At 38.0% G+C, this 72,089-nt stretch overlaps 2 protein-coding genes across 4 annotated transcripts in view; both read left to right on the top strand.

The window, feature by feature from the left end:
• tbc1d2b.S (TBC1 domain family member 2B S homeolog) overlaps positions 1-25,012 on the top strand; it is a 27,432-nt gene extending 2,420 nt beyond the window's left edge. The window contains exons 3-13 of the mRNA XM_018255621.2: positions 3,417-3,582; positions 6,669-6,838; positions 9,256-9,464; positions 11,459-11,845; positions 14,381-14,491; positions 15,740-15,933; positions 16,866-17,363; positions 18,122-18,239; positions 20,283-20,468; positions 22,050-22,171; positions 24,459-25,012. Coding sequence (XP_018111110.1) covers positions 3,417-3,582; positions 6,669-6,838; positions 9,256-9,464; positions 11,459-11,845; positions 14,381-14,491; positions 15,740-15,933; positions 16,866-17,363; positions 18,122-18,239; positions 20,283-20,468; positions 22,050-22,171; positions 24,459-24,654 — 2,357 coding nt within the window. The 3' untranslated portion in view covers positions 24,655-25,012. The remainder of the gene's footprint in view (positions 1-3,416; positions 3,583-6,668; positions 6,839-9,255; positions 9,465-11,458; positions 11,846-14,380; positions 14,492-15,739; positions 15,934-16,865; positions 17,364-18,121; positions 18,240-20,282; positions 20,469-22,049; positions 22,172-24,458) is intronic.
• A 10,033-nt stretch (positions 25,013-35,045) lies between these two features.
• On the top strand, positions 35,046-71,012 carry LOC108712999 (death-associated protein kinase 2). Of its 3 annotated transcripts, XM_041588386.1 has the most exons (12): positions 35,058-35,228; positions 47,906-48,012; positions 50,146-50,367; positions 52,604-52,742; positions 53,666-53,795; positions 56,097-56,145; positions 56,292-56,318; positions 56,805-56,957; positions 60,940-60,985; positions 64,357-64,446; positions 66,638-66,718; positions 70,372-71,012. In XM_041588386.1, exons 2-12 carry the CDS (start codon positions 47,951-47,953, stop codon positions 70,450-70,452), a joined length of 1,080 nt encoding a protein of 359 aa, XP_041444320.1. In that variant the 5' UTR covers positions 35,058-35,228; positions 47,906-47,950; the 3' UTR covers positions 70,453-71,012. The 3 variants fall into 3 exon arrangements, with proteins under 3 accessions (XP_041444319.1, XP_041444318.1, XP_041444320.1); XM_041588385.1 differs by lacking the exons at positions 64,357-64,446; positions 66,638-66,718; positions 70,372-71,012 and adding an exon at positions 62,288-63,626 and having other exon boundaries at positions 35,046-35,163; XM_041588384.1 differs by lacking the exons at positions 64,357-64,446; positions 66,638-66,718; positions 70,372-71,012 and adding an exon at positions 62,288-63,626 and having other exon boundaries at positions 35,052-35,228.
• The last annotated feature ends 1,077 nt before the right edge of the window (positions 71,013-72,089 follow it).

The raw sequence follows: 72,089 nt of genomic DNA, 5'->3' as shown, positions 1-72,089 counted from the left end.
TTCCCTTTCTACTGGAAATTGAACCTTACAGTGGACTGTAGTCTTTTCATTTATCTTCACGATTTATTGGAACAGCACAAGCTAGTTATTTGCTGTACTCCTTTTTACGATAAGGTTGGGCAGTTTAGTTAAAGGAACAGTAACACCAAAAAAGGAAAGTGTATTAAAGTAATGAAAATATTATCTCTGTTACTCTGTTTTGTACTGTGCATCTTGTGATTGAATGGCTGCCTCCATGCCTACACAGCAGTTTGTTTACATAAACTTTAGTAGTGTTTCTATTGAAAACGCACAAGTTTTGCTAGTGCATGGCAATACTACATTATATTGCCACTTTTATTTTTTGGTGTTACTGTTCCTTTAAAGACACCAGAAATGAAATTAAACCTTTTTTACATCCATTATAACATTGTGTTTGAATGCTATCTCTAATTTTGACATAAAGATATTTGCAGATGATTTTACATTATCCAGCTGAACCCCCATGTTCCTCTATGAGGGTGCTGCCATATTTGAGCTTCAGTAGTCTGTTAGCATTAGAAATTCTAGCTGACATGTTGAGAAGGGACAGCCAGGTTGGTAAAGCAGTCAGGTTTAGGAACTTCAAGTAACAATTAATTACAAAAACAGACCTATCAATGAAAAATGATCAACATGAGTTATAGGTAGCTTTTAATGTACATTAATATTTAAAGGATGATTATAGGAAAAGCGACCCCTCCCCCCTCAATTCTTGTATGTCATTATGAATAATATATGGTGCTAGTTTTACTTTGAGCTAAAAACTGTCCCTTTATTGGAGCTCCCTATAGATCTGCTACAGTCAATTTTCAAGTGAGGGGTGGGTGTGTCATGATGGTCCCTGCCAGAAGTACAGTAGAAGGGGAAAGCCAATCACAGCTCTGCAGTTGCACAAGCAAATACAGGCTTCAGTTCCCTATCAGGTCAGCCTAACTACTGATTGGTTTCTATCCAAGTGCTGCTGGCTCCCCTGCACAGCCTGGGAAAGGAGGTAGCGGGAAGTGGAACATATGGTTGGAATTAGTAGGTTGTTTCCAGAAATTTTCAATAAATCAACTTGAAACACAACTTTCCTTATATATGTTAAAGCATATAATGCACTGGCACATTCTTGTTTTTCACACAATATGTCTCCTTTAAAGAAAATGTAATTTCAAGCAGCACAATGGGGCAATGGTTAGCCTTGCTCCTTGGAGTGGTGAGTTCCAGTGTTTGATTTCAGCCAGGGCACTATCTGCAAGGATTTTCTATGTTCTCCCTGTGTCTGCATAGGTTTCACCTGGATTTTCTGATTTTCTTCCACACTCGAAAAATATACAAGCAGGTTAATTAGAACTTGGTAAAACAGACCATAGTGTGCATGAATGTAATAGGATTAGAGTAAGGAATGATATGAATGGTGTTTGTGTTATATAAAAAAAAAGCATGATAATGTACATCAATTAAGAATGGTTTTAACATTATTTGTAATGTAATTGCTAAAGCAGTATCTACCTTTCTGCTAATATCGTCTTGGCTTTTACTCTTAAAACAGTCTTACTAAGTAAGTAACAGGCACAGTAATTGCAACTGCAGTTAAATTACATTACGTAATAGTAGAAATAATTTTAGGGGAGATATTAAGTAGGCAGTAACACTTGATACCCACCACCTCCCCCCCCCCCTCAAGATCCAGTTCATCTGTGGACTTCCAGCTGACTGGGTTTTGAAAACAAAAACATAACTTTTATTTACAAATATAAAATGTTTGACTGATCATTAAAGCCTTTGACTGTCCTTAAATGGTAATATTCACCAATCCATTAAAGTGTGCTGCAAGTAAATGAGTGACCGGGGGGGGGGCATGAGGGCTAAGGCTGCATAAAATCAGTGCTGGATCAGGGGCAGAGTTGAGTTGTGGTTCAGGGTGGGTCACCGACGGGCCAAAAGTAAAAGTTAATCCACCCCTGAGGCAAACTCCTCAAACCTGTCTAGTGACACACCAACCTTCTCAAATACTTGCACATTTACTTAAGTACTCACTAGCTGTATTTCATCACCTCGGCTGTGATGATAGCTGCCATCTCAAATAAACAAGTAATAAAAAGATTCCTCCCTGTATACTGTCAGATGCACAGCAAGCAGTCAATAACCACCCTATATAAATGGCCATGCCTTCCACTTTCCTTGTTTCCAAGCTAAGTCTAAAGCTCCCCATAGACGCGACAATTCTTCTTGCCGAATGACCGATTTTAGGGAAGCCCGACCAATCCTTCGAAATTATCGCGCGGTTAGTGGGATTCGAACGATCGTACATCTTACGATTTTTCGTCCGACATCTGTCAGGAAATTGATCGGCCAGGTTAAAAAATCTTTGTCGGTCCGTATCTATGTTTGCAGGGCCAAGCAAGAAATTTTCGTACAGCACCAATCAATTTAAAATGCCTTTATTGGTACATTTTATGGCAAACAGCCTGGTCTGCAACGTTTCAGGCCTTCAGGCCTTTTATCAAGCTTGATAAAAGGCCTGAAGGCCTGAAACGTCGCAGACCAGGCTGTTTCCCTTAAAATGTACCAATAAAGGCATTTTAAATTGATTGGTGCTGTACGAAAATTTCTTGCTTGGCCCTGCAAACATAGATACGGACCGACAAAGATTTTTTAACCTGGCCGATCAATTTCCTGACAGATGTCGGACGAAAAATCGTAAGATGTACGATCTTAAGGAATCCAGCTGACTCAAGCATACAAGTTTTGCAGGGCCAAGCAGACAGCTCGCCTTTGTTTTCCTGGCAAATTGGTCTTTTTAGTTGATGGTAAATTCGTACGATCGTTCTGAGAAGATCGTGGTCTCACGATCAGGATCTGATCTTTTAAAAATCTCAACATCTATGGCCAGCTTAAGTAAACATATTGCAAGTTTTTTAATCTATTTTGCATTCTACAGCACTCCGATATCTGTTGTCCGAGTACCATGCTATGATTTTTTTTGTATTCAGTTATGTATACAGTTATTGTAAAATATGTTTATTTTCCACAGCTGAGCAAACACATATTCTACATATTATATTATACTTATCTCCTGCAGTATTAGGGACAGGGTTGGTTATAGTTTTTCTTCCTGTTGGATGTGGCAAAGGCAATGTAGCCGTGTTGGTGCACAGGTGGAATAACAGAGACCACAAACCCAGGGGCTGCTGGGATCCCAGGAATATTGAAGACTCATTTGTTTTTTGCCTGTCATGCATTCAGTGTATAAGTGAATAGAACCGTTTCATTTTGCTTTATCACATTTTGAATTTTGTTGCATAGTGCAATAGACCTATTCTTGGATATTTATGTAATGTTTTTACCAATAGATAAAATATTATGTACATATAGCTAGATTTCATTCCATGTATTTTCTTCTGTTTCAGATTATATGGGTATCCCTAACATTAATGATGCAGCAGAACGGGCACGCAACCAGTTTGTAGTTGAGACATGCCCATCCGTTTTGGGTGACCAAACCTCTGCCGAGCAAGTTTCCAATAACCCAGCAGCAGTGCAGGTTTTGTTAAGGCAATGGACTAATGACATAAGGTGTGTACTGAAACAAAATAATGAACAAGTACAGTGCCAGATACCAAGTGCAAACATGTTTATAAAGCAACACAGCAGGGAGAGAGGAAGTGCAACTATGTTATTGCAAGGCTACTCTATTCTGCAATCTCATCAGAAGTTTGTCAAGCAGAAGCTGAATGTGCCACATTAGGTGGCACAGGCTGCAACTGTATTAACATATCTTGAATCTCAAGACTTCTGTTTATAAAGCAATGAGGTCCAGCTTTATGATAATGAATGGCCTTTTATTTATCTCACAGCACTTATATACTCATCATTAAGTTCCCAGATGCATTTTACCACACTCTTGCATTGGCACTTGAGGTGTTTTGTTGCCCAAGTGCTTCTCTGTGATCAAATTACAGAGTCAATAAAATGCCCTCTATACTATTGTCCTTATAGTCTGCCAGTAGTTTGTGTGTGGTTCCTAATATTATTATTGTTTCCTGTCTTTGTAGTTGCCCTTTTATCTTTATATAGGCATATATATTTGTATGAATTTTAGGCTTCTGGAATAAACTGTTTTCCTCTGATATCTCAAATGAAACTACTGAAGAAAGAGGCCTCCCTTAGAGAACATTAATTTCATGTCCATGTGATGTAAGTCTTATAACATTTTGACTGATTCACAGAAGCATAGTTGTCTTAGAAAATCTTGGTATGCCTTGGCAAAAGTTATTTCATTTCCTATTGCCAATGCACCTACTATTTGGCTATTTGCTGGATTTAGTCTCCTTATACACTTATAGAGCACTTCCAATTTTATACAGTCCTGTATATCTATTGGTGCCTGTAATTTTATCTAGCATGTAATTATAGCAAAGTGCCTAAAGGAAAAAACTTTCATTACAACATTAAACAACAAGACATAGTATGGGTCATTACCAAGCGGAAGGCTGGGTGCAAAAAAATCTTGCACACTGTCTTCCATTTGAATTAGTTGTCACAGGCTTGTGAGCTCCGTTTTGCACTTTTATGGTGCCCCATGAATACAGGGGCATGATGGGGAAGCAGGTAGGCGTTCTCCTCCTGCCCTTTTGGAAGTTGAGGATACTTTACTCATATTGGCTCTCTGCAAAATCACGAATTGGTGCATTCTTATACTTCCTGCCCAGGGTTATGATAAATGAACATTGGTGAGTTTTTCCATGTGCCCTTTTCAAATAATTTGTCAAGAAGTCAACAAAGTGGCAGAATTTCCATAGTGTGTTTGGAAAAAAAGATTTTGTTTGGTTAACAGTTGTGAATATTGAAAGGTTTCATATTTCAGATGCTTTCCATGTTCCTCTACATTTCTGTATTTACACATGGGCAGATGTAGTTTTGTATGTTTGTGAAAGTTACAGTGTCATATTAATGGCATTAATTTCTTTTTAGTTTCTGTCTCTTATTAAATAAGTTTAAAAATGTTTTTTTTGGATTTTTTTTGTACCTTTTGCTATGTGGGTGATAAGATACTAGAAACTGGAAGCTTTGAGGCAATTTTCAGGTACCTTATCAAAACTTTCCAAAGATATATGGTTTTTGGGGGGGTCAACATATGTTTTTGTGTTTTTACCCCCCCCCCCAAATGCAGTAAATGTGTTGATTTCTCAGTAGCTGAAGTGACCTCTGTGACAATTTGTATGCAGTAACTTCATTTTGGGGTCTCTAAGCGCCAGATGCTTTGGTAATTCCATGTACAATGGGCATCAAACTGTTCAGTGGACCTATGGCATTCAGATTTAGGGTGATTTTTTTTTGGTACCTTATGCTTTGCTAGAGATATGAACTTGCAAAATTAACCTTTTGAGGTGATTTTTCAGATTTTTTATATTTTTTTTAAAAAAACGCCTACGTTCAGAATAGCTTTGATGTTTGGTAATTAGAAGTAGAAAGACATGATTACACATCTTGGAATCGGCAGAATCTGTACTGTTTAAAAAATATACAGGTTTTCCCCTCCCAGTAGCGTGGCCTCCCACCACTCCCCCCCTCCAGTAGCAGGGCCCCCTGCCACTGTGGGGGGGGGGGGAGCAGCGGGAGGCCACGCTACTGGGAGGGGGAAATCTGTATATTTTTTAAAAACTGCCCCAATTGCCAGGCTCCCTCTGTCCCTCTCTCCCTCCCCCCAGTCGCTGGCACGTACCTGCTTTGCGTATCGCCTTCCTTATGCGATCGGGCAGGGGAGGTCAGGAGTGCTTGGAAAATTCAGTAATTTATTGCTGGGAATTTTAGATCTTCCCCACCACAATATTTCTGTGCTCTGACTTCATGTTTCCCTAACCTGATATGCATACTCTACTATCTTTTCACTGTTTCCAGACTGGTGGTGAAAGGGGCAGAAGGGAATTAAAACAAAGCCCACGAGTAAAGAAAAAAGGTACATGGGTGCTGCCCTGACACATAATCCAGGAACAGTTAATTATGGCAGCAGACAAGGACTAAACTTAAATTTTTTTCCCTCAACTGCAAGTACTGCTCCTGCCACTAGGGGATTGGCTATGCTTCGGGAAGCTTCAAATTTCTTACCCTTGAACAATCTTTCCTGCGTAACTGCAGAAGTAGCGTTGGCACATTTAATTGTATCATCTATGGCCACCTAAAGGAATCTTGCTCTGCAGGAAGGGGAGGCTTTATAGAATTGGTTAATTTGTAATATTTTTCTGTCCTGCCAGGTATTGGGAGTACATAATCTCATTGGTGCTGTCTAAGGACAAAAAGAAAAGTGGGTTTATTGACCCTTTACCAGCTGCCCCCCCCCCCTCCCCTGGAAATTCGCTCTTAAAGTACCAGGAGCAGCATTTTTGCCGCCCCCCTGGTACCTAGTGGGACGCTGCCGCCTGAGGCGACAGCCTCAACTCGCCTCATTGGCGAAGCACCCTTGCCCTTTACTGATAGGTGGTGCTGCTTCTAAACCATTACTAATACCTGTTTTTTTTCCACAAGTCTGTTACACAATATTCCACTGCATAAGTAGAGTTGAAGCATTTGAAGTATTTAAAATACTTACATTTGTTATACTTATTTCCCATTTAGGTTTTGCATAATCTTTGTTTTTGAAATTCTTGTGCTTTTTATATTAGAAACTCTATGCAACACCTTCGCCCAGGCAAAAGCAGTGAATGCAGGAAGAGTACATTCTACACAAATGAGGAGTGGGAACTGCTGAACCCAACTCCCAAAGAGCTAGAAGAATCCCTTCTACATGTGGAAAAAAGGAAACCTTACGCAGAAGGCATCAAAGGAAGCACAGGTAAGAACTAGCAATATTCTTAAATCTTTTTGATTCCATCAAGAAATGCAACTAGATCTTGGCCCTAATTTTTTTTTTTTTTTTCAGGAGAAAAGTCACTCTCTAGTTGCATGAAGATATTGTAGGGTAGATACTTTAAGATACTTAAAGGGCACCCCATTTACCCCAACAAGATGTGCAGGACATGTTTAGTGGCATGCATGCACATAATCAGCTCATTATGCATATTTTCAGTGCCACAACAAAGCTGCTCCACACCAGGGGCTCCCTCCCAGTGCTGGTGGCCTAGTGCTGGAGGGAGGCATTTAGAAAAAAGAAACATTTGTTTTCCCACTGTTAGTCCCCACATCTGTTGGAGCAAAAAATTTGGGGTGCCCTTTAAAAGCCCTAATTAGTATCAAAAAAGGTTGGTGGTTCTGATTTTAATGAATTGTATTTTATGTATTATTGTGTAATATTTGGCACTTGCACCTTTTATGCAAATGATTGTATGTCAAGGACTTCAAAGGGAAGTTCAGGTTTAAATACAACTTTAGTAAGTTATAGATCGACCTATTCTAAGCAACTTTTTCATTTGTTTTTATGGTTTTCAGCCTGTAACTGAATATGCTTTCTGGTTGTCAGAGTCACTGACCAAAACAACCGGAGATGGACTTACTATGAGGCTTACATTTTATTGTTTTTTCTTTTTATTGTTTATCTTCTATCCATGTTCTCCGCTACGTTGTATATCTCCATTCTGAACTCTTGCCTGTTGTAAAATTCGAAAAAAATATAAATATTTATTCAATAGTTTGAATAAAGCATTTTGTGGTTTTTATCTATGAACATTTAAAAGAAAAAAATATATATTTGCATAATGAAAGAAAAATTATATTCCAAAATATACATATTGGTTTTAAAGTTATTTCTTACTTAATTCTTAATCTGTAATTCCCTTCTCTGCTTTCTCTGATTATTTTACTACAGTATTTAAACGTATTGGTGCACTGCTCTCCTCCAGCCAAGACACCAGTTCCCACAATGAATGACCTGTGGGATTTTTAAAAGAGTATTTATCAATGGGTGAAAGGGAAAGTTTATCCTTTGTGATACGCCTTTGAAATTCCCATAGAAATGAATGGAGAGTGGCGGAATTTCACTCTAGAGGACATCTCTAACGTCACTTTTTTTCTGTAGTTGCAGTTTGACAGTTGCAGCAGAACCCTGATTTTACATTCGCAAAGGGAATGTGTAAAATCGAGGTAGAATAAAACTGATACTGACACAAAAAAATCTACATTTCAAAATATTAATACTCCGTATATAAAAACTTCCCTATAGGTCAAGTTGATCATTTCTCACTGATAATTCTGCTAATTCTAAGTTGAAGTTCCTAAACCTGACTCTTTTGCCAACCTGAGTGTCCCATTTCAACCTGTCAGTTAGAATTTTTAATTTCAGGTATCAGTATCATATGTGAGACTACAAAAAATCAGCGCCAAATCCAGGAAACCATAAAATCTGGGAACATAAGATCAGGGCTGTAATATAATAGCCATCAGGTATGGCAGACAGGCATATTTGTCGCCTGCAGTAAATCTGTGCCACCGTAAGCAACAGATCTCCCTAAAATGCTTTCCCGACTTGCAATAACATATATTGCCCATGGGAAAACCTAATGCTCCATCTCCTTACCTGAAGTTACTTTACGAGTCGCAAGATCTGTGTGTTTGTGTCTAGTTTGTTTCACTTTGGTAGCTTAACTTTTGACTAAGTTACAATGTCCAACGCTTGACAAATATTCCCAGCATATTATAAACCCTCCCCCATTCCCTCACTCCACTTTATTTATACATAGTAGTTTCAGTAGCATATTTCTATAACCATTGCTGTTACATTGTACAATTTCTTTATTGTGACAGTGTGTAAATGATTAAAGGGGGTTGTTCACCTTAACTTTTAGTGATATTCTGAGACCATTTACAATTTTTAATTTTTATTATTTGTGATTTTTTTAGCTTTTTATCCAGCTGTTTTCCAGTGTGCAATTTCAGCTATCTGGTTGCTAAGGTCCAAATTACCCTAGCAACCATGCATTGCTTTGAATAAGAGATTGGAATATGAATAGGAGAGGGCCTGAATAGAAAGATGAGTAATAAAAAGTAGCAATAACAATACATTTGTAGCCTTACAGAGCATTTGTTTTTTAGAAGGGAGTCAGCGACGCCTATTTGAAAGCTGCAATGAGTCAGGAGAAAATGGCAAATCACTATAAAAGAATAAATAATGAAAACCAATTGAAAAGTTGCTTAGAATTGACAGTTCTGTAACATAATAAAAGCTACCTTAAAGGTGAACCCACCCCTTTAAGAAATGTTTGCAGTATGGAGTACAACTTCCTTATTTTTTCCTCTTATTGCTTGTGTGCTGAACAGGAATGAGTTTCCCATTTGATTTTGGTCGCATTCCCCAGAGGGCAAGGAGGCCATTGCGGGAGATGATGGGTGTGAACAAAAACAGAACAGAGTGCTTACTGGATTCCCTGCCTGTGTCTGACTCCAGGATGGAAAGTGATGTTCTCCTGAAGCTTCAGAACCAAGAGGAAGAGTTGGAGAGATTGAAGAAGGATTTATTAAGTCAGAAGGTCAGCATTATTACCCTGGTGTGGGCAAAAAAACTACAGCTCCATCTTGGAGGAACAGAAACGTGCATCAGCAGTAATACTTGTATACAGTGCCAGTCTGGTGCCCAGTTCTTTCTTTTTTATATTGCAGGTGCTATGTCTAAAGGGGGATGTAAAGCACTTTCTGAATATTTACATTGTATACATTTGTACAAACTGGAAGATGCAGCAGCCCTATGACATGTCAGAATATTTCAGATTTTTTAAATAAAAAAGTCAGACCAAACTAGAATATGCCCATATCTATCAATAAAAAAACTCAATAAATTGGATTGGGAAAAACGTTGATTTTTTTTGGATCGTTGTGCGCAAAACTCATGTTTTTTTGCGTTTGATGCACGAAAACCACAAACAAAACGAGTTTTGTGAAAAAACCAGCATCAAACCCTAAAAACTCCGAACTTTGTGTGAGGTTAAAACATCTTGAAATGGTTAAAGGGACACCTGCCATTGACTTTTACATGAATTCGGCAGGTTTTAGATGGAGTATTTTCGGATTCGTACTTGGAACAGCTTCGGGGCATAATAAATCACAGAAAAAAATAGCGTCCGTTTTTTAACGCAACTTTTTTTTTCCGTGTTTTTGCCGTCAAAACAGAAGCCGCGAAAAAAATGGCACTTTTGTTCTGCTCTGTACGCAGTTCTGATAGTAGGTCAGCTGTTTGTTCATTAAAAATATCATCTGAATATCATTCTGTAGTCCTAAATGAATTTCTGCTGTTGTATGCAATATCCAGAGGTCACAAGGGGTAGAAATTTTACAGTCCAGCTCTGCAGCCCATCTATGTAACATCAGCAGAGAAATCTTGGCAGGACAGATGTGCTTGCTTTTGTAATTTAGGGAATTTGAGCTGGAAGTCTTGTGATCTCTCAGATACAGTGGAAATATCTGATGGTTAATCACATAGCTTTTTGGGATTCGCCAGATATGTATCTCAGCTGGATTTAACAGCTTCCTTCTGGATTCTATAAATAGTTAGGACATCATGTGAGCATTGTCTTCTGTTTTTAGGAGCAAAGAACAAAGTTTAGAATGCTCTACAGTTCCTGGTATTGTCAAGCAGTCAAGGGTGTTTCTCACAGTAGCTAAAAAGCCAGCATTTTGATTTAACATGAATATTTTAAAGGGAAAATGTACCCTTTTTAGTAAGTTATGACATCTTCAGCCTGATTTCAGCAATGAATTGATCAATTTCATACATAGTATGTAGCACCGATTATAGAATGAAACTGTAATTTTCAATACTATAGAAAAGATTTGCCTCTAAACAAACAAGAGGTAATGCAAGAATGTATCCATACTAGTCTTGCAAACAACATAAACAAAGTATAAATTATCTATTGCATGTCAATATGGAATATGAGACAAAAATATTTGACAGATGCCACAATGTGTAGCTTTGCTGTCTTATAATACTAGAGGCTTTGGTTCAATTCTAGGTGAAATTTGTATGCTCTTTCCTTTGTGTAGGTTTACTATCATAAAGCAAAAACATACTAAAAAGTTAAATGGTTGCTGATGAAGTCGGTCCTTGTTTGTATGCCAGTGGTTGGGAATTTAGCTGGGGCAAAGATAAATTTGACCAAGTAAGCAGCACCATATAAAAATATTCTGTCAAACCCCTCTTTCAAGTCCAATGCTTGGCTGGGCCCATTAGCTGACAATAAGGGATACAGACAACATGCCGATATCAGTTATTCAGCCATAGTGATCTAGGGCAGCAAGGGTTTTTACTCCTACATTAGATCATGTACCATCATGCTTGGCCTCCAGGTTTATTTAGGAGAATAAAATGGTGTTCTCCACAAATGTCAACATAAGTAGCCTTCAGGCTGAGCAATTATTCCTGTCTCTAATAGGATGGCTGTCTTGCAGTTTAGTAACTATAAACCAACCAATACATTTGTACTTTCATAAATTGTTATTACAAAGTAATTTCTTTTATTTTCTCCAGGAGCTTGTCAGGCTGTTACAGCAATCTTTAAGGTCATCCCAATATGATAAATATTTTGCCAGCCCATTCTGCGATGGACTGTCTAAAGAACACTTGCATTTACTACAGCAGAAAGATGCTCAGATCCAGGAGTTGAATCATTTGCTGGAGAGGCAGACCTTGGAGAAAGACCATCTGCACCAGGTGGTGGAAGAACTCAAGTGCAGTATTAAAGAGTTAAAGGCGCAGCTCACTATGACGATGGAGACAATTCAGGCCAAAGATGAGGTTATTATGAGATTATCAAGGCAACTAAGTGAATTTGAGCAACACATTCCTTCTTCCACTGCTGCCACTGAGATTCCTGTAGCACCGCAGAAAGACCAGGATGAGCTAAATCGCCTCCATGTGAGTTCTCATCAATGTACATGTCTCATTTCATGTTTTTCCACTTGTGTTTCATGTGACTGGGGGAAAGATCCAAAAATTGGGGAGTTTTTAATAACTTTTTTGCCTTTAATCAACTGCTATATCAAATGGAAAGTTTTAATTTCTGCCACACAATAGATTCCAAGACAGATTCACACATTGTAAGCTGTGTTGCAATACATGATTTTTTTACAAGAACTGATAATTTTATTGAAGGGAATATTTACAGTAACTCAATATTGACATTAAATTGTTACATTTATCAGCCAGTGGGTCATTAAGGATAAAAAAAATAACATGACACTACACGGCTGTCCTGCCTCCCTTTTTCAGGCATCCCTCTTAAGATTTAGACTTGTGAATGCACAGTAACTAAAATGTTTAACACGTCAGCGATACACATTCTAATACACACACACATACACACACACACACACACACACACACAAATAAATATACATAAAATGTAATGTTTTCCTTCTAAATCGGAGGTCCCCAATCCTAAAAAAGTTCCTGGGGTGCCACATAATGTAAGTGATTGGCTATTTGGTAGCGCTATGTGGATTGGCAATTTGCAGCAGACTCTGTTTGGCAGTGGTTTTAATGCAACCAAAACTTGCCTCCAAGCCAAGAATTAAAATATAAGCTCCTGGTTTATGGCTACCGAGAGCAACATCCAAGGAGTTGGTAAGCAAAATGTTGCTCATGAGCCACTGGTTGGGGATCACTGTTCTAAATAGTGCTTTTGAATAGCTATGCTGGTGGATGTTTCTGTTTTCGTGAAGCTGGGGAGTTTCTCTTATAGCTATGCCTCAATAATTAATTTACTGCCCATGTCCTCATACCATGTTACATCATACAATACCTTATGTTCCTTAAACCAGTGCTGTCTAGTTATTTCCATATTGTATGACCGTTATTCACTAAACACCATATTTGGATGGCATCATTATTTTATTTTAATATATTTTTTAGTGGGGCTCTTGAGCAGTCTGGAGGCCAAAGAAATATCTCCCCACCCATGGCTATATTCCCTGCTTATTTCTAGTTGGTGTACTTGTTTTTGCTTTACAATTTACCGAACGTGTTTAAAGATGAAGTTAAACAAGCTTTAAGCATGTCAGGCCCTATTCTAATAAACATTACAATAGGTCTAATTTTGCCTAACTTTTTATGGGTTTGGAATTTCTGTACAATGCTGTTTACATAAGAAGCATTATATAAATAAAAATATGCATACAAATAGATTATATATATATATATATGTGCCCTTGGTTCGTGTGCAATCACAGTAAATTGTACAAGCCATGGTGAAGAAGCCCTTACTACTACAAATTTTCTTTTTTGGATTATTATCCAGTGGCACCTACTACCATAAAAATATATATATATTTTTTAGATGAAACATTATTTTACACATTTTATGAGATATATTTTTATACAGACCGGCAATGTTCATGGGGTGTAGGTTCCCTTTAATTTCAATTGCAGTATTAAAAAATTACATTTGTTGTTTTTTTCTTTAGGCCTTGTAATTTATAATACCTTAATAGGGGTCATGGATAAGTAAGACAGAGGTGAGTTCTGAGAGATAAAAAGCTGGTTAATTTTGATCTACTTTCACCAGTTTAATAAAGCATGTGGTGTAGTGGTTTTGTGTGAGTGGCCACTAATTATCTGTGGATTTTAGGGATACACCGAATGCAGAATTTTGTATACCAAATTGCAGCACATACTGCGCTTAGCGATCAGCCAAATGGAATCTGATCCCTTAAAGAAAAACTAACCCCCCCTTAATAACATCCAATGCCTTAACTCTGCTGACTAAAAAGGAGTGCTAACTCCCCCACCAATAAGAAAAGTCCCATGTACTACTCTAGATAGTCCCCTCCTCCCTGCTTCCTCCCCGCATAGTACATTATTCCAAAAAGTGTCCCTGAATATCATGCTCGCTTATTTATGCAGAATAATGCAGAAGAGCTCATGGGCAGTCATAGCGGACTGCTCAAACTAAGCATGCGCCGAAAAGTTTCTTAAATTGCTGAAGTAGAATCTGAAGAAGACCGAAGATCTGGAAGATGACATCTATGAGCTCTGCTGGGCTACTCTGCATAAATGCGTGAGCAAGATATTCAGGCCACTTTTTGGAATAGAACTATGCGGGGAGAAAGCAGGGTGGGGGGACTATCTAGCGTAGTGGATAGGGATTTTCTTATTGGGGGTTAGCTCTACTTTAAAGTCGCTGGAGTTTTAAGGCACTGGACAACTGAAGACAACGTGTTTTAGAATGTTTTTACATTTTGCACAGATTTCATTACACAAATGAGAGCCAGGATTCAGGCATTCGGCCTAATATAAAAATGATGGATTCAGTGCATCCCTAGCGGTGGTAATATATTGAGGCATGCAGTAAACAAGAGATTCCTAGAGAAGATTTTCTCATGAATTAATTGTAACACAAATTACAGGCTGAATTAATGGCAGGATATGAATCTCCTTTTCACTTCACTACAGGACAATCTGCAAGGTTACAAAGCACAAAATAAATTTCTCAACAAGGAAATACTGGAACTTTCAGCTTTGCGAAGAAACTCTGAAAGACGTGAGAGGGAAATGGAAACAAGGGTGAGCTCTGCATACAGTTTTCTCACACATTGGGGGAAATTCACAAAAGGGGTGATATTGAGACAAGTGAAGATAAATTTGTCAGATTTCTTGCCATATTTAAAAACCTCTATCACCACATTGAATTTGTCTTTTAAACAGAGAGTTTCTAGAGTGTATTTTTTGCAGAATATCATTTTTTCTGATTTTGTCTTTAGCTCTTCCTAAGTCTTTCAGTTTGTCATCAGGTGATTCTCAACTATCCAAATCATTGTGCCTTTCAGAGAAGAGATTCCCAGCCACTTTGTCCAATATGGCAGAACACACACTTTATCACAAACTTTGAGTTCATTTCTAATCTCTTAATTGATGAATACATTACCACATATTTTATATCCATTAGGCATTGTGTCCTGTTAAAGGGGAAGTAAAATCTCCTGGCAAATTTTTAATTTAGTGCTAGTGCACAGATGCTGGAAACAGAAGTGACCCAGCTAAAAGTGGCAACAACAGCTCAGCTCTGTAGTTCTGGGTACGTTGGGGGAGTGGACTGTGTACTGGTACTAAAACTAAATATAACATTAGATCTATTCACTCAAAATGCTGACATTGCCTCATTCATTAAGCCAAAAATAGCAAATTAATGCAAATGTAATTTAAAAACAAGTTCTGTCCACTGAACCCCCTCCTTCAAACCCACCCCTCCCTGTTTTCTTTCTTCGCCCCATGTATAATCATTAGTTTCTGATAACAGAAAACTTACACAAAACAAAAAACAAAAACTAATAATGTATAACAAAACTGTTCTTTATTTAATGTTATGATGAGAAAAGTAAAATACATATTGTCATGCATGTGTAAAATTTCAATAAACACAAAGTTAAAAAAAAAAAAGTTTTGTCACCTTTTGTACCCTGACAATAGGCTGCTAATCCCTACGGTAGTCTAATTGCTGGGCAGGTACCTTTGAAACAGTCATCTGCCTACCCCAGTTCAGGCTCTCTTGCTCCTGCTGCTGCTCCCCTGATCGTGTCCCCAGCCTGCTCACTTGCGCCCCCCCGTGCACATGCAACTACATAGCTCAGACACGTGTGCACGCTCACGCCGGCCATGTTGCCTAAGGCAGCCTGTCGGTTTGGCCCTCCTCTGGTATTTACACCATTTTACTCCAAAAAATGCTATCATAAAGAGAAAACACTGTATTCTTGTTAACCAGTGTTATTCACCAATAGCCAGGTTTAATGTAATATCAATGCCTTTTCTCCTCAGTATACCAATCTAGAGGCCAAAATGTGCCAGATTGAGAGCAAGTATCTTGTCCTCCTTCATGAAATGAAGACCCCAGTGTGTTCAGATAGCCAAGGAAAAGCTCGAGAATTTGTGAATCAATTACTAGAGGATGCATTGAAGGTGGAGAATGCTGAACAGCATGAGCATACATTTGTGAAACCTCACACAGTTAGGTATGAAATCTTACCTGTAAATAAGCACACAAACTCTGGTTTACAACTATCATAGTACCTGAAAACTTTGAATGAGTGTATAACAAAAAGAGGACCAGTATATAGATTGCACCACCAGCCTCGGACTGGGGAGGGGTGGTCTGGGCCCACTGGGGCTGCCACATGCATGCATGCACCCCTTCTGGACCCCAACATTATCTCATTCCTGAAAGGAAGGAGGTTTAACAAACACATACAAAAATAAATGTTTAAAGCTGAATGAGAAAGCAAATAGATCTGTCATTGTACTATATACCAGTGGTTCTTAGTTGTTTGTCACAAAGTTCTTTCTTAATTCTCATACTGGTACTTGGGCTTCATATCACTTCAATTATACAGGTGCCAGGAAAAACTACTGCTTATACTGATAAAAAACATTTTATTTTACATTTGCTGCCAATTTCATAACCTCAGGTTGGAAAGGTCTTAATCAACTAGTAACTTTGCTTGCGGTCCTGCACTACTAGTTAAATGTAACCCCTAATTTTGTTTGTTTGCATGCTTTTCAAAAAAACATAGTAAAGCTGTGTAGTTCTATTTTTACATTTTATACAGAAAAATTACTAATAAGAGTAAGTAAGATGCTGTGTTTTGGCAATGCGTTATTTACTTATTTCTTAGCATAGTCTGCTTACTGTTTATCTCAGTCTTTACATGAGACCCAACAATTCTTTATTTTAAGAAAATGATTGGTGCCTTATTGACTATACAATCCATACACAGCTCTGAGTTTTAATCTTTGCCTTCAGCCAATTAGGGCATAGACACATAAAAATATCTGTTAAACGTAGGATAAATACTTTCAGTTCATGTGCACATTGCCAAGATTTGTACATTTGGGATACATAGTTACAAACTGCCAAGTGAAATGCCTTATTATTCAATTTACACAGCAAATATGACATCCATGGGTTCCTGATTGTGCCAGAGGATGATGAAGAGGAGGAGAAACTGGTAGCCAAAGTAAGAGCCTTGGACTTGAAGACGTTGTCACTCACTGAAAATCAAGAGATTTCTAATGTGGTCAAGTGGGACAATTATTTTGCTAGCACAGTGAACCGTGAGATGGCACGCTCGCCAGAATTGAAAGCCCTTGTCCGTAATGGAATTCCTCATGAACATCGCTCTAGAATGTGGAAGTGGTTTACAAACCTGCACATAAAGAAACTGAAGGATGAGGCAGCTCCTGGATATTTTCAGAATCTGCTCCAGAATGCACTAGAGAAGCAGAACCCTGCATCCAAACAAATTGAACTTGACCTCATGAGGACGCTACCCAACAACAAGCACTACACATCACTAACTTCAGAGGGCATCCAGAAGCTCCGTAATGTTCTGCTGGCCTATTCCTGGAGAAACCCAGATATTGGCTATTGCCAGGGAATCAACCGGTAAGTTTTTGTGTCCATATACTGCAGAATAAGATGTCAGCCCTGGTATGGCCAGTCCTACCCTCAACATTTATCTAATTCATAAAGAATTAGACTGCTTCATTATACATTTTACACAGGTACTAACTTTTACCTGCTTTCAATGTTAAAACTCCCAACCATGGTTGTCCTTTTATTGGCCACCACTGGGGTCACCTGACTGTAGCTGTGAAGGGTGGGAGCTACAACATGGAGCTGGCCACTGCTCCTGTATGAACTATAATAAACAACGGAATATTGTGCTCACCAATAATTTTTTCAAAAATAAGGAGGGTGTGCAATAAGGCTGTCTTCTGCACTCAGCCACCATCAATACATGTAAGACACTGAGTCGTTCTGTGCCTTATTCTGTAATATGAGTGAGTCACTAAAACATATTGGCATTGGTTATTCTACTAAAGGAACCTCATTTGTCTGTACATCTGTGTTTTTTCATATACCGTAAGTGGAAACTTTACTGGTTTCATTGAAAACTGTATCGAGAGACCCTCTGCTAGCAAATCACCATGAAAAAAAGTGTAGAATGCCAGCTTGGCTTTACTAAGCAATATGTTTTACACTAAGCATATCTCTCCTTATATGTATAAATACTTTACACTGACAGAAATATAGTCCTCCTATTTCTGATTTTCTGTTCTCTTAACAGTACTGTACCTGTGCTTCATCTCACCTTGAAAATGTGTGCATTCTTTGTAACCTGAACATCTCTGTACATTTAGGCTAGCAGCCATCGTTCTTCTGTACCTTGACCAGGAGGATGCCTTTTGGTGTCTGGTTACCATTGTAGAGGTGTTCATGCCACGTGATTATTACACCAAAACCCTTCTAGGCTCACAGGTAACTGTCATCTCTCTTTCAGTCTCTTGGAATAAACAAATGTATTTTTCTCTACAGTTGTTCATATTTAATGCTCTATAAATAATAAAATATGTGTATCTCTCTAACATTTTATCTAATAATAATACATATTACATAATAATAATAATAACAATACATATACATAATCATTGTTTTATTAATTAAATGTCTATGTTGGGAAAACAAAATGGAAAATTGCAATTCATATACTTTGCAATCAGTATAATTACTTTTGCACCAATCAAATCTAGTATGTTTATCATAGCCTGTGAACTCACCTTGTCAATGTTTAGAGTAGACACTGGCTTAGGTAGCTTAAAGGCATATATTCTTTAACAAACCGTTTTGTTAATTAGTGCAAAATTATATTATCTGCCTATTTGCTGCCATATACCAAGAGGGTCAGTGGGCACTAGACAAGGGTTAATTGTCAAATGGTAGGAAGTATAGGAGAAGTTATCATATATTAAAAACACCTCTAGCACCACTTAAGTTACAGACTTTTACACTGGTTAAATATTAACTCCTGATGGTGGTGCATGATTTTTAAGTATAAATTATTCACATGCGGGTATATTTGAACATAGGAAGTTCACTAAAAATATCATAATTTATTTTGAAATACTGCACTATATATATTTTATCTGTTTTATTCCCCCGCAAAACCTTGTGGTTTTTGAGGAATATAACAATCTCTTGTGGAAATTGTCTTTTTTGAGGGTGGAGGAGGGCCCTGCTGATTGCCTGATTGGGGAAACACGTTTCGTAAAATATTCCTGGTGTAAAGCATTCCTGGTGCAAACAAATCATACATGGTGGTCAAAGACTGATTACAGGAGCAGTTGGTTATAACAGGTGAAATTGTGAGGGAAGGAGCATTACATCGAACTCCGTGAAAAGTACCCTGGGCTGACCAGGGTCGGATTTACATAACAGGCACCTCCGCTGCCGTTTGTCTCCCCAGCCCTGTCCCTTTTATTCATGCAGATTTTCATTGGGACCAAAGCAATGGTGATTGGCACACAGGAAATTTATAAAACTATTTCCTGAACCAACGTGAGTTTGGTTGGGCAGCATGCTGTCATATGCGGACATATGCCGTCCCCTTAAAACCTGCTGACATATGCCGTCCCCTTAAATCCTGCCAACCTTGGCCGGGGCCTTGGTGGCTTTTCCACAAATCCAGGCCTGGGGCTAACACTCCTTTACTTCAAAAAGTGAACCAGCCCAGTTTACTGTACACTGAGCCCAGGGTAATACGCAAGCAACTTGAATCACTGTGTGCCGCCTAATGAATTGGCACACTCCAGGCAGAGAGGGCCAGAACTAGTGGTTAGCAGAAAAGGCACCTACCTAGGATGCAACAATAAGGGGTACTGGAAGTTAAAGGATCCTCTGCATACCCCTGGTCCAGGTTTGTGTCCTCCGTCTGCCAGTCTCTCCTCTTGTCAGAGCCATGGCAGACAAGGATATTTGTCGCCAACTGTAAATCTGCAATATAAAAAACGTCATCTCCTGAAAATTCCATCCCCATTTGAATCCCTGCAAGTAAATCACATTAATGCATTCATTCCATTTCCCCATGCTGAAGAAGTATCCTCGAGTAATGTGATTTACTTGTAGTAATTCATATGTTACAGAAGGGTATGGTATTCTAGAGATATGTCAACCTGGGTTGCACTGATTTATTGCAGGTGACAAATCTCCTTCACCATCATCCTTAGGGTAGGACTACACGGACTTGCTTCGACAAAACGCATACGACAAATCGCATGCTGCGGAAATAGGGTAAGACAGAAATGTCTGATGAAATCACATTGTTGATCCGACGTGACACAACTGTCGGATGCAGATGCAGGGCAACTTCATCAAACATTTCTATCTCTAACCTTATTTCAGTTGCATGCGATTTGTCGGATCGCGACGAAAACGTCTGTCTAGTCCTACCCTTACATGTGAGTTTCTGGCTGTGCATTACTGTGGTTAAAATAAAGTACTGATGGTTTTTAATTTTGCCTACAGGTAGATCAGCGTGTGTTCAAGGACTTGATGAATGAGAAGTTGCCTCGTCTTACTGCTCACTTTGAGCAGTATAAAGTGGATTACACTTTGATTACATTCAATTGGTTCCTTGTGGTGTTTGTGGACAGTGTGGTCAGTGACATCTTGTTCAGGATATGGGACACCTTACTTTATGAGGGCTCAAAGGTAAGGGTCAAATCTGGTTTAAAATATCCCCTAAATAAATTCTTAATTGATTGAATGTTAATTGATGTAACAAATAAACAACATAGCAAACAAACACAGCAGTGTTATGTAGTGTTCTTTGCAATACAAATCTGTATAACAAAGGGTATATTATTACTTTATCCAAGCTAACCAGTGTTGGTACTTGTACTAATTAAGCCCATATTAGTTATTGTCTGTTTAGATACAGCCTAAGGTCAAAGTTCTGTGGAGTTTTGATCACACCAGGCCCCCCAAACTTTTTCGAATTTATTGGGTGCCCCTCTGGTTTCATAGGTAAGTTTTTAATCAGTGGGAGGGCACTGTCTACCATTCTTTTTCAAAAGGTAGTAGATGGGAGAGTTTGCCCCATCCAATGCATGATTATAGTTTTCTTAACATAAAACATAAAGGGGGAGGCAGGTTCTAGTTGCATTGGTAAGAATTAAATCATCAATCACTCCTAGAAGGCAAACCTCTGGGTTCATTGTCTGTGGTGTCATTTGGTCATCTTGCTCACAAATTCTGTAATGTTCTCTGCCAACATGGAGTTTTGTTTGCTGGGGTATCATTTGGGAGAACAACATTGATCAAAATGTTGCATGCTGTCACTGCTTTTGCCAAATGGGATATTAACTACTTTATGACAAACCTTAGTCCTGTTAAAAATTAATGCTGACTTATATGTTTTTGAGTGATTATTTGTTAATGGCACTACAGCGAATATATGGGATATTAGATAGATAGTGGATAACATACGGGCACAAATAGAGGATAAATTTGCACAAAGGTTTGGGCATTGGCCCTTAAAGGGGACGTGAAAAAAACACGACATGGCAGCACAGAAACCATTGCAATTAGCATCAGAATTATCATCTTATGTTACAAGTCAACATAAGTTTCTGCTTGATAAGTTGTGACAACCCCTAAGCTTATCTTTTTCAACAGCTGCTCAGAGCCCACTGAGCATGTGAGTGTCGCAGACACTTTCCAAGATGGTGACCCCCTGTGACAAGTTTGAAGTCCTGTATCATTGCTGCTATTGTGAAACTGAATGTGAAAGTAGGACACACTGGCCCTCATGGCAAAGGAATGCAGGGTTATCCCTTGCTGTTTATTTAATGCGAACGTGCAAAGCCATTGTATGCTTGATAAAGGGCTTGCCCGAAACGTTGCAGGTTTGTATTAAATAAACCGCAAAGGGTAACCCTGCATTCCTTTGCCTTGAGTGCCAGTGTGTCATACTTTCACTGACTTTTGGAGGTTGACGAATCCTCCCACATTGTGCACCAGGCTATCCAGCAGAGGGTGGGTTAAGCGAGTGCACTGCTTCACCTGTTCTGCTATTGAGAAACTGAAATTTTAGGCGGGTGCAATAAGTTCAGTATATAACGTATGGCATTTTTAGCCATATTCATTTTTAGGGTTTAGTTCTCCTTTAACTTTCATTTAGTCCAGATTGAACCTGGCACCAAATATTTTTCATTACAGCCTTTGAGATTAGGGGGATTTTTTTTTTTTGTTTCTCAACAGTATTTCAATTAAATCCTCCTCTATACCTAGGTAATCTTCCGCTTTGCATTGGGATTATTTAAGTACAAAGAAGAGGAAATACTAAAGCTACAAGATTCAATGTCCATTTTTACGTACTTGCGCTATTTTAGTCGGACAATACTTGATGCACGGTGAGTATCTAAACTACTGCCATCTGCAGTGAAACTCGCAGCCAAGTCGGGCCAAGTAGTATTGGTGCACGCCTGCTCAGCCCCATCCCCTTGCCCCCACCTTGTTCTGCAATACTGTGATTACAATGGAATGAAATGATTAAGATTATTAAAATGTGAGATTAGAGCTCACCACAGAAAAAATCACCCACTTTCTATTCATTTCTATTATTATTATTATTATTTTTATTATTAACATGTATTTAGAGTGCCAACATATTACACAGCGCTGTGAAATAAATGTGTTACATACATAACAACCCATACTGGTACCAAAGGTGAGGAAAGCCCTGTCAAAAGAGCTTACAATCTAAAGTGCAAGTGTAGAAATGTATTTATCAACTGGTGAACTCTAAATTTTACCACAAAATTCACATAGACAAATACAAGAGGTCCTCTGCACTCAAGCCATTATCAATATATTAAGGACTTTGAAACAGTTTGTGCCTTAAGCTTAGTTTAAAGGGATTCTGTCGTGATTTTTATGGTGTAGTTTTTATTTCTAAATTACACTGTTTACACTGCAAATAATTCACTCTACCATATAAAATGCCATTCCTGAACCAGCAAGTGTATTTTTTTTAAATTTATAATATTGGTGTGTAGGCAGCCATCTCAGGTCATTTTGCCTGGTCATGTGCTTTCAGAAAGAGCCAGCACTTTAGGATGGAACTGCTTTCTGGCAGGCTGTTGTTTCTCCTACTCAATGTAACTGAATGTGTTGCAGTGGGATTTAAATGTTACTATTGAGTGCTGTTCTTAGATCTACCAGGGAGCTATTGTCTTATATCAGGTAGCTGCTATCTGGTTACCTTCCCATTGTTCTATTGTTAGGCTGCTGGGGGGGGGGAAGGGAAGGGGTTGTTATCACTCCAACTTGCAGTATAGCAACAAAGAGTGACTGAAGTTCATCAGAGCGCAAGTTACGTGACTGGGGCAGCTGGGAAATTGACAATATGTCTAGCCCCATGTCAGATTTCAAAATTAAATATAATTTTGCTCTTTTGAGAAACTGATTTTAGTGCAGAATTTGGAAAAACATATTTATCCATGACAGTATCCCTTTAAGTCACAAAATGTTATGTCCTTAATATATTGATAATGGGTTGAGTGCAGAGGACCTCTTGTATTTGTCTAACTTCTACCTATTGATAATTAACGTCTACCTATTGATAATTACACTACTAAAAGTCCCATAGGAACTGATAGAAATTGGGTGAATTTTCCATGGTGACCTCTAACCTCACATTTTGATGAATCGGCCGCTAAGTGTATTAAAGTGGACCTGTCACCCAGACACAAAAATCTGTATAAGAAAAGTCCTTTTCAAATTAAACATGAAATCCAATTTCTATTTTTGATTAAAGCATTCATAGCTGTTGTAAAATCATTTAAAAATCTCAGCTGTCAATCAAATATTGTCTGCCACTCCTCTATGCCCTGGGCATAGAGGCGGGGCAGACAATTACTTTCACTTTCCATTCAGCACTTCCTAGATGTCACTGCTCTCAACATATTCCCCTGTTCTCTTTACCATTTAATTGTGTAGCCAGGGCATGGGGAAGGACATGGGGTCCCCCATTCTGGTGCACAAACAAGATTCTGACATGATGCAACGCTTGCCTTAATAACAGTGTCCACAAAATGGCTGCTGCCCTCTAGTTATAATTTTGAAATTGCAAACTGAAGGAAGCAAGATTCAAATAATTTATACAGTGTAATTAAATTTAATTTTGCTTGACTAATGTAATAAAATAGGATTTTGAATATTTTTTTTGGGTGACGGGTCCCCTTTAAAACACACAAAAACATCAGAACTTTTTTTTTGCCAATGTGTGTTTTTAATGGGTACGTCTCTTGAAGTGGTTATTTACAAACCACTGCGCAGTTCATTGAAATTAATGGTTACCAAAAAAAAACTTGTCTATAAAAAATCAAGTAGAAACTTTTGTAGTTAGTAGTGTGGCATAAATTACCCGTATTTTACTAACTCAAGTTGTCTATAAAAGGATATGCTAGGGCTAGTGATCTTAAGCATTTCACTGGATTTTACAGAGCAACATAGGACATTGTATTTCTACAGCATCTTTGTAAATACATCCTTAGCCTGTCTACACTGCCATTTTACTTAACATTCAATGCAAATAATGAGTCACTGCTGTCTGATACAGACAGGAAGATGAACTTTTGGGATTGAATAGATATCACTGTATAGCTGATATACTAATATTGTTTCCCTTTATTTTAGGAAGCTCTGTAATATTGCATTTGTGGACATGAATCCATTCCCTCTGAGGCAGATCCGCAACAGACGCACTTACCATTTGGAAAAAGTTCGCCTGGAGCTGTCAGAACTGGAAGCCATTCGTGCAGACTTTATACGTGAGCGGGAGACCAACCCAGAGAGGCGCGACCTTATCAGCGACGATGAAGAGGACAGCTAAGCAACAAGTGCATAACTGAAAAGTCTCTTCCTTTCTGTGTGTGTATTCCTGAGGAGGCTTTGGAGATAACGCTGAGCGTATTTCTAAGACACAGAGGGGGGGGGATATATACTTCTCAGGGGGTGGGGATTCTTGACAAATGAAATCTGATGCTTTGCACAAGTGTTAAAAAAACATTTTTAAAAAACTGGAAAATGCAATTTGATTTTCCTCTCCAAAATCAGTATTCAACATGTCGTTTAGAAAATAGCCTGAATTGACTGACTCTGGAAGATTCTGTCTTTTTTTTTTTTTTAAACGTACTCTTATGATGTAATTTCCAGAAGCACATATAACATGAAAATACTGAATATGTTTCCAGTCTGAACAAGTCCAAAATATTTTATTAGCACCTTTGTTAGCTGCATGTACACATATAGTCTTGGCTTCAAACACAGTGGTACACTTTGTCCTTTCACAAGGCACTTTGAATAATAATAATTTTAGGCACTTGTGAATCATGTAACTGACTAAGTAATGGGATTTTTGCTAGTCATTTATAAACCCTTTTTTTTTTTTTTTCAAAACCTTTAGGATCACCTTTATATACCATTCTTTTTGCATGTCCTGGTTACCCAGTATATAAGTCCAGGTCAGTTAAGCAGTATTATATCAATATATGTTTATGTGCCCAAGCTTCAGATTTTACTGTTTGAGTTTAAAACTAGATGAAGTTGAACTGTCAGCTCCTTTCTACCCTTTGAATACATTAAACTAGGAAGCAGATATCCATCTTTTAAATCTGGTTATTCTCACCATCTGACCAACTCTGGTACATGGGAGTATTTACTGATTTTATTATGACAATGTATGTGTAAGGGAGATTTTGCGGAAAACACCATTTGTTTGGAGTTATTATATATTGTACTAAAAATGACATAAAACCTTGCCAGTGTCTTTCTTTCCACTTCTGAAATGCAGAAGGAGAGGACAGGGAAAACGGACCATATTTTTTCTCAAAGATTCAAATGCTTAATGTTGCACACATATAAGACCAAAAGGCTTGTGAGAATAAAGATATGAATGGCTTATAACAGCTTGTGCAAAGATGAATGACATTGTTTATCAAAATGAAGGAGCCCCCTAATCAGCTCTTTTATTGAATGTCTACATAAACCATGTAGCTAAAGTTTGAATTTAACCACTGTTCCAATATTAATGAAGATTAATCCATTGTGGGTGGTATGTTTTGACACAACTGGAGACTTATTAAAGGAGAGGGAAAAGGTCCACCTAAATATAAGTAAACCCTCAGAGTAGTGCTGCTCTGAGTCCTCTGTCAAAAGAAACACAGCATTTCTTTCCTTCTATTGTGTACTCATGGGCTTCTGTATCAGACTTCCTGCCTTCAGCTTAAACCTCCTTGCCCCGGCATGAGCATGCTCAGTTTGCTCCTCTTCGCCCCCCCTTCTCTGCTCTAATCTGAGCCCAGAGCTATAAATGAGCAGGGAGAGACTCAGGCAGAAAGTGATGTCACGCCAAGCTAACACTGCAATTGCTATCCTAAACAAACAGAGATATTCCAGAGCTTTTAATTAGGTATGGTAAAGCATTCTGCACAATAAATATAGCATTCTAGCTTGAACTATTGCAACTAATCTATTGGCAATAAAATGTCTCTGTAACTTTCCTTCTCCTTTAATATTTATTTCCAAAATGCTGGATAACTATGCCTTTCTTACACTATTTTCAGCCTTACTTTTCCACTTTTTTTATATGTGAAAGAGTTGAACATTTCTGCTGCCAGAATGGTTGAGAGAGCAAAGAGTGAATTCGGACCACTGTTAGGCTACATACACACAGAGCACATACTTGTGTTTACATTTGTGAATGCATATAAAAACAAATATAATCACAGCCCCATTATTAATTTGAATGTAATGTCTAGTGCTGGAAAATTATGCTTTCTGCATTTAGAAAAATGCAACAGATTGAAAACTTTGAGTAAATTCTTATGTGTATTCCTCAACTTAATTTACGTTATACTGCACAATTTTTTTATGCATGTACAATGTGTTAAAGGAATATTAAAAAGGCATTAAAACCATGAATCTTACAATCTGTGTTTAAGAGCACTTACAGCCGTACTGACACTTCTAAATGAATGGTAACTCACAGTTTATACTGTCTAGAACAGGGATCCCCAACCCTTTGAACTCGTGAGCAACATTCAGAAGTAAAAGGAGTTGGGGAGCAACAGTACCATTATCACTATCTTGGGGTGCCAAATAAGTGCTGTGATTGGCCATTTAGTAGCCCCTGTGTGGATTGTCAACCTACATTGAGGCTCTGTTTGGCAGTGCACCTGGTTTTTATACAACCAAAACTTGCCTCCAAGACTGGAATTCAAAAATAAACACCTGCTTTGAGGCCACTGGGAGCAACATCCAAGGGGTTGGAGAGCAACATGTTACTCACAAGCTTCTGGTTGGGGATCACTGGTCTAGAATATAGAGGTCCTGACTGATGTACATTTAAAAGCCTCCAGAGTTTGGGGACTCTAAGGGCAATGGCACATGGGAGGATATCTCTGCATGTCCAAATGGTTATCTCCGGCATTATCACTGCAAAATGTGTTCTTCAGCAACTTTATGGTAAACAAATGTCGAAAGGGCATTTTTCAGTGATACCACCTAAATATAAGTAAGTAAGATTTGTCACCCAAAGGTACTGCAGGGCAACAAATCTCCCAATGTGCCTTTGTCGATTAGAGTCAAAGTGTTTTACATGAGGTGATTCAAACATAAGAAAGGGAAAAGCATCGTGGTTGTGCATATTTTCCATTTGCGACAAATCTCTTCACCTGCCAGGGACTAAGATTTTACTGTCGGTGCCATTCATTTTAAGTTGTGTGGTTTTTAGTGCCACCCACAAGCAGCATTCCAGAGAGCATCTTTCTCTATTGTGCCTCACACATACCTCTAAGAATAGCGTATACAGAGCTGCAGGCAGGTCTGTAAACCTCCAAACTGTCCTGTGTTTTATGCAGGACAGTACCAAATCAAGACAAGGGGCTGGGAAACTCTGTATAACCAGCAGATGGCAGTGGTGCTACTGCAAGGTGCCATAAACATATGCTTTATTTTGGGCCTTTACGTAGTTAAATCTCTTTTCAGGCATGGCTGGAAAAATTTACAAGGTTTTAAGAATCAGGGTTAATTGTGGGTGTGGATAATTGTAATGGGACATAGATTATTGCTGTGAGCAGAAATGCTATAGAACAGCTCTACTTTGGTGAGCAGAAATGCCCCAGTTTTATCTGGTATACCATTGGTACATTATCTGGTATACCATTAGTATTCCATTGTTGTCATTTGTTACAAGCTTTTTACAGGAATGTATCAGTAACCTAACTATATGTTAAGATGTACAGCTTCGCTTTGTCCTTGCTAAAGTTAAAAGGTAAAGTTACAAACAAATGGGATAAGTCAAATGTGTTTTCTGTTTTCTTCTCACTTAGCTTTATAATAAACAATTTAATGAAAAAATGTGGATTGTCTTTCAAATTAATGCTTCGTTACTTTTTTAATTATTTTATAATAAACAATTTAATGAAAAAATGTGGATTGTCTTTCAAATTAATGCTTCGTTACTTTTTTTAATTATTTGCCTTCTTTTTCTGACTTTTAAATAGGGGTCACGGCCCCATCTAAAACAAATGCTCTGTAAAGCTACTTTTGATTGCTCTATGTTTTTTATGTCCTCTCCTATTCATATTCCAGTCCCTTATTCAAATCAGTGCATGGTTGCTAGGGTAATTTGGACCCTAGCAACCAGAAAAATGAAGTTGCAAACAAGACCTGCTTAATAAAAAGCTAAGTAACTAAAAAAAACACAAATAATAAAAATGAAAGGCAATTGCAAATTGTATCAGAATATCACTCTCTATGCCAAAATAAATGTTAATTCAAATGTGAACAGCCCCTTTAATTAAAAATTAGACACAAAGTATGGAGCTCAGGGCACTCTTGGCTGCTTTATACCAGGTGGTACCATTAATAAAGCAGATACCCTTATGTCTCCCAGGTACCAGTAAGAAGCTAATATAAACCAAGTGAAGTGAAGTGGTCTGGGTGCACCTGCCCGAAATCCTCAGCATAGGGAGTAGTAGACTGTAGCCAATAGCAGAATGGGCAAATGGGCACTCCAAAGGATTTCACAAGGAGTCAAAAAATAAAAAAAAAGTTGCATTAAAAAAACCATCTCTGTACACCATATGCCTTTCATGTCCTGGGGAGCATAGGGCAGATGGAGATCATGTTTTTTTTAATGCAACTTTGAATAAAATACTTTACTTTTATTTTTTGGGACCCCTTGTGGAATGTATCCTTTCCTACCACTGTCTTGTCCCCTGATCTTCGTCCTGTCCAGTCTGGTCTTGACCTTCGCCCGCTCCGTCCTGCTTCACTCTGCACCTGTTCCAGTTTGACTACGCCCTCGTCTCCCTGTTCCTGCCTTTCCCTTTGTGTTCTGTGGACACAACCAGTCCCTGCCTAAAGGACTCGTCTTCTCTCTTCAGTATCTACAGCGCCCCCTACCTAATCCTTGACACTGATGAAGTAAAAGTGTTATCATTTTTATACTGGCCACTTTGCTGTAGAAGTTTCCTTCACCTTAGCTTGAAATGCAAAAAAAAATACGTTGCATTGTAGAAGGGTTTTAATCGTATTTATCGACAGGTGAAAGTTAGAGTTCACCATTTGATAAATACAATTCTAAAAATCCCATAGGAATGAATATAAAGTGAGTAAATGTATTTTGTGGTGAGCTCTAATCTCACATTTCAATACATCTGCCCTATAGTGTCTCTTTGTGTAGTTACATACAGTATAGCCAAAATAACATGGAAGTTGTGTCTTCTGACTCAAATCATTTGTGTATATGTTAATCTTTGTTAGTAAAAAAGGACCTTTTGAGATTTGGTTTTCAACCTTTGACTTATGAATCTTGATTATTGATCCTAACTTACCTTTCTACTTGCTTTTTGTATATTAATTCCCATGTTTCTTGGTCTACAAAATAATTGATCAAGCAAAGGTTATCAATTGAGTAATGTGCAATCAGACAGTATGGTCAATTCTAAAATGATGATGCAGCTTACATCCGTGATGCTTTTGAGACAGAAAAAAAACCTACAATCTTTTTTTTTTTTTTTTTTTTGAAATAACTGTTTATTGAGAGTTTTATACACAAAAAGAAAACATAAAAAGGGGGGTAAAACAGAGGGGGGAGTATGACATGGAAGGAAAGGAAAATACAGTGCTGTAGATACAAGCCACATCGGAATCTCCATTACAATAATAAATGACAACATAGGGTCACATAGCGAAACCATAAAAAAAAAAATGCGCTGAGTTAACAGCGATGAGGCAAGTGAGAAACAGGAATTGCCAGGCTATACATTGAACATGACTCAAAGAAGGTTATGTTAAACTCCTAGGAGAGTGATTGTTTATAGTAATCCGACTCCTTAAATGAAATCCATCTATACCACTTAGTATTATAACTGAGATTTGGATCAGTATCAAACAATGATAATTGTTCAAACTTGTGTAGTTCTTCTATTTTATGAAACCAATCTTGTAATGTGGGGGAGGTAGTTTGCTTCCATTTTAATGGGATCAACATTTTAGCTGCATTCAACAGGAGAGGTTCAATAGTGGAAGTGAAATTGCGAAGTGATTTATCCATATGGTACAACAGAACATACGCCGGATCGTCAGGAATATCAAACTGTCGGATACGGCTCATGGTTTGTCTAATAGTATTTCAAAAAGGAACGATAAGTGGACAGGACCAGAAAATATGTAACAACGTTCCCTCCCCAATTCCCCTACAATCTTTTTATACACCCATTCCTCCCTCCCCTTTCCCCCTAAAAACAAGGTACATTACACGGAAAATGTTGCATAACCCTACACAAGCCAAGAATTAGATGTCCAGTACCTTTCTCCATAAAGGATTAATGAATATATGTTTTGATGTGCTCCCATATGTTTTTTTCTCTATGCATTGTCTGAGGTTTGGAACCCTGAAATACTGCATTTTACCATGAGAACAATACATAGCATATGCCTATAAATATAATTAAATGCGGAACACATTGTCTGTTGGGCACTTCTGCTACCGTAAAACAGTATTTCCCCTTTTTCTTTCAGCTAGCTGAATAGTTGTAACAATGTAAAAAGGATATTAAAAAAACCCTATTTTAGTGATAATTGTTACTGTATTTGGATCCTCTAAATTTGTGTTTATAAACATTTTCTCAGGGACCCAAATTAAGCTGCTGAGTCAGTTTGTATTCCCACCTACATACACATACAGTATGGCCTATCCCAACACTGTCTGTTACTGGATACAGCACTGTCATTCATTCTGTGCATAGGTGTGCTATATTGGTTTTTCATTCTCCTTCAATCCTCACATTGACTCCTTTGTAAAGTCTAGCATACTGCATCTTCACGATAAATACAGTAAAATATCACGAGTACACCCTTTTCACAGTAAATAAACAACAACATACTAGTTCACACGTCAATCATTTGCCTACTGCCACTTATTGCAACCTACCTCTTTTTGGTCTGCCATTCACTTTATAATCCATCCACAATACAACAGCAAGACTCATTCACCTCACCTGTTAAAGCACCTCTACTGCACCTGGCTACCACTATCTTCTCCCATTAAATTTAAATTCCACACCCTCACATACAAAGCTCTCAGTAACAATGCTCCACCTTACATTTCAATCCTCACTCTCAAATATACTCCAAATCGATCATTTCATGCTCTTATTACCTTAATCTTTTTACTCGCCCTAGTAATCTCCTCACATGCTATCCTGTAGAACAATTGGTGTAACTACAGAGGAAGCAGATCCTGCGGCTGCAGGGGGGTCCAGGAGGTATAGGGGCCCCATGAAGCCCAAATTATGAGCCATTTCAACATATATTTGTAAAACCGGAGAATCTCTGGATATGTTGGGGGCCCTAAATTTAATTTGCTGTGGGGCCCAGTAACATCTAGCTACTCCACTGTGTAGAACCTTGCCAGAACAGTTATACCTGTTGAATTTATTACCCCACAACATCACATACTCTCCTACCCTGCAGAGATTTCAATGTTCCCTTAAAAGTCACCTCTGTCATAAAGCTAACACACTTAACCTTTAACAGCTACAGTACTTTCAAGTTATCACTTACCATAACACATCATTTCTGCACATCACAATCTTCTGACCATTCACTTCCTGTGAATAGTCATAACACTGACAATATTTCTCCAAAACATGCCCTCCATAGCTGCATAGTTTTATACCTTTGTATATCAAATCCTCCCACCTTGTGGGACCTTGTTTGTTATATGTACCAATATGTACTGCACTGCTGAATATGTTGGCACTTTCTAAATAAATGTAATAATAATCTTGACATCACTATAGACATGGATATTATGATCATATTAATACTTTTGAAGGCATTATTATTAATAATAATAATAATAATAATCTGCCAAAACAGCATTATGTGGGCATTCTTAAGCCTCAGCACTTGTAAAATCTGATATAGGAAGTCAAAAAATGAAACAAGGCACATTAAGACCAATAAAGAGTGGCACTTTCCCGTGTCTTGGATGCAACTGCTGTTCCAATTGTCAAAAAGGTGAAGTGGTGCATCATCCCCGACAGGGTACACCATTTAAAATACGGGGTTATTATACATGCGCCACAAGTTTTGTAGTATACAGCATTAAATGCCCTTGTGGCTTATCATATGTTGGTCAAACATCACGCCCTATTCGTGAAAGAATTAGGGAACATAAATCAGCAATCAGAACGAAAAAAGTGGAACAATCAGTTGCTGCACATTTTATAGAGGCGGGACATGGGATACATCAACTGAAATTTCAGGTATTGGACCATATACCCATACTCAGACGAGGGGGTGATCGTATAAAACTTCTACTTAAAAAGGAAGCCCAATGGATTAGGAGACTTGGGACATTGTCCCCACAGGGAATGAACAGGGAATACGATCTACAAGCTATTTTTCGCTGATCTTGTTTTTAATATATATTTTAATCGGTTTTTAATTTGTTTCGTTTTTCAGACAATTTGCATATACTGATTGGTCTGTGACCAACAAAGAGTTTACTACAAAACTTAATGATTTGAAGTACTTAGTAACAGTATGTATGCAATATACTCTTTTGATACTTAAATGTAACCAATAGGTGGCGCTTAGTTGACACAATCTTGTTACTATTATAACAATGTGTATGTATTTTGTTGCGATTACTGCTGTGTAACCAGTAGATGGCGAAAATTTCCTCTGTATAAAAGGGGTGGTTCTAGAGGGAGATTTTAGAGCTTGATAAAAGGCCTGAAGGCCTGAAACGTCGCAGACCAGGCTGTTTGCCATAAAATGTACCAATAAAGGCATTTTAAATTGATTGGTGCTCTACGAAAACTTCTTCTTTGGCATTCTTAAGCCTCACCGCTCTAACTACTTTAAATGAAAGTTCAGTTCCTCAAGTCTAAAAGAGTGACCACGTGTTCTTTGTTCTTTTCTATGTGAAAAAATATCTCCCACTATCTGTCTATCTATAATGCCCTCTAATTTACTTCTCTTTTCAACAGTTTTTATTTGTATTTGTAGTTTACACAAACTAGGTAAGAACAATCATATAATGCTCATTAGCATTATATGGCCCATGTTCAACTGATTATTAAGGTCAAAGAAAGAAAGAAATATAGTAAATAAAAACAAAAAGTTACTACAATCAGATTACTTTCTATTTTCTATTTGTGACTTTTTCTAATATTGAAGAGTAAATCTTCATTTTTTCACCTTCTAAAGCTGGGGGGTGCTAACGCTTTAATTGTTCTAAATTGTTCTAAATTGTTCTAAATTGATACATTTAGTTGATACATTTCTTATTTTGTTCCTGCTGAGCAGAATCCCTGAGTTTCACTAAAGGCAGCTGACAGAACTGATACAATAGTTGCTAATATTCCACAGATACTGCTGAGAAATGTATCAACTAATTGCATCAACTAGATGTAGCAAACTGTAGCAAAAATGCTCCTTGATCACTGAGCTGTCAGACTCAAACACTATCAGGATTATTAAACTTTAAACTTCAATTTTGGGAAAACTGTAAAAAAATTAAAGACGGAAAGCAACTGAAAAAAGTATTTGTTTATGGTGAACAATCTGAAAACAACTAAACTGAAAAAGTGAACAACCACTTTAATGTCCCTTTTTATGTATTTTTTAATGTATTTTATTCACTTTAAAAGACACTGAATGGTGTCGCACAGTTCCCTAAACTACACTACCATTTTTTTAATAACTTGCATTTATGTTATAGTGCATAATCTTACATTTATCAACATTAAACCTCTTATGCCAATTTGTTGACTGTATTCAAAAATATTTCTACAAGGGGGCAACATCCTGTATAAAACTTAAAATGGTGCACAATTCAAAGATTTCTCAACAGGTTGTATTGCATGTGTGTAAATATGTAGTGGTTCAGTCCACCGCCCTGGCTGTGGTTATTTAGTGAGGGGCAGAAGTGCAATTTTGGATTATATTATATAGCTCTATCTATATTTTCTCTCTCTCTTTCTCTCTCTCTATATATATAGTTAGTATACCTACATGTAGTTTTTATAATATAGTCACAACCTGCTAGTACATATGTTGGTTTATTGAATTTTACCATTTAAATAAGTCAGAACTAGATTTTGCAGCAGACATGCAGTGCAAGTTGCAGTTGTGTAAAATGTAAGGTTATCTATTGAATGAATGTGTCTGGGTGGTTCTCTCTATAAATCACAGTAGCCAGAATACGGTAGTAGGAGTAGGTATGATTATCATTATTAGTATTTATTATTAACATGAATTTTTTAGATATAAACATGCAAAGTAACACATTTTGTAGGAAATTATTTCAGGCCTTGTAAATACTTAGAGACCCCCTTGCAGATTGTGCTGTGTGCTGTAGGCAATCTATTCAAGGTATTTATCTCCAGGGAACGCTAATGATGTCATCATGATGTCACCTAGCCATACTGATAGTAGTGTAAGCACAAAATTCTATACACAGTAATATTGTTCATCCAGCATGTATTGCATAGGAGAATGGGGCAGAAGTTGGGCGATTCCACATCCGTTGTTACAGGGTGTAATCAGGATCTTCCTGCCTTTAATATTTTTACTCGATTAGCTTTTTACTGTTTGGACCAGTCCAGATCACTGATTAGCCGCCAATAATAATCTGTCCTGACAGTTCGCACTACTGACCCAAGATGGCGCCATTCCTCTGTTTACAGCAGGAGTGCGAGGGTTGTAAGCAGCACGCTCTGTGCTAAGGAACGAAAGTTGCTTCTCTGACAGGAGATTTGGGGCAACTGCAGAATGGGGACTGACTGAAAGCTCTACAAACATAAAGCTGCCCTCGCAGGTGAGAGGAGAAGTGGGAAACTGCTCGGTGTAACGCTTTCTAGAGAAGGTGGGGCTGAGGTTGGGGTGAGTAGAGTTTGAAGGTTATAGATATTGTGACGCGCAGCAGCCTGTGGCAGTGACTCTGGTATCCTGCTTATATATGTCTGCCTTATGCTGTAACCAGCCTGCACTCTCCAATAATGTTTTCCCTTCAGACCAGCTGTGACTGTGGGCTACATGATTGGGGTATCTGGGCAGAGGTGGCACAGGGGCAGCACAAATCGATTAAAATACTGAATACAAGTGATTTTGTGCTTGTGATAGCTGCATCAAAATGCTACCACCTTTATTATATGCTTTAGTGTAAAAGGCATGATTAGGCAATGTACCACAGTGCACAGGGATTAAAGAAGTCTAGCATAAACATTGTGCTTCCACATTCAACTCATTACCTGCCAATCAGCCCTACCTGCACAGCTACAATTACACTCTCATCATATTTCTACAATAATTGATATGCCATATTGGAATGCAAAATTAAAACGCTAAAACATGGTATAGTGGCACTTTCAATAAAGGTTTTATTTTTTGGCAGCATATTTATATACATTTGATTCTGGGGATTATCTACATAGAGTTTGTGAGTATGTTCCCTGCCGGCGGGTAGGTGAAGTTTGGATTCTCCTGCTATCTAGTACCCAATACCTTTTACTGCTGCTGAGTGGGAAAGTGCAGTATAAAAGCTAAATAAGTATACAGAAATTGCTTGAGTTCCACCTTCAGTTGCCTGTCCTCATGTCACATAGAACTTTAGCACTCACTCTGTCTTTTTGCCCTCCATAAGCATTATATTACGGAAGGAAATGAGACTGAAAGAAACTGGAGGAAATTAATGGAGCAGACCATTGGGGGACAGGGGAAGCATAGAGGAAATGAAGAGTGGGAGAGAACAATAGTAGGCTGGAGAGATGGGAGAGCAGAAAAGAAAAGGGAAGGTAGAATAAATGTAAATTGGATAAAAGCAGACATAAATGAAAGTGAGAATAGCAGAAAGATGGGAGAGTTTGCTTTCAGCCTCCTATCTGCACTCTTCTGCAAACATGCAGAACCAAAGAAAAATAAAAAGCATAAAAGGAGAGAGAAAATGGAAGGGACAGAGTATACAAAAATAGAAGAAAACACAAGAAAGGGAATAAATATAATGAAAAAATAATGGAAAAAGTTAAGATCTTACAACTTAAAGTTTGTGAGAACATTCACTCATTATGCACACGTGTGTACCCCAACATGGCCACTACCGTGAGCTTCCTCCTGGTGGCAGTGGCAATTTTTAAAAACAAAAATACTGTTACCCCCAACCAGAGTGCGGGCTGTATTATCGCGCACCTTTGGTTGGAGGTAACATTTTTGCCCAATAGGTGCCCTTTCAAGAGGGCTGTATAGCCCTAGTTCAACATGATCTTGTGCTGAACATATTTTGGCCTGTTAACTCTTTTTTTTTTTAAATAGACTAGACAAACTTGGAAACTGAAACCACTTAATTTTTTCAGCTTCATGTTCTTTCTAGATAGTTAATCAGATAATCTCTATGCAGACAAATCCCCTTTGTAATGCATGTATTTATCTGTTAGCCAAATCACAACGGATGGGTGAAGGGAGGGGTTTGTTAATACAGAACTCATTATTTTTAATTAAACTAATTTAGATAATAACAAGGGAGGTAGTTTGTGTGAAAGCAAAGCAATGCTCCTATAATTATTTAAATATGTTTTATATGATAGAATGTCTAGTCAGAATACTGTCTATTTATTGCGGTATTTGGAAACATCTGCTTTATATAGAAAATGCTCTGTGATTTAGTTTTTTTGTGATATACTACATTGGGGGTACACTTTACCCTATATTGTTACCCTCTCTTCAGTATCACTGCTACACTTAGTGCTTTATTATAAAAGTACATTATGATTCAGCTGTATATTTCTCTGAAAAACTTGACTCTTTAAAGTAGCATTCATTTAAACACTAACGACAGGGCATGACTGCTTTCCGTTTACATCAACAAGAAGTACCACAAGTAGTTTTGGACCTACTATTTTCTCCTAAAAACATGCACCGTCATCTATTTGAGTTATATTTGCATGCATGGGTTGCTTTTGACACTCTTTAATTGATGTCTATTTGCTGATCTTTCATTCTTTAAAGGAAAACTATACCCCCAATCATGTAGGTCGCTATAAAATATATTGCATAAAACAGCTCATATGTAAAACCCTGCTTCATGTAAATTAACCATGTTCATAATAATATACTTTTTTAGTAATATGTGCCATTGGGTAATCATAAATAAAAAACTGCCATTTTAAAAAAATAAGGGCAACCCCCTGGCATCCTATGATTCATGGTGCACACAAAGTAAAACAAAGCAAAACAAAGCATACATGTTAGATCACATGAGCCAATTAACAGACAGAGTTCTGTATTTTGCTTCCACACTTCTTCCTGTTACAGTTAGAGTTGTATTATTTCTGGTCAGGTGATCTCTGAGGCAGCACTCAGACCATCAATAAATGGAGATTCAAGGCAAGAGATGTAAAAGGGCAATATTTACTTAAATATATATTAATATGTCACTTAATTTGATATAAACTATTTGTTGTGTAAGTATTAATTTTGGGGGTGTAGTTTTCCTTTAAATTTTAAATGCAAGATCTAAAGTCCCTTTGTCTGGCTATTTGTATAATTTTTAGTACAGTGATGCTGATGGCAGTGGAAATTGCATGGGTATGTGCGATTCATTAGCTGCAAGGGACAACATACAAAACGAGCCATTGAAAAAAAGCCTATTAATGCGGTTTTACTTCCAGGGCTCCCTACCATCTGTGTGACCTTTATTTCCACCATGCATTTTATTCTTGATAATGGACGCAACCAATATTTAAGAAGTGTAGAGGACACAATTTTAGGGTTTGCTTTACACCTTGCATTCCTAAGTTTGCCCATGTTACATTCATTAAATGATTGGGTGGCATAAAGTACAGCTTCACTGAGATCTAAAAAGTTTTTGAACCTGGTCTATGTTTCTGCGTGCATCATATAAAACCGTTGATTCACATGCTCAGTATTGTTGTATTTAGCAGTTATAATGCTGAGTGTTTATTGGTACTTCAAAGATAGTAACTTGAATTTATTCAGAATTATTAATATACCTTTATTACTGCAACTAAAGCAGAAGTGAGTAACATTGGTTAGTATGGGGACTTCCTTTTTCTCAGCTTGCATATTATTAGTGCCCACAAAGCCGGGTTGTATTGCTGCTGAAACATCATGTGAGAGCTTATGGATACTGCATAGTTTTTGCCTTTCTTTTTTTCTATCTCATTTAAAATACTTGCTGAAAAATGGTCTTTGTATTGTGCTAGGGGTGATACATGTAAAACTGTGTGCCAGGTAAATTGCATGGTGTAGCATGTGTGGGCATGTGCAGGAGGATAGACGTGTCTAAACAAGCTCCACACTCTGGCCGGGTGGTTTTCAATATGATTCCACTACAACATCTCAAACTTGCCCAATACTGACTGAACAGGCAAAGTATGTCCAAAGCCTCCAAAAGGCGAAAGAATGGGAGCCAGAGCACGCTTAAAAACTTTTTCTCCTAGTCAGAAAACTAACCTTCTGGATCCAAGATGGCGGAGAACTCCGGCCCAGACAAGATGAACGAAGAGGCTCCCTCATTGCCTTCACAACATAGTGACACCTCACAAGAATCTCAAGGCCCAGCATTTGGGTACTCACAGATGCAGTTCTTTTGGGCATGTTCAAGTCACTCCTGCAGAGGGAGTTAGCATCCATGGCTACCATGACCATTGCTAAACGCAGAGGACTTAAACCAATCACTTAGATTGTATCCTCACAAAATGTGAGATATAGATGGGCATTTACTTTTAAGCTTTTGTTCTCTCTTGGAAACAAATCCTATCTATTGCTACGGTTCATGTGGCATGGAAATTCTGCAACAACTGGGACTAACAGACATTGCCGCCATTAGAAATCATGGGGCCCCGTACAACTAAATTTCCACCCACCCCACACCACAGTTAAAAGACCACACAGATACAGTATCAGAGCTAAAAACAGTAAACCCCCTCCACACAAGTTATAAAAAGCCATTGATGGTGAGGGCCCCCTTATAAGTTAGAAAAAAAATACTGTTGTGCCAGGGCCCCCCCTAAAAGTAAAAAAAAAATAATTGTTGACCAGGGCCCCCCTATAAGTTAAAAAAAAACATTTGCACCAGGGCTCCACCATAAAAGTTTTTTTTTTTAAAAAAAAAAAACATTGGTGCCAGGGCCCCCCATAAGTTTTTTTAAAAAAATCATTGGTCTTTAGGGCCCCCTATTAGTTAAAAAAAAAACTTGGCAGCAAGGCCAAGTTAAAAAAAATAAAAAAAGAAACATTGGGGCCCCAGAGAATATTTAAAAAAAAAATTGGTGGCAGGGGCCAATTGAGTATTCAACATACATTGGTGGCTAGGGGTTTAATAAAATTTAAAAAAACTTGTGGCTTCAGATACTTCAGGTTTTTTCATGGCTTCAGGACTTCAAATTCGGCTCCTTTTGTGGCTTCGGGTCTTTTCATGGCTTCGGGACTTTGGCACCTTCGGTGGTTTGGGACTTTGGCAGGGGCCTGGCTATTTTGAAAAGTGCAGCACAGCCGGGCCCCCCTTTGGGCCCGAGCCAGATACAGTAGTACCCCCCCCCTAATCGGCCCTGCTAGCAGACAACTCTGGTCATCTACTTCCACTTGATCCTCCACAACCAGGATCTTCACCCAGACCCCTGCTTAACCTAAAGTATTAACAGCAGCACCATTTCAGTTGGAAGGAAAGGCCTCAGGACACCACCCAAGCTTCTATTAACAATGGTTTTACAATGTCTGATACATAATGTTAAGGCATTTAACTCCCCATGTAAATGAACTGTAGCATTTGAATATTACCAACAATTTGCCATAGATAGATTTTTTGGATGATATGTTACTTGCTTCAAGATATCTGGGGCCCTCTATAGATAAGGCTAAAATCTTAACATGCTCTAGGTCAGACCACTCTCCCGTTTTAACCTCTTTTACCAATTTAACAGCCAGTTAAGGAAAAGTCCTAAGGCGCATAAATGATACCCTGCTGGGTAATGTAGAGGTCATTAAGCAGCTCAAGCAAAAATTAACAAATTTCTTCTCTAGCAACGTTTAACCAGGGATGTCTTCAGGGGTTATATAGGAGAGCCATAAAGCAGTTATGAGGGGGTTACTCATCCAAATTGGTACTAGGCAGAAACAATCACAATTCACACCAACAGAAACTGGCTATATCTCTTACATCAGCCATCAGGACTGAACTTAACCTACTTTTGACTCATCAGGCTGACAAAACACTAAAATGGGCCAAACAAAGGTTTTACACAAAAAGGAACAAGGCTGATTTCCCTTTAGCAAGAAAGCTTAATAATTATTATAGCTCCTGACCATTCACCTCTCTAAGGATTAAAAGATATGGATTGTCTACCAATCCAGAGAGAATAATTGAGGAATTTGCCTCTTTCTACCAAAAACTCTATAACCCTACACATACATTTTTTACATCTAAAGTCAAACAATGGTTGGCTCAGGTCAATATCCCAACTTTAGAACAGGAACAAATTGATTTATTGTCCCAGCCAATTACTGAGGAAGAAAATCCATGCCGCAATTAAACGGCTAAAGAATTACAAAACAACTGGCCCAGATGGATTCCCCTATTATATTACAAAACATTTGCTTAAATTATAGGACCCCATCTCAACCGTGTCTTCTTAGATATAGCAAAGGGCGACCAATTGAGGCCAGAAGCAATGCAGGCTAGAATAGTAGTTATTCCTAAACCAATGTGTGATAATACCTGCTGCGAGAACTTTCGCCCCATATCCCTAATGAATATTGATGTGAAAATACTGGCAAAGGTTCTGGCAGTGCTGGTGAATACCTTTTTACACCATATTGTACATCTCGACCAATGTGTTTTTTTCAGAGACAGATAACATACGTAAAATTATACATTTAATTAATTATGCTCCTATCGCTAGATTTTAATAAGAAGCCGCTTCCTCCCTCCCAGGCCCCCAGCGCAGCAGAAAGAAAAAGATGGTAGGCACGGGGGCCAGATTGTGGCTCGGGGAAGGGGGCCAGGTTGTGCCTCGGGCAAGGGGGCCAAGTTGCAGCTAGTGAGGGGGACCTAGTTGCGGCTCGGGTAGGGGTCCAGAGAGTGCTTCTCATCTGGGTGGGGGGCAAATAAACTTGGCCGGCAAAGAGAACAAGTGTACCCTCTATGCGGACAATGTAATATCATCTATCAGCAGACCGTTAAACACCTTACCTAATATTTATAAAATTTGAGGAGATTTCAGTAAACTATTGGGGCTGGTAATCAACTCCTCCAAATCAAGGGCACTAAACATTAATCTACCCCACCCACAAGTCAAACTTATTCAATTAATTTTGATTTCTTATGGGAGGAAAGATGTTTAAAATACTTAGGTACTTACTACAAGCAACTTTACTTGGTGGTATATGTCTGAGCTGGGCAGAATTTGGGACTTGACTAAATCAGGCTCACTGTTTTCAGCTGCAGCCCTCAAAGAGAAATGTCTTACTCTTTCGGATGAACTGTTCCATCTGGCACAATTTTACTATTATGTGACCTCCCTCCTGAAAGAGAAGAGCAAAAAGGTGGCACCCCAACCCAATTTGAAAATATATGCATTTCTAGGCCCTTAGGGCCACAGCTATTTCTATACGTATGTCAACGACTAGAATGGGGAGTATGGGAACATATCCTGCAACAACCAATAAAATGATATCTTAATGCTCTTATTTAAGGGCCTCTCCCCCAATTGTTTCAGAGGCTGCAATGGGGCACATATGGTAGGATTGCCCCATCATGAGATGTCTGTGGATAAGGATCTATACAATGATAGGTAATATTTTTGCTATCCCTTTGAGAAAGGACCACTATAACGCCCTTTTAAATAAGCCAATAGATGGTTTCACCAACTCACAACATAAAAGAATTACAACAATCTTCAGGGCCACTAACAACAAATCATTGCAAAATTGTGGCATACCTCAACTCTAGATTTTAACCAGGTGAAAATTAGGATACACAATATAATGGTGATGGAGAAATTAACTTTTATATCTAAGGATAAGCAAAAAGCGTTTAATAAAATATGAATCCTATGGTTGGTCTATAGAGGTATTACTGATTTACCAATGGGGGCAATCCCACTGATAGCCCTCGCAGCATCCATGTATCGAGATATAGTAAACACCATCCTTGGAAGACATGACAAAGTGGATTTGCAAATAGCGATGGGCGAATAAATTCGCCAGGCGTGAATTCGCAGCAAATTTCCGTGTTTCGCCACTGGCAAATCAGTCCGTGAAACTCCCGTGAACATTCGCCAGCGTCGACAAAATTTGGATGTTCGTCAGAAAAGACACTTGCGTCAAAACTGTTGCGCGTCAACACTATTTGGACGCCCATTGACTTTAATGGCGGTGTCAAAATTGACGTGGGCGTCAAATTTCAAGTTTCGCTAATTTTTCCGCTGTTTTTCGGCAAAGCTAAACAGGAGAAATTCGCCCATCACTATTTGCGAACCAAGAAATTATGTACCGTACCAAATGTTTGTTTTTTTTATTGTTTTTAATTATGTTATCTAGAACTTCTATAGTTAATATTGCTAAATTTTATATGACAACTTGCAATTTTCTGTGACCATTGTAACATATTTAAAAAAATAACAAAAAAGCCAATAAAGAAGATTGAAAAAAATTGCATCTTATTTTAAAGCCATCTTAATGTTTATGGTGTGAAGATCCATATTACAGAAAGATCTGTTATCCAGAAAACCCCTAGTCCCAAGCATTCTGGATAACAGGTCCCATACGTGTGTGTTATCTATATATCGCCAACGCATTTTATGCAGCTTTTTAGAGAGATTATAGATTCACATCTATCCTTACCCAGAGGAGCTTACATTTTATGGTCCTTATCACATTCCTCCACACTGGAGTCAATTTAATTTGAAGCCAGTTAACCTTCCTTTGTTTTTGGAGTGTGTGAAGAAACAAGAGTACATAGAAGTGTTTATACACTGCAACCTAACCACAGTGCAAATTATAATAAATAGGATAGGATTGTCTTAAAGCTGAAGAGTGGCCCTAACTGATGCTCCCCCTTACAAATTTCAGTGAGCCCGCCAAATGTTTTATTTATTATCCAAGGCGAGATGGAATGTTAAGACGCCACACCTTCATTTGCTTTATGTTGGCAGTTACCTGTGCTTTATGTGTAACAAATGCTGTTATTAACAAGCTTCAATTTTATGTTGATACAACCATAAAGTCACAATACAAAAACAACAATACATGAAATACAACTTTATTTTCCTACTGCTGTGCTCCTGAGTTTTACAGGTAACAGGTGTCTTAGTTTCATAAAAACAAAATTCCAAAAATAATCCATTAATACTTATTTACTGAATCGCTATGGGAACACATACGTATCGCCTAAGCTTCCTGTAGCAACCCAAGGTAGACATGTGAGGCAACTTAGGGCTACTACATGTGGCATATTCTTTCCTACCAGCAATTAACATTAATGCTAGTGGAAAGGGAACTTATGATATTTTGTCACCTACACTTGGGGGCAGATTTATCAAGGGTCAAATTGAAAATTCTAAGTAAAAAAATTCAAAGTTCAAGCAATTTTTGAGTACTTCGACTAAATAATTGTCCAAATTCGATTTGAATTTGAAAAACATTTGAATATCGAAATTTATCATGCACTGTCTCTTTAAAACTTCGACTTCGACCATTCGCCATCTAAAACCTGCCAAATTGTTGTTTTAGCCTATGGGGGAACTCCTAGAACCTATTTGGAGTCAATTGGTGGACTTTGAAAAATCTGTTTGTTTTTTTTAAAATACTTTGAATCGAATTTGATCATACTTCGATTCGAACGATCGAATACAGCCTATTCACCTGCAAAAAAAAAACTTAGATTTTTTAAATATATTTCAGTTGGTCTTTTTTTATTCGAATTTCGTAGGACATCAGGTCCTCCATTCTGGTGCACAAACAAGATTCTGAGATGATGCAAGACTTGCCTTAAAGGAAAACTATACTCCCAAAATGAACACTTAAGCAACAGATAGTTCATATCATATTAAGTGACATATTAAAGAATCTTGCCAAACTGGAATATATATTTAAGTAAATATTGACCTTTTACATCTCTTGCCTTGAGCCACCATTTTGTGATGGTTTGTGTGCTGCCTCAGAGATCACCTGACCAGAAATACTACAACTCTAACTGTAACAGGAAGAAGTGTGGAAGCAAAAGACACAACTCTGTCTGTTAATTGGCTCATGTGACCTAACATGTATGGTTTGTTGGTATATTTGTGAGTACAGTGAATCCTACGATCCCAGGGGGCTGCCCTTATTTTTTAAAATGGCAATTTTCTATTTATGATTACCCAATGGCACATACTACTAGAAAAGTATATTATTATGATAATGGTTTATTTACATGAAGCAGGATTTTACATATGAACTGTTTTATGCAATATCTTTTTATAGAGACCTACATTGTTTGGGGGGTATAGTTGTCCACAAAATGGCTCCTACCTACTTGTTATAATTATGAATTCCCAGACTGATGGAAACAAAATTCGAATAACCTATACATTGTAATTAAAGTTAATTTTGCATGACTAACATGATAAAATCGGATTTGGAATAATAATTTTTTTGTGTGACGGGTCCCATTTAATGTGCTGCAGAGTATAAGGGCTGTTACACACAAGCATTTCGCCCTTTGTTTTCCTGTGTTTAATTTTGAGTGCAGAATGCCTCGTCTTTCTTATGGGCTTGTACTAACACAGGCACATTTAAGGGCCAAACGCAGGTTAAACACATCATAGTGCATTCCACCTATGTTCAGGGCTTGGATGCGCCTGTGTCAGTGCAGCACTTTAGGGCTGCGTTTTCTTCTGTGATCCCCTGTGGTGGAACGCTGGAAAATTAAATGCAGGGAAACGCAGGGTGAACCCATGTTTAAGAGCCGTTGGACTGCAGTCAGTATTGTATTTATTATGTGAGCTACTGTACCTAACCTTATGGAAGAAGTGTTTAAAATATTGCCCTGACACAACCATATTCTCCATACAGGGATTTCTCCATGCAACTGAGATGCATGTTTACGTTGATTGCAAGCAGCAAATATAGGCATCATTTTCAAATAAAATAAAAATGAAAAATTACAGTTCCAGCTAGCAATAGAAAATGTCGTTGGATTCATTCTTGAACAAAATAAAAGTGTGGATATTGAGCATACTCACAAGAACATTCTAACATTCCTAGCATATCTTTCTCCTAGTTGTGCAAGCAGAATTTTGTTGTAACTTGCCATTGACACATTTATGTTGGAATTGTGTGGAATAAACAGCAGATTGTACCGATTATTTTGCACTTCACACTGTGTGCACTTATTTAATTTTACATGATTTTCTAGAAGAAAACATTAGGTCCTGACCATTCTGGATAAAAGGTCCCATAACTGTACTATATGCCCAAAAGTATCCGGATACCTGCATAAGCCCTATTCCCTATTGCACTTACTGTATGATCAAAAGAGTACATTGTCTCTTTAAGTCTCTGCTGCTTTAACTCTCCTTTTTTTACAATTTAAAACTGATCTTTTGCCATTACTGTGTTACAGGGATAAATATTTGATTCAACATAATTAAAGTATGATCTAGTGATTTCGACTGAACCTAGTCTTACAGTATTCTCTGTGAGTGTTAGCAGAATATTTATTAAACCCTCAAATGCATGCCTGTTCTTGTACACCAGTTGCCATTTATGTGATATTAGGAGTTGTGTTCCCTGGGATGATTCCCATTGAAGCACTAAAGATGTCCACCACTTTCATGAGCCTATTAGAGTTTTTACATTCCATCCTTCCTTGCCATAAATAACTGCACATAACATTGTACATAAAGTGCTCTATGACAAAATGTGATTGTTCATAAAACATCTCAAACGTTTACAGAGGTTTGTATATACTGTAGTGTAGTACTACTGTGTGATCCAGGTCTGGGGCCTGGGCTGCAAAGCCTTTTATAAAGCTTTATATATTGTCCCACAAAATACAGCACTCAACAGGTCTTGTGCAAGTAAAAATAAGGTATTTTTATTTAATTTACAAACCCAGGTTTATATATGGATATTTATTTCTTATTTTATGGAAATTTATTAAACAGATGTGTGAAGACTTAAGTAAAATTAATTCACTGGCCTAGTGAAAATCAACTAAATGTGTAGCCCATACTGAATTTCATTCCAACCCCCTGGAGGCCAGAAAGACATAGTTTGGAGGACTAAATACTGTACCCAATAATCAATGAACTTTATAACAGGCAATATAGAGTACTTCTCATTCATATTCATCTGTATATGTTTTAGAACTTGAATGTAGACATGATGTGTGACATCACATACCCACTTTTTTTCTTGGGTCCTGTGACACTCTGAACTGCACTAAATATTCCTCTTTTCTGATATGCTGTACCCCCCTCCCTTAAACTTTGAGCCACCCATTTGCACACCTGCAACTGGTCTTGTTTTCTGCTGGACTGTGACACATTTCTAGGGTTGACTGAATTATTGAGCTTTTTGCTCACCAGCTCTGCAGTCTGAGATTTCAGCACATATCTGGTTGCTAGGGCCCAATATACCATAGCAACCAGGCAGTGGCTTGAATGGGAGACTGGGTGATGAACAGGTAAGGCCTGAATAGAATAAAATTAACAACAGTAATAAAGTTTTAACCTCACAGATAGTTTTATTACTAATGGGGTCAGTGACCCCATTTGAAAGCTGTAAAGAGTCACAAGAAAAAGGGCAAATTAAAAATCTATTTTTATAAATTACGACGAATTGCAAAGTTGCTAGGAATTGGCGACTCTATAACATACTATAAATTAATTTAGAGGGTAATTTCCCCATTAATAATGTTCCACGCGTATCTAGGTAGGGCTGGGGTGAACTGTAGGAGTGTCCTAAATTGTGCCTTTTGTGGGGACACACAGTGTCGCACTGGGACACCAGGGGCCCACCCAAAAACCTTAGACCAGGGGCCCACTCTCAGTACTATTATTCTTCTTCTCATCATTCAACCTCTATTCTCCTAGTCTCTTTTCTTTACATACTATAATCTATTATTCCATCTATTTAGCCTCTTTGTTCTCAAAGAAATAGGGAATGACCATGAAATAGGCCAAATGTTTAGCAGCATGAGGGCCACTGACACCTGGGCCCACCGGGAGTTTCCTTGTATCCCGGAGGGCCAGTCCGACAGTGGGGACACATGAAGATAGGAGATATGATTTTGTAATGTTCTGTGTGCTCACTCACTGAACACCTAATAGGAAAAGATTCAGATTATTATAAGTATTTGTGCCCTTTGTTTGTACTTATTATGTAAATTGCCAATGATTCAATATGGGATTATCCAATGGCATATACTAGTAGAAAAATATATTTACAAAAAGGCTTTATTTTAAATATGGGTTAGGTTGTGTGATTTTTATAGAGCCTTACAAAGTTCGAAAGAATAGTTTTCCATTAAAGCTCATTGTTTAACCTCCTTTCTCTTCTAGCTCTTTGATTTTTAGTGCAATTCAACGACAACGAGGAAAACCAAAATGGTTGAATTTAAGCAGCAAAAGGTGGAAGATTTCTACGACATTGCAGATGAACTGGGGAGGTAACTTTCTTTTAACATTCAATTATTTGTAATCAGTAGGCAGTGGAACAAAAGAAGAGAAAGATTACAACAATTAAAAATAAACATAAAAATAAAACTGAACCAACATAGTCAAACTGATTTTGTATGCAAGGTTCATTATGCATACTAAAAGCCATTATTATCTATCCAGTATCTAGTAGAATTAAGTTGAAGGCAACTGGACATTTAGGGGCAGATTTATTAAGGGTCGAATTTTGAAGTACAAAAAACTTTGAAATTCGACCATCGAATGAAAAACTTCGAATTCGAAGTTTTTTCAGCAAATTTGGCAATCCTGCGGTCGAATAAAAATCGTAACGATTTTAGCGTACGATCGGACGATTTTTATTCGATGTGTAAAGACTTAGAAAAATGTTGTTGAAGGTCCCCATAGGTTAACATAGCACTTCGGCTGGTTTAATTTAATTTTGAAGTCGAAGTTTTTTTAAAGAGACAGTACTTAGATTATCAAACGGTCAAATATTCAAACAATTTTTACTTTGAATCGAAATCTAAGTAAATTCGAAGTCGTAGTATCCTATTCGATGGTCGAAGTATCCAAAAAATTACGAAATTCACTCGAACCTTAGTAAATCTGCCCCTTAGAGTTTTTCTTGAAAACATTTTACCACTCATCCTAGTGGCTTTTTCAGTTCAGTTGAAGTGGCAGGGAATTTCCCAGCATTTAATCTCTTGAGGGTAATAAAGTCACAGACATCCAATCACAGTGGTTCCATTGAACCTCAGTAAATTGTAAAGCTGCCAGGGTAAGGATGTCAAAGTGGCATTGTATGTTGATGATAAACGGTTTTGCAGTCCCTCCTCTGTTCAGGGATGGTTTTTCCAGTTTGGCATAAGTGGCTTTTTTCACACCTCTTTCATAACCATTTGTCCTCTCTATCCAAAAACACATTGTTACTATACTATCCATCAAGGGTTACCATCCTGCCAGCCTTGTTTGGACTCCGGTCAGTTTGTTGGCATAGGAGAGATTGAAGCTGGCCATAGATGTAAACATTTTTAAAAGATCGATCGTCATCGTTAGACCACGATTATCTCGAAACGATTGTACGATCATACAAATTGTCCATCAACTAAACAGACCAATTTGCCAGGAAAACAAAGGGTAGTGCCTGCTTGGCCCTGCAAACATAGATAGATTGCACTGGGACCGATTTTTTTAACCTGGCCGATCAATTTCCTGACAGATGTCGGCCGAAGAGCCAGAGTATGATAAATCTTGAAATTTGAATTAAAACTCGAATCGAGTAATTCACAATTCGAATTTGAGAGTTTTGACTCTAAAAAAAATTTGAATTTTCACTTCAACCCTTGATAAATCTGCCCCAATGTGTCTTTCCAGCTTTTGTACAGTAAATCAGTGAGCATATTGCCTCTTCTTCTCTACATTTATAGCTCAGTGTGAAACCTGCCAAGCATTCCCCCAGTTCTTCTTATTATTATTTTTATTTTGTGGACACATATTATATCTTAACTAATTTAGGTATATTCTGTTTAGGAAAATAATATATACAAAATCTTATGCAATTTGTTATTCTACCAATTTCACACAAGAGCTTCTGCAACTGCTCTTCATGCTGAAATTCATTACCTTTAACATCAATTTCAAAAGCCCATGATGCCTTATGGGATAATCAGAACTCTTATTTTGGTATCTAGGCAATGCTGTGTGCATGGCATGAGACAAGTAAATACCTTCTGATTTCAGAAGGCTTCACTTTGCATGGAAAATGCTAGTGAAGGGCTTTTTGACTCCTTTTAGCCCTTCTCGTCCTAAACAGGTTCGGTTTCCCACTTTAATTACAAAAGCAGAAACTGAGAACCCTTAATTAAATATGGGGCAAAGACTCTTTTCAGCTTATATTCTAACGAGAAGGACCCATAGATCTAGGTTAGATAAATTCAATTATTCTGCTGTGGATTTTTTTTAGAAAAGTAATCAACTGAATTTGACTTTTTGAACTACCTCCATGCCAACACTGTACATTTTCTAGCCTTGCATTAACATACACAGTTCTCCATCACCATGCATATGTTCCTGTATATCAGTTTATGTACTTACTCTTGCCTACAACTTTGTAATTTACCCAGTGGACAGTTTGCCATAGTAAAAAGATGCAGAGAGAGGAAAACAGGAATAGACTATGCAGCCAAGTTCATCAAGAAACGCCAGAGCCCTGCCAGCCGCAGAGGGGTGACTCGGGAAGAGATTGAACGTGAAGTAGACATCCTGAAGGGTATTCAGCACCCAAACATTATCACTCTGCAGGACGTGTATGAGAACAAGACTGATGTGGTCCTTGTCCTGGAACTGTGAGTTCAAAATGTTTTTGGTCTTAGATTTTTGAGTGCTTTAGGATAAAGTGCTTGATTCAGCAATGGTTTCTGCACTGTCATCTCAAAATTTCCATCTTTAAACTATTTCTAGCTATGCATAGAATATCATTGTTACTGTCTGCAAATATGCACTGAGCCAGTAACAGAAATGTTTGAAGTGCACAGTTTTTAAATAATCAAGATATTCTTGGAACTATGACTATGGACCACTTAGGTGGATCCTGGCCAAAGACCTTCAAATGGAGATTGGACATCTAAAGTCACTCATGTAAAGCAATTCAGACAGGTAGTGTTTTTTTTTTTTTAAAGAATAGGCATTCCACCCAGTATACCAGGTTAGAGACTGAGGTCAGAGGTGGTGCCTTATAATTGCAAGTTGACATTGCCTCTAAAAATTCATAAGGAAGATTAATATTCTGGTAAAAGAAAATATTTTGAGGCAAACCATGCACTGCTAATGTTGTTTCTTTATGCAATACCATATCTTCATATGTAGTAAATGTTTCTGATAAAATAAAAATCAAGACTAGGATATAAATTGAGATTCTGCAATATGCCATTCCCACAAATCTATTGAATAGTATATCATTTATGATACTAAGTTATATCTGAGTATCATATATGGCGGCATTATCAATATACAGTGCTACATTTTTCTGATGAGTAACACATTATATCTCAGCTGTGAACAGGACATGGGCTTGTGTGCTTGAAGTTTAAGTTAGAGTGGTAATCTTGTATGTGGTTCACCAGAAGGATATTGCATGCTACATACTTCCTCTAGATTGCAGTACTGTTTTTATAATAGATACAAAACTGTTTATTTTACACTTTTTAAATAAGAATATATTTAATAATTATTGGGTCAGCCCCCAGGTTTTCAAAGTGAAACATAATACAAAGCGCACAAATTTACTTACATTGATACCGACACCTTATTTACAGATCATGTAATGTGTCAGTCTTATTTTAAGGCAATTGTTTTAAGCATTGTGTACACAATTCAAGTGCAATTAGATGATTATACTGCTGTGCATTCTGGGACAGTGGCAATCAACTATCCACGAAAGATCTCACGCTTTAAAAATGATGGCTGTATTTACTACATATAATATGTAAACATGTATAATGCCACACTGCAGAATGGGACGTATCTGTATATTTATTTACCCAAGGTGCTTGTTGTGGCAGCTTTGGGGGCAGCCCTTGGGTACTGAAATATATGCGTAAGTTTCAGTTTTCACCCACATGTCTTTTTGAAGCAGCTCTGAAGGGGGTCATTGACTGTAAATTGTTTTGAATTGATACATTCATGAGTTGATACATTTCTTATTGTGGCCCTGCTGAGCAGAGTTTCATTAAAAGCAGCTGATATAATTGATACAAAAATTCATAAAAATTTCATAGATACTGCTGAGAAATGTATCAACTAATGGAGAAAATCTTTACAGTTCAGAACCTGCACCTGGATCACTGACCTGCCAGATTGAAACACCAAGACAGGAACATTAAAGGACATGTCAAGCTAAATGTTTTGCCTAATAAAGGAAAACATAATTCTAAGCAAATTTGCACTCGCTGCGCTTCAATTTCCAAAGTCGCCCGAAGTTTCCTGTGGCATTAGAATGTGATTAAATATCCTTTTTTTCAAAGCTCTTTTAGTCTTAGATATCTAAATACAACTCTAAAAGGTAAATTACACCTGCTGTGCTTTTATGCCCAAATCTTATGACTATATCTGTCTTTGCTACTTTACACATATTTTGCACCTCCCAGATGTGGGTACACTTCTTACACTTCATTAGATCTGACAAAATGGTTCCTAACTAAAGGTGCTTTGATCGGGTGCCTTTGGAGGCACTCAAACATCGGCCATTGTTAGTGCTGAATCGTCAGATACAGGTAGAAATCTATTGTTTCTACCTGTATTTTTGATGATTCAGCTCTACACATGTGTATTGAAATGAACAATGTTTCTTGGAAAGATTGTTCCAAGAAAGATTGTAATTGTTATGTCTATGGCCACTTTTACTCCCTTAAATTTTGAGTACATTTAGTAATACCTGTACTGCATTTCCTATATTCCATGCCCAGTTTTCCCTACTCTATTTCAGTCAGTCCTGTGTTATTGATACAATGAAAGAAAGGCAAAGCCATAAGCTAAGTGATGTTTGTTTATACGTTGTATAAATGATGTCTCCTCTCTTTTTAGTGTTTCTGGTGGAGAGCTCTTTGATTTTCTGGCTCAGAAGGAATCACTTAGTGAGGAAGAAGCTACAAGATTCATCAAACAGATACTAGAAGGAGTTAATTACCTACACACCCGCAAAATTGCACACTTTGATTTAAAGGTGAGAATAAAGTGTGGGTACTATGTAGAAAGAAACAGTAGAAAAAAATTACTATGTAAAAGGTGTCACTCACTGCTACCTGTTGCAGGCTGTAGTTCAGTATTCGGAGCCTTGGAGTTTAAGGGGGATGCTAGAAAACAAGCTCCTTTTACAGTGTCAATACCAGCTATGGTAGAAGTGATCAGATGAGTATTGTGGATCATACACAACATAGTACAATTAAGTTGTGCACATTTGCACCTCACACACAAAACTTGTGTTTGTTCTGCACTAGAGCATTGCATTTAGGATTAACTGCACCAGATTTGTTTTGTGCATAATAGTAGCTCATTAATATTGACTTGCTGATAAATGTGTCCTTAATTTTATTCCTGGTACAACCAATTGTTCCTCCTGCCAGTTCAAGTCTCACAGCAAGACTGAGTTCTTTACAACAGGAAAACATTGTGTCATTGATAAAATATTAATTATATCCAACACTTAAAAGAAAACTTTATGCTTATATTAAGCAAATGCAAAGTGCTACATGAATAAAAAGAAACTATCGCCATTTTTCTTCTCAAAATGCATTATTCTTTTCCTGCAAAATTGTGTTTGCTTGTGCTCTTTGCTGGAAACACAAAGATTAGTACATGAATAATTGTCAAATGTTATATCTATATTTAAGAGAACACTTACGGTATGTTTAAAGCTTGCTTCATGTGGACATTTTTGATCTACAGACTTGCTTTACCAATGAAATGCTAAAAATGTAGGTGCATCTCAGATTATAGTGGAACTCCAGTAATACTGTGATCCACACAACTCTAAACCAGTGAAAAGGTCACTTCCATTGGTTATCACAGTGACCTGCCAAGTAGCATGTTGTTTTTAAAAGCAATGTAATAGATACTTAGTTACTAATGTTTATTTTAACATTTCAGCCAGAGAACATCATGCTTTTAGATAAAACTATTGCTATGCCTTATATCAAACTGATAGATTTTGGTCTGGCACATGCAATAGAAGATGGGGTGGAATTCAAAAATATTTTTGGGACTCCTGAGTTTGTAGGTGAGTATTCATTTTCATTCAAGTTTAAAATGATTATCATCTTTGGTACAAGTAATAGTATGTAATTCTGCAAACATTTTTCAGGCACAATGACTCTGTGCACCATAGAGTTTTCAAACAAAGTTAAGTGCACTGTACAATCAGTTACTTTCCCTATGTAACAATGAGTAGGCAGTCTATTAACACTCTAAGGCTGAGCTCTGTGATTTAGCCACAACTTCTCCCACATAATATGTTTGCGTGTTTTAAGCTGTAACAAGTTCCTAAGGTCTTCATACATATACATATTTTTTTCTCTATTTACAGCCGTTTCCTGTAATGTAAAAATACATTTGTAATAATCAGTGAAATAGTGCTAAAAGATGATGAATTTAGAATATGGACATGTTGTTATTATTATTATTATTACAGGTATAGGATATATTATCTGGAATGTTTGGGACCTGGGTTTTTTTGTATTTGGATCACCATACCCTAAACCTGCTACAAAATTATTTAAAAATTTAATAAATCCAACAGACTAGTTTTGCTTTCAACAAAAAATAATTATAGATTAGTTAGGATCAAGTACAAGATACTGTTTTATTATCACAAATAAAAAGGAAATCATCTTTAAAAATGAGAAATATTTGTTTAAAAATGAATCTATGTGAGATGGCCTTCTCATAATTCACCTTTCTGGATAACAAGTTTCTGAATAAGGGATCTTGTACCTGTACTAATTATTTAAAAATATAAAACATGTACAGGTATTGTAACATTTTTAATTGGGATAATATATAAGCAATCTTATATAGAAAAGAACAGGCAGAGTTTAAGATATATTACACAGTGGGTTGTATTTTCTGCAAAGGAAAGTGAAGTCTAGAATAAAATTTTATTTTAAAAAGTATTTGTGTTTAAAACACTCAGTTTCTGGTCTAAGCATTAGAAACACTCTGCCTCTGGCAGACAATGATGGGTGACTTCGATCAGAAATGCCAAAAGTACTTCTGCCTGTCGGGGCAGAGACACACAGGTGTGGATGGGAGCTCATCAGCTTTTTTAGCCTACAGATAACAATGTTACAACATGCAAGTATTTTAGAAGGTATTAACAACAAATGCTGGGGTACCTCTTTAAAATGGCAGCAAGTCTTCACCTCTGGTGGTAGTGCTCCAGAGGCACAGGTGGTAAGAGCTTCATGGGGTTTTCTTTGACATGTTTCTTGCTACAGTGAACTTGATGGACAACTGTATAGTTTCAAACAGTCATGCTCACAAGACTGCTATACAAAATTTTCAGTAAAAGGTGTAAGTTTTTTCTTAAATTATGCTCCCTTACACATTTGCATTACAGTCATATAAACACTATATAGGGGCAGATTCACTAAAGGGTGAAGTGGCTAACGATAGTGACTTTTCGCCATCGTTGCCACCCGCAGACGCCAATTCACTAGCAAACGGGACCGTCGCTAGCATTCAGTTGCACTTTTTTGCCAGGCGACTTTTCATTCTAGTGAAAGATTGTTACTCTGCAAATTCACTAAATTGCGGATTTTACTGAACGTTACCTCTTTCGCCAGAGTTGACTTCACCGCCTCAGACCTGGCAAAGTGCTTAAAAGAAGCTACATCATCCTCAGTCTTACAGTCTTACATATTACTTACATAATATCTTCTGTGCAGAAAATGCATTGAAGTTCAAAATAACACTGGCGACTTTTCCTTTTTTTAAGTGGGATTGGCTGCAAAAGTCCTAACTTGGACTTTTTTTTTTGGTAACCGGTATTCTCCAAACATTTTATAACATATGGAACATTTATTTTACAGTGGGCTCATGTGTAGGGCATTATATTAACTCTCCTTACACAATTGCATTACAGTCCGGGCCCAGGGTGGCAAAAAATGAGGGGCTGCATACCGCCCAGCCACTGTCTGAGGAGCACTGGGAACGCGTAGCTCCGGCACTTGTGCTAGCGGGTAGGGGGGGCAGTGCCGGTGCTAGGACTGCGCGGATTAGGGGGGGACGGAAAGGAAATCCGGCCCTGAATATTTACTATTAACATCCACACTGTCAAATTACACACAAATTTCATTTACATTTTTGAACTGTAACTCAGCAGCCCACAACATCTGACTACTGATTCAATGTTTTGTGGTAATTTTTTTTAGTTACCTGTGCAGATTATATTTTCAGTCTATGATTCTATTCTATAATCAATGAAGCTTCTGTAATTGCAAGTCACTACTGTGAATGTAAAATGTGTAGATGAATTGCTTATAACTGCCATTGTCTAACTGTGTACTTTTCCCCACCTCAGCTCCTGAAATAGTCAATTATGAGCCACTTGGCCTGGCTGCAGATATGTGGTAAATTTATTATCTTTTCATGTAAATGTCGAGGGCCAATTGGAAATGGGGGTGGGGTTAGCTATCTCTGAAAGTGGCCCTCTGTTGGTGTGTCTGTCAGTGAAGGCAGATTATAAACAAAGCACTTACTCAACTCTCTGTTACAGGAGCATTGGAGTAATTACCTACATACTGTAAGTATTATACCTTAGCAGTGAATCTGTTTTTATCAGTAGTATTTTAATTTGGGATTTTGATGTAATATGTTATTCGGTATTTATGTAGAAACATAGATATTTTAAAGCTATTAGAGCAAAGATTCCCAAACTTGTGGGGCTTGCCCCATAGGAGGTCACAGCATGCTGGTTGAGAGGCCCAGCCTGGATTGCCAATTAAGGTGAGATTTGGTGACAAGATTACTAAAATTATTTTTTATTTCTGAAAGATTATGGTGAAAGGGGCATACATACCAAAAACATCTTGACCTCTTACAGTTTGAAAATTATTATTATTAAAAAATAAAGATTCTGAAAACATGGATCTCTGTCATGGCATTTGTTTGTCAGTATACATCATGTTTATGCTCTGATTGCTCATTCACACTAATGTTTTATTATGGAGAAATTGTGTAATCACATGTCAGTGCTTTGTAACTTCATGCCTACCTTAATTTTTTTCAGGCTCAGCGGAGCTTCTCCGTTCTTGGGAGAAAACAAACAAGAGACGCTGTCCAACATTACAGCTGTAAACTACGAGTTTGATGAGGAATTTTTCAGCCACACAAGCAACCTTGCTAAAGACTTCATCAGGAGGCTTCTAGTAAAGGACACAAGGTTAGAGGTCATGACAAGAACTCTGCAGCTCTATCTTTAGCACCACTGCTACTTTGTGCATGTGGCAAAAAGGTGGATCCACTGGGGTCTGCCAGTATGTTAGGTATCTCCCCAGGCATTTGAGGGCCTGTGTCTAGGGTGGCAAATTTAGGGGGCAGCTCTTGGATGCTTACTGTATATGATAAATAAAACTTTTGTGTAAAAAAAAAAACCTCTTCCCCTGCCGCCGAATATTGTTACATGAAATCCAGTTGCAGAGGGTGGGGGGTAGGGGGTACCTGGTACAGGTCGCAGACAGAAGTGACATCTTGCACACCATGTTGCATTGTGACATCATTTCTGCTGATGACACTGTGCATGCCCAAATTGAGTGCAAAAGGGTCTGATGCCCAGGGCAGCACCAGACCAAAATAAAGGCCTGTTTCCCCTATGTTGTACACAGACAGGAGAATGTGGATCTATTTTCATGCACTTGTTTCTGTAGCTCAATTGACTGTCCAATTGGTGGCCTGTGTGGAGCTACATGGATTGGATATTGGAAAACTGCACGCAAATGTCAAAGTATGTACAGTATTTTTGTGCCGATATCCGCTCTGTGTAGTCCCACACATTCTAACCGGACCTGTCATTGGAGCTACAAGAGAAAGCGCATGAAAGCATATCAGTTTTCCTCCACCTGTGTACAAAATGCAGGTGGAGGAAAGCAAACAATTAGCTATGTTTGCCCTTGGAAAAAAAACGATCACAAAGATCACCCGGTTGATTACCTTGTTCCCAGACATTCCCTGCTTGGGCATGTACAGTTTTAATTTATAGCACATGAACGAGTGTCATTCAATGTTATGGATGTTTGGTAAGGAGCACCAGCCTGGGAAACAACTTAGTTATTCAATTCACTGCAGGGTTCCTAAAATATTGTCACCCAACAGTGAATTCCCCTTTCTTTGTAGTTAAAGGGGACCCGTCACCCAAAATTATTTCAAATCCTATTTTATCATGTAAGTCAAGCAAAATTTACTTTAATAACACTGTATAAATTATTTTAATCTTGTTCCCACCAGAATGGGGGACATGATGTCCAACCCCATGCCCTGGCTACACAATTAAATGGCTAAGAGGGGGAATATGGTGAGAGCAGTGACATCTAGGAAGTGCTAAATGGAAAGTGAAAGTAATTGCTTTCCCCGCCTCAATGCCTAAGGCATAGATGAGGGGCAGGCAATATTTGATTGACAGCTGAGATTTTTAAATGAGTTTACAACAGCTATGAACACTTTAATAACAAAAAGAATTTGGATTTCATGTTTAATTTGAAAATGACTTTTATTATACAGATTTTTGTGTCTGAGTGACAGGTCCACTTTAACTAAAATGTGTGACCATGGCTGGGGAAAACTATACCCCCCAAATTGAATACTTAAGCAACAGATAATTTATATCAAATTAAGTGACAAATTAAAGAATCAAACTGGTATATACTGTATAATTAAGTATTTAAGCCTTGAACCACTATTTCATGATGGTCCGTGTGCTGCCTCAGAGATCACCTGACCGTAAATACTACAACTCTAAGGGGCCGATTCATGAAGCTCGAGTGAAGGATTCGAAGTAAAAAAACTTCGAATTTCGAAGTGTTTTTTGGGCTACTTCGACCATCGAATGGGCTACTTCGACCTTTGACTACGACTACGAATCGAACGATTCGAACTAAAAATCGTTCGACTATTCGACCATTCGATAGTCGAAGTACTGTCTCTTTAAAAAAAACTTCGACCCCCTACTTCGGCAGCTAAAAGCTACCGAAGTCAATGTTAGCCTATGGGGAAGGTCCCCATAGGCTTGCCTAAGTTTTTTTGATCGAAGGATATTCCTTCGATCGTTGTATTAAAATCCTTCGAATCGTTCGATTCGAAGGATTTAATCGTTCGATCGAAGGAATAATCCTTCGAACGTTCGATCGCAGCATTTGCGCTAAATCCTTTGACTTCGATATTCGAAGTCGAAGGATTTTAGTTCCTAGTCGAATATCGAGGGATAATTAACCCTCGATATTCGACCCTTCATACATCTGCCCCTAACTGTAACAGGAAGAAGTGAGGAAGCAAAAAGACAGAACTCTATGTTAATTGTTTCATGCAACCTAAAGTTTTTGGTTTGTTTGTGTGCACTGCCCATGGGGTGGCCCTTATTTTTTATAATGCCAGTTTTCTAGTTAGGATTACCCAATGGCACATACTGCTAAACAAGTTCTGTAGATTATTATGAAAATGGTTTATTTAGATGAAGCAGGATTTTACGTATGAGCTGTTTTATGCAATATATTTTTATAGAGACCTAGAGACCTACACTGTTCGGGGGGTATAGTTTTCCTTTAAGAAGAAATTATGTCCCAATTTATTATTAGGAGTAACATTTTTTTAGATGCATAGTAAAGTAAGAGTATAACTTCCTTTCTGCATTTTTTTATTTATATAACTAGGAGCCTTCACATTACAGGTATGGGACCTATATTATCCAGAATGCTCGGGACCTGGGGTTTTCCGGATAACGAATATTTCATATCTTAAATCTACTAGAAAATCATGTAAACATTAAATAAACCCAATAGGCTGGTTTTACTCAAAAAAAGGATTAATTATATCTGTTTGGATCATGTACAAGGTACTGTTTCATTATTACAGGGGAAAAAAAGGAAATCATTTTAAAAATGTAAAATTTCTGTAATTTAGAGGTTTCTGGATAATGGGTTTCCTCATAATGGATCAAATACCTGTACTTGCATTGGGGTGAAGTATTAACTTTTGTAAAAGCAAGGAGTTTGACCGCTCCTAATGATATAAATAGAAACTTAAGCTGCAATATCAAAAACGTGTTTATTTATTTTGGGGAAAGCAGATTTTGGCAGATGGAAATATAGATAAATATATGGCAATTCTCTCACATATATATGCACATATACAGGGGCAAAGATGCGTAAAAAAAACAAATTAGCTTTAGGATACATTTTCATACACTGCGGTCCACTGAAATTCTCGTATAAATTTAGAGTTTAAAATGAAAATTGTTCAGGTTAAACTCTACTGTTGCTATAGTTTACACCATTTTGTACACAACATTTTTTTACGGTAAGGGCACACGGGGAGATTAGTCGCCCCATCGACAAAGCGCCTCTTCTTGGGGGCGACAATCTCGATGAACTGCCTACCTGCCGGCTATAATGAAAAATTGCCAGTGGTATGACACTCGCAGCATTTTGTTTTCCGAAGTTGCCTCACGAGGCAACTTCGGGCAACTTCGGAAAACTAAGCGCCGGTGCTACTGATCTCCCCTTATCTCCTCGTGTGCCCTTACCCTTAAAACTATACTTTATTTATAGAATACTGACAGGTTCTGCAGCACTGTGCAGAGATTGCACATAATTCACAGCATTCCTTGCCCAAGTGGTGCGTAGATTGCTTATCTCATTCACACACAGTAGTCATTCAATCAGGAGTCAGTTATCTTTCCTGTATGTTTTTTGAGTATTGGAGGAAACCTGAGTGTTTCCTAGGAATTCATGCATGCATTAGCAGAACATGAAGGGGGTGATTTATGAAAACTTGATTTTCTCTGGTCAAGTTTTTTTAGTGAAGAAACTCGAATTTCTACAGGAAAAAAACTTGAATTGTTTATTATGCCCCGAAGCTGCTAAAAGTCTGAATCACCAAGTGCAAAACCACACATGGACACAAATATGCTGGGATGGAGCAAATGCTTCATAGTGGGTAAATACCATGGCAAATAGCTTTCACATCCTGTTACCTTATATCTGGCTTCTCCTGAAAGGTTTAAAAAACATTTGCATAATAGATGATCTATAGTGTTGTAAATATTTCCCTATGCCTTTAAAAATTAACATTTCTGAATCAGTGAGCAATGTACTGCCTAATGCTACTTGTACTATGGTCTTTACACCATTTGAATTTTCTTTGTTTTTATTTAGGAAACGTCTTTCTATTCTGGATGCCCTGCGCCACCCTTGGATCACAGTGAGTTTAACTAATGTCTTGCATGCATGCAAGTGATAGATAACATTCATAGGAATATTTTTACCTCTGATTAAATAATGTAATTTCATGTTTTTTTGTACCACCATCTAACAAACTGTTTGGAACACCAAAATGCTGACAACAAATGTCCTATAAAGGGCAAATGCACCCTTAAAGGAGAAACAAACCCTTTACCAAAAAAAACCCTACCCCCCCACCCCACGTAGACCCACCTCCCTCCTCCCCCCCAGAAATGCCCCTAACTTTTTACTTACCCCTCCGTGTAGAGTCACAGCATCGGAGTTCACCGCAGCCATCTTTCGGGTCTTGAAGTGGCGCATGCGCAGTTTCAGTATTTTAACGGTTTGCTTTAACTGCACATGCGACTAAATGGACGGAAATTGCAGAAGAGCCAAAAGAAGACACGAAGACCTGGAAGATGGCTGTGTTGAACTCTGATGATGTGACTCTGCACCGAGGGGTAAGTAAAAAGTTAGGGGCATTTCCCCGGGGGGCAGCTAGGCTGGGGGGGAAGAGGGAGGGGGTAGGGTTTTTTTTTGGTAAAGGGTTTGTAAAGGGTTTGTTTCTCCTTTAAATTCAACAGTAGAATTGTACTTCATAGAGAGTAACAGGGTTGAGCAATTTTTTTCAAAACAGTTTTGCAGTGGAATTTGTGATTTCCCCCACAGCAAAAATGTCACCATTGCTGCATGCGCGCGGCAAGACATTGCATGCACATATGCGTGGCGAGACGCCAGTTTAACCCTGGCTGAGCTTTATATTTTTGTTTTAAAAAACCTGCTCAAGTAAAAAAAATTGAAAACCATGTGAGAGTTTAGGAAGAGAAGGCTCAAGCTTAAAATGGGACTTTGCAGACTTTTCTCATTGAAACCTTTAAAGTCTGTGTGCTTTATACATAGTAATAGTAGGGATCTTCACCTTTAGAATCAATAAACTGGTCTGTAATAGCTGAAAAGTGCTTCTAATGATGGTTTGGAATTGTTCAGTAGACAAGTAGCTATGCGGAAACAGCCTCTGTTTTGAAAAATACTAATTTGCATTCATAAGTAACATTGTTTGCTGAACACTGTGATATGCATATTTACCCAATTAATAATGTTTGTGACAATATCTGATTTTTTTCCTCTTGATGATTATGCATTACATGTTATTGTATCTTATTAATATGGCACATATATTCCATAATTGTTGGTATGTGCTTCGCATGAGTTGATGCACCTAAATTTTAAACTATATTTAGTGTTGTCTGTGGACTCTAATATATTACTTTCCTGCCCGAAGACACTCCAGTCAAAAGAGGAAACAAAAATACATGGCACAAAAAGAACAGCTGTTCGGCAGCTAAAGAACAAGAGGCTAAAGGAATACACTATGAAATCCCACTCCAGTATGCCACCTAACAACACCTATGTCAACTTTGAGAGGTTTGCACAGGTTTTGCAAGATCTATCCAGAGCAGAGAATGAATTCAACACATTAGCAATGAACTATGACTCTTTACAAGAAGATGTAGATGCTCTAATTTCAATTTACAATGAGAAGGAAACTTGGTATAAGGAGGAGAATGAGAATGTGAGACATGAACTCTCTCAACTACGCTATGAATACAGAAAGGTAGAATCCATGAAAAGGAATCTTCATTATGACATATCATCAGTGGAATCTGGTCTTGATAGCCTCTCTGGAAAATATGCAGAACTACAGTCACGGAATGACAGTATGACCCAGGAACTGTCTGAAGACCTACAGTTGATCCAGGATTTGGTGGATGGATTCCATGATTGAGATGCAGGATACTGTGGTGGAAATTTTGTATCTGTGTTAACCAGGGACTTGAATGAATCATTCATGGACCTCCTTAAGGGCTTTTGCAGTCAGGACATTTTGGAGGGTCTGAAGGTTCAAATAACTGACTCACGGATGTAACTATGATTTGGAAGATCAGATAAAGCAATAACACCAGTATCCATCCAGCAAAATCCGCTAAAAGACCATTGTTTGGATGTTTTTCTGTGTACCTGCAAAATGCTGTTATGCGGTCATATATGTTCTTGTAACTTGTGGAAAGCCATTCACTTTCTGTCACTTAGCTTTGTTTTTATAATTTTACTCCAGTTCCACTCCAAACATCTTCCTGCAACAGTCTGATGAAAACTATAAGCTGATTGTACCAATGAGAGCACATCAAGAAGCAACCTTGTGAAAAAAATCCTGAAGATCATTCTCCCTTGGGATTCTGAAGAAAACATAATAATAATAATATAATATATAATTATATAATTATATATAATATAAATATATATGTGTTGGTAAAGGCTGGTTGTGTTAGCAGCATTGACAAAAATAGAGTATGTTTACATATTATTGGCAAATAACATAAAAAGCAATTCACCTGATTTTCATTATTCATTATTATGATTGTTTGATATCCTGCTACATAGTTTTTAACACAATGAACATGTTGGAATCCTGGAAGTACATTTTGATTCATGAGATGTGCTCTTTGAGTTGGTAAACTAGTAAATAGCATCTAAGTCCTAAAGAACCAATTATGGAAACTTCCTATCTTTCAAGGTTACAGGTGGATTTTTGTCACACCAAAAATAGGCAAAATAGTAGTTTTTACACACGTTCAACATACTTGCCAGAGTATTTACACTCTTGAGTCATACCTTTTATAAACTGGCATTGCTCCTTACAACTACAAACTATCTACATTTTCTCAGAACAAAATCAGACACATGATGCCGAACACAGTCTTCACAGAACAATGGTCCGGACTCAGGTGCTCTGTACATTGGGCTCTAAACACTTTTGTTTTGGGCAATGGTTAATGAAGCCTTTCACCTGCTGGTATATAACTACAAGGGTTGGAACCAAATCTAGGCCTGGATTACAAAGGGGCCATATGGACACAAATAATATGACATTTGATTACATGAGAACAGGAAGCCAAGAATAGATTAGGGAATGTTACTAGAGCTGTTCCAGGACAACATTCAAGCGTTCAGTGCCATAGTGCTTATATTTATTCAGATACTGATCATTCTAAACTAAACTTTTTTCAGTGGTTTTATTTTCAATACCATATTATCATGTACAACCCCCTGTATTTGCTAATAGCCACCCCAGCCAAATCTGTGTGTGCACAATGTTTGCACCCAGTACCAGCTATGAAATTGTAGACCAGGGACATGTACAGTGGAAGTAAGAACACATGGAAGCACTGAATATTTTGCTGGTAAGAAACCATTATGCATACATGTAGTTCTAGCAGATATTTAGAATTCCTTTTTTCTTGCACTTTAAGTAACTGTTAATATAATAATTTGATACTCTCTTACATGCAGCCAAGAGATAAGAGTCAGATTATGGTGAGAAAGAGGTCTTTGATAAATTTGGAGAACTTCAAGAAGCAGTATGCCCGGAGGCGCTGGAAGGTAATTGCACTGATGCCACCTTAAATAAAGCCGTTTTAATTATAGAAAAATGAAAACTTGGAATCATTTATAGAAGCACATGTTGTTTTATAAGAAGGAAAGATTCTGTACTGTTTCCTTCCTATACTATAAAACAATGTAGGCCTCTGCAAAAATATATTGTATAAATTAGCTCATATGTGAAACCCTGTTTCATGTATATAAACCATTTCCATAATACTGTAGTATAATTTTTTAGTAGTATATGCCATTGGGTAAGCCTAAATAGAAATTTGCCATTTTAAGAAATAAGGGGCGTCCACTGGGACCATATAATTCTCAAACAAACCATACATGTTAGTTTACATGAGCCAATTAACGGACAGTTCTGTCTTTTGATTTCATACTTCTTCCTTTTACAGTTAGAGTTGGAGTATTTCTGGTCAGGTGATCTCTGAGGCAGCACAGAGAATATCATAAGATGGGGGCTCGAGGGAAAAGATGTAAAAGGAAAATATTTACTTGAAGTTACCAGGAGCAGCTCACCATTACAGTGTCAGAGGGGGTCTAGGGGTGGGCAGTATCAGACTCTTAAAATTACCAAGAGAAAGACAAGCTGACCTGGTTTAGGTTGTTGTTAGCTCCTCCTTTATACATGCCAAGTTAGAGAGCAATTTCGACAGCTTCTTGTGAATTTTGTGATTCAGTTTGATAGAGGGTTATCTGTCCTCACTGAAAATTTTTGTCAGTCAGCCAAATGGAAGTGAAGAAGAACAGCAGCTCTTCTGCCTTTACATGTGTATCACCTAATTGCCCCATGGTTCAACCATATCTGGGGCAATCCAGAGATCCCTCTGCCACCCCCCCCCAGCTCACTCATCTTATCTTTTTGCACTGGAGGGGTTGATTGTGCTCTCTGCACTAGAAGAGATGCATTTCCTGTTTGAAAACTAGAACCTATACAAATAACAAAGCTGCAATGCAAGTGAATCAGTTTATAGCCCCCCCCCACCTCCTGCAGGTAGAGTAATTCTGTTTAAAGTGGACCTGTCACCTAGACACAAAAATCTGTAAAAAAAAATCCTTTTCAAATTAAACATGAAATCCAATTTCTATTTTTTATTAAAGCATTCATAGCCATTGTAAACTCATTTAAAAATCTCAGCTGTCAATCAAATATTGTCTGCCCCACCTCTATGCCCTGGTCATAGAGGCGGGGCAGACAATTACTTTCACTTTCCATTCAGCACTTCCTAGATGTCACTGCTCTCCCCACATTCCCCCGTTCTCTTTACCATTTAATTGTGTAGCCAGGGCATGGGGATGGACATCAGGTCCCCCATTCTGGTGCACAAACAAGATTCTGAGATGATGCAAGGCTTGCCTTAATAACAGTGTGCACAAAATGGCTGCTGCCTGCTTGCTATAATTTTGAAATCCCAGACTGAAGGAAGCAAGATTCAAATAATTTATATAGTGTAATTCAAGTTCATTTTGCTTGACTAATGTGATAAAATAGGATTTTAAATATTTTTTTGGGGTGACGGGTCCCCTTTAAACTAATCCCTGCCTTCCCTAAACTACACCCTTCTTTAGGCTTTTAGATAAGGAGCATGCATGTCAACCCCCAAATGAAAATCTTATCAGTAAAAGGTCTGACTGCATTTTTGAAATACTTGCCACTCTGGTCCCTGAATAGTAAACAGGGAAGCGGCTTCATTTCCTTGATCTCTCTGCATATCAGCAGTTCGCTCAAGTCCCTCTCCCCCTCCCTTCAGAATTCTCCTTGGTGCTTGGCATGGGGCATATGCGCAGTTTGAGCCAGTTGAGTACAGCAGACAAAATAAATGTCTGCTTAGAGAGGTCAGACAGGAGGGGCTATGCACACATGCGCATTAGGAATAGGGAAAAGATTACGTCAGGTCGGGAAAATGGACACGGGTGAAACTCTTAACATACCGTAGTAATGAAGAAGGCAGTGGTACAGAAAATAATGCGGTTCAGGTGGGGGTAAGGCACCCTATGCTGACACAATGTAAGATGAAATAGGGTTGACATTTCCTTTAACACAGCATTGTAATCAGTGGTGAAAGTAGTAGTAGTTTTTCTCGTTGAATCAATTTGTTGTCATTATTTATGTATTAAATTCTGCCTGAAGTTGCTGTGATTTATTTCTGTGTAAATTATTTATTTGTCTTATTTTCATTGACAGCTTTCATATACTGTTGTGTCTCTCTGCAATCATCTGAGGCGTTCATTGAAGAAGAAAATCTACAGTAGCCAAGATGATTTGGTAATACTTAGTTCTAAGACTATAGATAATGTTAAAAAGTAACATTTGTATGAATTACCAAATGTGCCCATATCCTCGAATCCATTGCTATCAAATGTTTGTCTGTCAAACAGCTGACTAGTAAATTCTAACTGATGGTTACTAGGCAAAGCAAAAACAAAAATATTTTCAAAATATTAATCTACATTAAAAGTTTCCTATAGGTCATGTTGCTATTTTTTCACTGATAGTTCTGATTTTTGTAAGTAATTAATACTTGGAGTTCCTAAACCTAACTAACCAGTGTCAGACTGGCCCACCGGGATACCCGGAAAAGTCCCGGTGGGCCCAGGTGTCAGGGGGCACTCCTGCTGCTAAACATTTGTCCTATTTCATGGTCATTCCCTGTTTGTATGAGAACAAAGAGACTAAATAGATGGAATAATAAATTATATTATGTAAAGAAAAAAGACTAGGAGAATATAGGTTGAGGGAGGAGAGGAAGAATAATATTACTAAGAGTGGGCCCCTTGTCTAAGATTAATTGCTGGGCCCCTGCTCAAAGTTTTTGGGTGGGCCCCTGGTGTCCCAGTCCGACACTGTAACTAACTGACCCTTCTTAACCTGTTTCTAATACTGCTACACAAATATGGCAGCCCCTCATAGAGGAACATGGGGGTAAGAAAGGTAATGTAAAAGCATCAAGCAAATACTTAAATTATAAATAGCATTCAAAGATAATGTTATGATAGATATTGTAAAAAAAAGTGGGTGAATTTTTTTGTAGTGAGCACTAATCTCATATGTTGATAAATCTGCCCCTAAGTGTCAGTTAGAATTGAAAATCTGGTTGAGCCAGTAACCTCCATGAGCATGGATAATTTTCCCACCCATAAAATAAGCCCTCATTTTAATCTAGATGTCTACTTGTTGGCTAAAGGACAAGGAGCCCAGGCAATTTACCCCTGTGTAACTATACGTAGGGCAATCGTACAGACTGCTATTTAGACTGAATTTAGACTTACTACATGGCAGTACAATTCAATTCTAGGGCAGACTTGGTGAACCAGTTCATACTTGAGTCATTTACATTTGAAGTATAAAGACAGTGTGCTTGTTATTTTAATAACCTTGTTGAAAGTCTTTGTAGAACAAATAACAAGCACAAATTCTATACTAATTAACTAATATGGGGTTAAGACACCCACAAAGCTTCTGTTCTCTCATTGTTTGGTTTTACTCAATTAGACATGAAACTTAATTCTTAATTATTCAGCCTGAGAACCAGCAAAATTATATTTTAAGAAGGCAAATTATATGAAGTTGTCCACACTGTGAAGGGGGTTAGGGGTTTTATCCTTACCTTACCTTAATGCTGTAAAAGTGCAGTGAACCCTCTTGTTCAACATGACTTCAATGAATACGGCTTGTGCTGAACATACTTTTTGTGTATTGTGTTTTTAACAAAAGATCTTTGTTTTTTTTTATTATTTATTGAGAACATGGCAAACAGGGAAATTGAAACTACGCTGTGTTTGGTCCTTGTGACCAGTGCACAGATAAAGAAAAGTCTATTATGCAGAGGGATTATCTGTGTACTAGTAATCTAATTACCTCACAAAAACCAAACATGGAGCTTGTATTTCCTTGTTTGCCTTATTTAGACAACACACAATATGTTATTATTCATGTTAAAAGGTATATTGCCCCTTAAGTCAGAGGCAATTTTCTACTAGGAGTCTCCAGAGATGAAGCTGTTCCCCAGTGCTTGCCTTTCCTGCGCTACAGAGGGTCCGGGAGGTTGCATCGCTACTGCAGAGGGCAGAATAGTGGAATAGAAGAGAGAGGACTAACTGCTACATGGTGTCAGACATAGGTTTAGGGTAGGCAGGGCCAGGCTGAGCCGACCTGGCTCCCTAGGCAACCCAGTCCCTATTCCCTGCCCTCCCACGTGCGCATGCGTCATAATGGAGGGGGAGGGCAAGGAAGGGCGAGGGAGGAAGAGAGGAAGGGGAGTGCGACAGAGGAGGGAGGCAAGAGCAGCAGAGGAGAGTGAATCCAGACTAGGAGTAGGCAGAAGACCCTTGAACAGACTATTTCCCTAGGCAGGTGCCTCTTCTGCCTACCCCTAGTTTTGGCCCTGAGGGTAAGTATTAGAGCAGTCAGAGGCTCCACCAAGGAATGGATGGGTTAATATCACAGACAGGAACTACCAGTGTAGGGACTGAAGCAGACAACTGTAAACAAGATCATTGTGGCCTGTTGAGAGATCATATTCCAACAATATATTTTGATACTGTTTACAATGCATGGTAACTATTAAACACTAGTGTGAGAGTTCTATGTACAACGTGCTTTGTTGGGAGTAGCAGGGGCCCTTGCAAAACTTGGTAAAACATAAAAAAAAAATCCTGATGCATTTATATTTAACCTTTTATTTTTGTGCGATTTGGAACTATTTGTTCCAGAACTGTAAAGAATAGCCCCATACATTAATTACTGCTTGCGCTTTGCATCAGTGGAATTACAAATTGGAGGAGCAGTATTCTGTTCTATTGAGTGTTAGGGTTCCGTTCTAATTTCCCATAAGGCAGTTTCTAATCCACCTGAAAATGCTTCCTTCTGCATATTCTCAGGATTATGCGAGGAGCTTCTTTGGATACCTCTATTGTAATGTTAGTCCATATGAATGTATTTTAAGGTATTTTGTCATACCACAAGGAGTGCAACTTTCTGGGGACAAAAAAACACCATAAACCAAAATGCCTTCGGAAATGCCTTCCCGCCAGCAAGAATTGCTGGCGGGATGGCACTCTGATCGCTTCGTTTTCCGAAGTCGCCCGAAGTTTCCTCCTGATGCAACTTCAGCAACTTTGTAATATGAAACAACCTGATCTTTTCAGGGAGATTAGTCGCCCGAAGAAGAGCCGATTTGTCGCTGGGCATGTGCCTCAACATGGCTACCCACAACAGGAGCTCCTTCCTGGAGCAGATGGGCCATACGTTGGCGTGGGCAAATTTTTTATTAGCCTGCACCTCTGAGTGGGAAAAAACTCAGGGTGACAGGTACACTTTAATTGACTTCTTCTTGCTGTTTCTGTCTTTTTGAAATGGGGGTCACTGACCCCATCTAAAAAACAAATGCTTTGTAAGGCTACACATTTATTGTTATTGCTTATTTTTATTACTTAACTTTCTATTTAGCCCCTCTCCTATTCATATTTCGGTCTCTTATTCAAATGTTGCAAGGGGGTTTTGGACCATAGCAACCAGATTACTGGAATTGCAAGCAGGAGAGCTGGACCATAGCAACCAGATTACTGGAATTGCAAGCAGGAGAGCTGCTAAATAACTCAAAAACTAAATAATAAATAACTAAATAGTAATAAAAAATTAAATACAATTGCAAATTCTTTCAGAATTTGACTCACTACATTATAATAAAAGTTAATTTAAAGGTGAACGACACTTTTAATTAAACGAAAACATTTCCTATAGGTGAATGAAATGCAAAATATATGAAAAATATTTTTTTTGAATTGTTAGTGTAGCAATATTTATATACCCTAAAAGTTGTTTTTTTCTGATCATTCCTAATTGGATTTTAAGAAAATGATTTTTTGAATAAAGATGATTGTATTTGTCAAGAGCATGTGTTTTTTTTTCTGTTTTAGAGACACTGTGAAAGTGATGTAGAAGAGGATCTAATAAGAAGAAAAGTGATCCATCCAAGGAAAAGAAGCAGCACCTCCTGAGTGATTAGGAAGAACATCCTAGCTCAAGGTCATTCTCTGGAGTGTATATTTCAGACATCTGCCACTTTAGGGGACATATTTAAAACATTAGCGGTGATGTTGCCCATAGCAACCAATCAGATTTCAGCAGTTAAAAAAACAAAAGCAACAATCTGATTGGTTGCTTTGAGCAACATCACTGTTAATGTTTTACTCCACTTTTTACACAGTATGATAAATAGACCCCCTAGGTGTTGCTGAACTACCATTCCCCATATCTCTTCATCAGTGGAGCTAGTCGAGAAATTCTGCCATTTTTTATTTGATGGGTGCCACAACCTTTTTAGTATTCGCTTGTCTTCTGTAAAATTGACACATCTTTATTGGTATCCAACCCCCATCTTTATATTGTTTGTTTCATTGTGCTTATATAGCGGAAAATATGCCATGTTATTTATGTTATATAATCTTGCCCAGTGTTGGAATGACTTTAATGTTGCTTTTTTATGTTTCTCATTTTTAACAAATAGCTGTTTTCTGCTATTATTCTAGCAGTTTGAGTTATTTTGAAGTATCAAGTATAGTTTTTTTTACTTAGTTTCCACACACACACACACACAAGCTGCTATAGAGGAAGCTGACCCTGTGGTCCGACACCTCTCCCTCAGGCCCCCTGTGACCTGTGAAGTCTACTTTTTCTATAGTTACGCTACTGGTTCAGATGAGTAGTCATGTGATGTCAACAGATGGCAGATTGAAGCATAGCACCTGTGAAAACCACCAATGAAGATCTTTTTCTGGAATTCCTTTGTGGTTGTCTAGTGAGATCATTTGAGATTTCATTGCGTGTAGTTTCTCCTAAAGAAATAGAATTATTCGTCACAGTAACCAACAGCAAACAGTAAAATTCAAATAGTATTATAGTATATAAGTTTATGTACTCTAAAGCATCAGTATCCTTTACTATTTCAAGAGAGTAGAAAAAGGTATCTTAACGAAAACCCTTAAATACGTTGAACCTTAAAGGCACATACAAGACTATGGTAAAATATTTACAGCTTGGCATGCAAAAGTAATGCTTTATACATACATTCATTCATTTTTCAGTGGCATAGCTTTTGGGGACTTGGCCCCACTGCCCCACAAGATTTGTTTCCGAGATGGTGACAATTTTCCAAAACATGTTGCAGGTAACCCGCTATTTCAAGCGAATGATGGGTTAGCTGCACCCCCCCCATCCACAGGCCCCCTAAAGAAGGGTAGCAGACCTCTGTGAACAGTGTCGGACTGGCCCACCAGGATACCAGGAAAAGTCCGGGTGGGCCCAGGTGTCAGTGGGCCCTCCTGCTGCTAAACATTCGGCCTATTTCATGGTCATTCCCTGTTTGTATGAGAACAAAGAGACTAAATAGATGGAATAATAAATTATATTATGTAAAGAAAAGAGACTAGGAGAATAGAGGTTGAGTGAGGAGAGGAAGAATAATAGTACTGAGAGTGGGTAAGTGGACGAGGGGGGGCAGGATTGCAGGAGCAGCCTCAGGTGGTTCCTGCCTCAGAAACGGCCCTGACTGAAACTTTCATTATGTACAAAAATAGAGAATAAAAAGGAGTTAATTAATCCAATAAATATTTTTAAATATGTAAATAGTAAAAAG

This window comes from Xenopus laevis, chromosome 3S, assembly GCF_017654675.1.
Source record: "Xenopus laevis strain J_2021 chromosome 3S, Xenopus_laevis_v10.1, whole genome shotgun sequence".
Classification (NCBI taxonomy): domain Eukaryota; kingdom Metazoa; phylum Chordata; class Amphibia; order Anura; family Pipidae; genus Xenopus; species Xenopus laevis.
Note: the sequence above shows the minus strand (reverse complement) of the source record. Positions and strands in the feature narration are given on the sequence as shown.

Bases quoted from the DNA above. Each gene is read 5' to 3' on its own strand.
- LOC108712999 (XM_041588385.1), top strand. From the start codon at position 47,951: ATGGTTGAATTTAAGCAGCAAAAGGTGGAAGATTTCTACGACATTGCA. The intron at 48,013-50,145 runs GTAACTTTCTTT...TAATTTACCCAG, and splicing joins ATTGCAGATGAACTGGGGAG to TGGACAGTTTGCCATAGTAA. The intron at 56,958-60,939 runs GTTAGAGGTCAT...GTTTTTATTTAG, and splicing joins CTTCTAGTAAAGGACACAAG to GAAACGTCTTTCTATTCTGG.